Source organism: Benincasa hispida, chromosome 9 (genome assembly GCF_027475165.1).
Source record: "Benincasa hispida cultivar pf3 chromosome 9, pf3_genome.v1.1, whole genome shotgun sequence".
NCBI lineage: Eukaryota > Viridiplantae > Streptophyta > Magnoliopsida > Cucurbitales > Cucurbitaceae > Benincasa > Benincasa hispida.
The window spans coordinates 45,349,337-45,416,872 of record NC_143486.1 but is presented as its reverse complement, the minus strand read 5'-3'; the positions used below and the strand labels follow the sequence as shown (position 1 = coordinate 45,416,872).

General features: G+C 33.5%; 4 protein-coding genes and 1 pseudogene across 6 annotated transcripts in view; 1 reads left to right on the top strand and 4 right to left on the bottom strand.

Moving 5' to 3' along the window:
- Nucleotides 1–7,183: 7,183 nt before the first annotated feature.
- LOC150033850 (uncharacterized) lies at nt 7,184–8,041 on the bottom strand (annotated as a pseudogene).
- A 7,700-nt stretch (nt 8,042–15,741) lies between these two features.
- LOC120084732 (uncharacterized) lies at nt 15,742–29,779 on the bottom strand. 2 transcript variants are annotated; one of them, XM_090318216.1, is made up of 7 exons: nt 27,977–29,779; nt 27,477–27,893; nt 27,206–27,388; nt 26,890–26,989; nt 26,735–26,809; nt 16,208–16,349; nt 15,742–16,112 (listed from the first exon to the last, which is right to left on the bottom strand). In XM_090318216.1, exons 1-3 carry the CDS (start codon nt 28,268–28,270, stop codon nt 27,368–27,370), a joined length of 732 nt encoding a protein of 243 aa, XP_090174342.1. In that variant the 5' UTR covers nt 28,271–29,779; the 3' UTR covers nt 15,742–16,112; nt 16,208–16,349; nt 26,735–26,809; nt 26,890–26,989; nt 27,206–27,367. The 2 variants fall into 2 exon arrangements, with proteins under 2 accessions (XP_090174342.1, XP_038896481.2); XM_039040553.2 differs by lacking the exons at nt 26,735–26,809; nt 26,890–26,989.
- A 6,148-nt stretch (nt 29,780–35,927) lies between these two features.
- On the top strand, nt 35,928–39,719 carry LOC120086182 (leucine-rich repeat transmembrane protein kinase family protein). The gene is made up of 2 exons (XM_039042695.2): nt 35,928–38,869; nt 39,125–39,719. The coding sequence occupies exons 1-2, from the start codon at nt 36,340–36,342 to the stop codon at nt 39,436–39,438; spliced, it is 2,844 nt and encodes a 947-aa protein (XP_038898623.2). The 5' UTR covers nt 35,928–36,339; the 3' UTR covers nt 39,439–39,719.
- A 1,397-nt stretch (nt 39,720–41,116) lies between these two features.
- Nucleotides 41,117–45,924, bottom strand: EMB3003 (2-oxoacid dehydrogenases acyltransferase family protein). The gene is made up of 6 exons (XM_039043272.2): nt 44,825–45,924; nt 44,426–44,617; nt 44,240–44,327; nt 41,797–41,867; nt 41,594–41,677; nt 41,117–41,510 (listed from the first exon to the last, which is right to left on the bottom strand). The coding sequence occupies exons 1-6, from the start codon at nt 45,668–45,670 to the stop codon at nt 41,406–41,408; spliced, it is 1,386 nt and encodes a 461-aa protein (XP_038899200.1). The 5' UTR covers nt 45,671–45,924; the 3' UTR covers nt 41,117–41,405.
- Nucleotides 45,925–62,182: 16,258 nt separating this feature from the next.
- Nucleotides 62,183–67,536, bottom strand: part of LOC120086419 (Tetratricopeptide repeat (TPR)-like superfamily protein) — a 6,729-nt gene continuing 1,375 nt past the window's right edge. Inside the window, exons 2-6 of one of the 2 annotated variants that reach the window (XM_039043056.2) lie at nt 66,528–66,614; nt 64,420–64,471; nt 63,394–63,656; nt 63,043–63,189; nt 62,183–62,638 (exon numbers count right to left, since the gene is read on the bottom strand). In XM_039043056.2, the coding sequence (XP_038898984.2) occupies nt 62,357–62,638; nt 63,043–63,189; nt 63,394–63,656; nt 64,420–64,471; nt 66,528–66,614 (831 nt within the window). In that variant the 3' untranslated portion in view covers nt 62,183–62,356. Of the gene's footprint in view, nt 62,639–63,042; nt 63,190–63,393; nt 63,657–64,419; nt 64,476–66,527; nt 66,615–67,536 lie in introns of both variants that reach the window. The other variant, XM_039043057.2, reaches the window with a different exon arrangement.

The window sequence follows — 67,536 nt, the reverse complement described above, 5'->3', positions numbered from 1 at the left end:
TTGATGTCGAATACCATGACTTCTTTAATACTCATCAAAAGGTCCACAATACTCACCTCTATTATTAGCCCTAATACACAACAACTTTTTACCAATTTCTCTCTCAACAAGGACATATAATTGTTTAAACACTTGATCTTTAGTCTTTAAGGTATAAATCCACGTTTTCCTTGAATGATCGTCAATAAATGTCACAAAATATGATGCACCTCCAAGTTTTTTTTTATTTTTATAGGACCATACACGTCATAATATACTAAGTCTAGTACATTTGGTTTCTTTGAATGCTGAGATGACTTAAAAGTAACTATTGTCTGCTTTCCTACCAAACAATGAGGATACCTTTTTTGGGGGTGCACTCTTTATACCAGGAAGATGATTTTTCTTGGCTAATATCTTCAAACTTTTCTCACTCATGTGACTGAGTCTTTTATGCCAAAGTTCAACACTCGCTTCGTCATCCATTCTATTTATATCAAAATCAATGATCTTAACCTCCATATAATACAATTATGAATATTTCTCTCCCTTAGCTACCATAGAGCTTTTAGGAAGCTTCCATTTACCATTATAGAAGGTATTGCAGAAACTTTCCTCATCAAGCTTACCTGTAGAAATCAAATTCATGCGAATATCAAGAATGTGTTTCACATTCTTCAAAATCAGCTTAGAACTATTTTTGTTCTCCAAGTCTATATTTCCGATACCAACTGCTTTTGTTGATCCGTGATTACCCATCTTAACACTACCAAAATCACCAGGTGTATAGGATGCAAAGAAATCCCTCTTTGATGTAAAACGATCTGAGACACCATTGTCTATCACCCAACTGCTCTGTTGTGTACCAAGATTTGTAACATCACCATTGAATAAGATGTAAAAATCTTTGGTGGTTACTGTAATTGTGTCTTCATCATTGTCATCGTCATTATTCTTTTCCTTACCTTTATCATTTTTATTGTCCCTTTTAAATTTTCAACTATGCTTCTTTATATGCCCTTTCACATGGCAATAATGGCACTCAACATTTGCAAATTGATCACTTTTATTTTTACTTCTATCTTTACCCCTCAAACCTTTGCTCTTTCTCCTCCCCCTTCTTTCAGTAACAAGAACATTTGACTATGATGAAGAGCCCTGTGACTTTCTTCTCATCTTCTTGTTCAACACTATACTATTTACTAGGTCCATACTTAGTACACCATTTGAGGTTGAGTTCGACATGGAAGTTCTAAATATCTCCCACGAGTCTGGCAATGTACCAAGGACCCATAACCCATGTATCTCATTTTCAAACTTGATATTCATCCTAGATAACTAATTAATGATACCTTGGAATGTATTCAAGTGATCTAACATGGGGTGTTCCATCTTGATACTTCAACTCCATCATTTGTTCAGAAACATTTTATTATTACCAGTTTTAGGGGCATATAACGACTCAAACTTGTTCCACATAGTTCGTGCATGAATTTATTCACCAATATGGTTTAAGAAATTATCTTCTACCCAAAGTCTCATAATCCCACACACTTTTCTATGTCATAATTCTCATTCCTTATCCGTTTTATCAGAAGGCTTCTCTTCAAAAAAAACTGGAAAATGTGAATCATTCACATATAAAATATCTTCCTTTTTTCTTTTTCAAACTTGATATTTGACCCATTAAGGGTAACCATCTTAGTTGAACTAGTATCCATATTCAACACAAAGCAATCACAATTAAATTAGCCAATGCTCTGATACTATTTTGATGGGATAAACACTATATCTTTTGGATCAATTATTCCCTCTTTTGTGAATCTAATAGAATACTAATCAACTAGAATCAACAATAATAATCAAGTAAGAACTCAAGCAATTTTAACGTGGAAAAACCCTTTAATGTAAGGAGTAAAAAACCACGGACCAAAGTTAAAATCTCCACTATAATCAATAATGGGTACAAACAAGTTCTTCTTAGTCACAACTAGAGGCATATACAATCTATATCTCAAGATCAACGATCTCGGCAACAAACAACAACAATAAAGTAGAAAAAATAAGAAAGAACTTACTATAAGTGGCCAACAATTATCTACTTGAATCTGATTGTAGATAGGTCCAAACGAAATCTCCACCATCCAGATTGAAAACCATCGTGCTAAGAACACACTGTCAAAATTTCAGCTCGATTGGACCACAAATTGAGCCTCAAACAACTAAAAAATGGTGCTGAATGGAAGGTTTTTTTTTTCCAATATATATATATATATATATATCTTCTCCTACTACCATTACTCTTCTCTCGGTTTTCATGTGTATTTCCATCGGCTGCCGTTACTCAACTTTGGGCCTTTATTGGGCTTTCACTAAAAGTGAAATAAACCCAACACTATTGATGACAAATTTTGGATAAGGAAAAACGCATCTGACCTTCACGTGACAACAACTATAAATTTGTACTGTGAGAAAAAGATGACTTGCAAAACAAAGAAAAATAGCTTTGAAACCAAAGTCAGAAATCATAATCGTAGAATAGAGAAGAAGTTAAAAATTTTTAGTTACCTTATATGGAGTCATAATGATGTATTTATAGGGGATTTGATCTAGGATTTATCTTAAATCTACTAGGAATATGATATGAGATTTTCCTAATTCCAAATAAGATCAAATCTTTTCTTACCTTATTTTATCTTGATTCACTTTATCTTATCTTATCATGATTTTTGGCTTTATTTTGTCAAACCAAAATTCACTCCTCAACAAGTTTTTAAAAAATTAAACTTATAACAACCTTTCCATCGCTAAATTTCTTGCTTTATTATCTACTTTTTTTTACTGTATTTTAAAAAATTAAGTCAAGTTTTGAAGACTAAGAAAAAGTAGTTTTTAATTTTTTTTTATTTTACTTAAAAAAGATGCAAATAATTGTAAGAAATTGAAAATAAATATGCTTAATTTTCAAAAACAAAAAACTAAAAACCAAATGGTTATCAAATGAGGCCTACATGAGTAACTTTACTTTTAAATTTTTTTATGTGTATTTTCTCTAAATTAGTTACATTTATATTTTCTAAAAAATATTTCACTAATTTATTATTGTTTTTAATTGAGGTCAAATCATATTTTAGTTTCTAAACTTTTAAGCTTTTGTAAAAAACAGAAAAAAAGAAAAAGAAAAAAGAAGTTTTGAAACTTAAATTTTTTAATAGGTCTCAAAACTCAAAACTTTCAATTTTATGTAAATTAAGTTCTTAGCATGACCTTTTAGATTCAAAATTGAAGTTAATGTATAATATAGGACCCTAATTTTCTTTTTCGATCTTTTCCAAAATTATTTTAAATCTTCCATCCACAAAACAAATTGAATTAGCTTAATAAAATAATCCAATATCCATTTGCAAGCCAAATTAAATCCCAATTAATTTTAAATAATTAAATTGAATTTAACTTAGCCAAATACTTAAATATCAAATTTCAATTTATCCAAATAGTATGAAATAAATTAATGCTGAATCACGTAATAAGAAAAATTAGGATATTACATTCTTCCTCTCTTAAGAAACTGTCGTCCTCAAAAAGTTCAAATCCCGAAAAAGCTCAGGATACTGTGACCTCATCTCGTCCTCTCGTTCCCATGTTGCTTCCTCGAACTGATGATTCTGCCAAAGAACCTTTAACAATGTTATCTCTTTGTTGCGCAAAACTTTCACTTGGCTAGGGTTTGCATAGGCTTCTCTCTGTAACTCAGGTTCTCATTCAATCGCAAAAGCTCATAATCCACAATGTGAGATGGGTCCACTACGTACAACCTCAACATGGAAACATGAAAAACATCGTGAATTTCCAAAAGAGACGATGGCAAGACCAGTTGATAAGCTATAGGACCGATCTGTTCCAGGATCTCAAATGGCCCAATGAACCGAGGGCTCAACTTACCTTTCCTGTCTAATCTCAACACTCCCTTCATAGGTGCCACTTTCGAAAATACTTTATCACCTATCTTAAACTCCAAATTTTTACATCTAACATCAACGTAACTCTTCTACCTACTTTGAGCTGTCAATATTCGGGCTCTAATCTCCTGTATCGCCTCATTGGTGGTCTGCACCAACTCCGAACCTAACAATTTCCGTTGACCAACCTCATCCTGATAAATTGGAGACCTGCAACTCTTCCCATACAAGGCCTCAAATGGTGCCATGCCAATGGTAGTTTGGTAATTGTTATTATAAGCAAACTCCATCAAGTACAAGTGGGAATCCCAACTCCTTGAAAACTCCAGTGCACATGCACGTACCATATCCTCCGAGGTTTGGTTCAAATGCTCAATTTGACCATTAGTTTGTGGGTGAAAAGGTGTACTGAAGTCCAAACGAGTACCCAATGTTGTCTGAAGACTCTTCCAAAAACTGGATGTAAAACGAGGATCCCTATTAGACACGATGGATACCGACACCCCATGCAATCTCACCACCTCTTTCATATACAACTGCGCCTACCTATTCATGGAATACGTAGACTTACCTGGAATAAAATGTGCTATCTTGGTGAGTCTGTCCACTACAACCCATATAACCGTATAGCCTTTAGCCTTCTTGGCAAACCCACGATAAAATCCATGGACACATTCTCCCACTTTCAATCTGGTACATTCAGGGGCTGCAACAAGCTCGCTGGCTTCTGTCTTAGGGCCTTAACCTGTTGGCATACCAAACACTTGCTAACAAACTCAGAGATTTCCCTTTTCATATCATTCCACAAGTTACATTGTTTCAGATCTTGATACATCTTGATGCTGCCAAAATGTATCGAAAATGGAGAGCTATAGGCTTCTACCAATAATTCATCCTGGATGTTATTGTCTGCCAGTACACATAGACGCCTATGGTACAAAAGACTATGATCTTAGGATACCGAGAACTCACTGCCTTGCCCTAGCTCCACCAGACGAAATCTTTCAATAAGGTATGAATCACCCTGTTAAGCATTAATAATCCTATGTCTCAAAGTCGATTGTACCGTTAACTGTGCCATCTGTGCGGTGACCTCCCCTACAACTATTGCAATTTTAGCCTGCTCAAAGTCACTGCGCAATGGTATCTGTCTAGTAATCAAAGCTGCTGAATGAGTTGTCTTCCTACTGAGAGCATCTGCTACAAAGTTTTCCTTACCTGGATCATACAGTATCTCATAGTCATAGTCTTTCACAAACTCCAACCATCTACACTGTCACATGTTTAGCTTATTCTGAGTGAAGAAGTACTTCAGGTTCTTAAGATTTGTGTAGATTTGTATTTTCTTCCCATACAAATAGTGTTCATCAAAGCAAAAACCACAACTGCCAATTCCAAGTCATGCGTAGGATTGTTCTGTTCATGGTTCTTCAGCTAACGTGAGGTATAAGCAACCACCTTACCATGTTGCATAAGCACACATCCCAACCCTTTCTTCGAGGCATCACTGTAAATAACAAAACTACCTGATCAATCTGGCACTGTAAGAACTGAGGCAGTAACAAGTTTCTGCTTAAGGTCCTGAAACTCTCATCAGGAGCTTTACTCCAAACAAAGGGGGTTCCCTTTTAAGTCAACTAGGTCAAAGGTGTAGCTATGTGAGAGAAATCTTTAACAAATCGTCGATAATAACCAGCTAACCCCATAAAACTGCACACCTCTCTAATTATAGTAGTCCAAGACTAGCTAGTAACCACTTCAATCTTTGCTAGATCCATTGAAACTGCATCTCTAGACACCGCATAGCCTAGAGAAGTCATCCGCTTCAACCAAAACTCACATTTGGAAGACTTATCATACAACTTGTTCGACCTTAGGGTATCCAAGGCTTTATATAGGTGCTCCTCGTGATTTGCCTCTGTCTTGAAATAAACCAAGATATCATCAATAAAGACAATAACAAAAGTGTCTAAGAACTCCTTGAACATATTGTTCATCAAATCCATGAATACTGCAGGGGTATTCGTCAATCCAAATGACATTACTATAAACTTGTAGTGTCCGTACCTAGAACAAAATGCAGTCTTGGGAATATCACCATCTTTAATCCTCAACTAGTTATAACTTGAGCATAAACCAATCTTGGAAAAAAACCGTGGCACCTTGCAACTGATCAAATAAATTGTCGATTCTAGGGAGAGGATACTTGTTCTTAATAGGCACCTTGTTTAATTCTATGTAATCTATACATAATCATAACGAGCCATCTTTCTTCTTTACGAACAACACTGATGCACCCCATGGGAATACACTGGGTCTTATGAACCCTTTATTAAGTAATTCTTGCAACTGGACCTTAAGTTCTTTTAATTCAGCTGGAGCCATTTTGTATGGAGCTTTAAATATAGGAATCATGCCTGGCTCCAACTTGATCGCAAAATCAATCTCCCTGGGTGGTGGAAAACTTGAAAGTTTCTCTGGAAACACATTAAGGTATTCTCTCACAACTGGTTCTGAGGGTAAGGCAACCTTATTTTCTTTAGTGTCAACTACACTAGCCAAGATACTCCAGGTACCTTGGTTAAGCAATCTCTTGCCCTTCACAGCTGAAATTACCTTGGACAAGATCATAGTCCACCAACCATGCTCAATATCACATCAAAGTCACGCAGGTCCAACACTATTAAAGTTACATCTAGAGTACGGTTCGCAATTTCTTACTGACATGCTTTTATCTTTTCGTTTGCTATCATAATTTCTCCAGATGGAGTAGAAACTAATAAGACATAATTCAAAGGCTCTAGAGCTAACATAGCATGCTATACAAACAATGATGATATGAAAGAATGGGATGATCCAGAGTCAAATAATACAAAGGCATAATGCCCCAAGATTGGGAGTGTACCTATCATTACTGCTTCGGATTGTTCGGCCTCACGACGGTTGGTGCCATAATTCTGACCATGCTGTTGTTGTTGTCCGTTTGTATTATGCTAGGCATTCTATGGTTGATTCTGACCACCTCCAACAGGAACACCAGGACATCTATCTACTATATGCTTCTTCTACTTACACTTAAAACATATTATCGTGTCAACTTAATAATGCCCCACGTGGGACTTCCTGTATGATTTACATAGAGGCTTATCCTTCCAAGCTTCTTCTGTTTCAGGATTTCACTGCTGATACTGTTGTAATGGTCCAAACATTTATGAGCTTTTCTGAGAGGGCTCAAGGGCCTTCTGTTATGCTTTTCTCTTTTTCCCTGATGAGGGTCCTGACTCGTGAGGTCTTGGGCGTTCCCTCTCCTTCAAGAAGTCCATCTCTACGGCCAAACAAAATGCCTCCACATGAGTAGTTGGCTTGAAGGCCCGCACAAAGCCACGTATCTCACTTTTTAGGCCCTGGACAAACATTTTAGCCCTCTTAACCTCCGTGGTAACCAATTCGGGAGCAAAACAAGACAACCAGTCAAACTCCTGATCATACTCTTGGTCAAATCTATAAACTCTTGCTCTTTAACATTCCTTAGATTGATGGAGAAATACTTTACATAAAGTCGTTCTTTGAACTACTCCCAAGTTATTACTCCAACTTCAGCACCAATCATCCTTTCAGCAGTCTGCCACCAGATGAAGGATTATCAGTAAGCAAGAAAACAGCACATTGTACCTTCTGGTCGTCCGGGCACTTCATATACCGAAAGATCGTCTCTATGGAAGTCAACGACAACTTTACCTTGGTAGGGTCCTTCAGTGACCCATTAAATGTGTAGGGGTTATACTTTCGAAAATCCCTCAAATGCTTAAACTCAATGAATAGATCCTGCAAAATTAGTTGTGGAGCAGGGTCTTGAGGAGTAAGAACCTCTTAAGGTGGTTCTTGTCGAGCTAACGCCTCCTCCACTATCTTCTTAAATCTTTCCACTAGCTGAACCGACATCACAGCAAAGTCTGCCTGGGTGGCGGGTGCATCAGGAGATGGGTGTATCGATATTTATTCCTCATTATCTGCAATGTTTTCAATGGGTGGGTTACGTCTACCCCTCCTACCATCCATCCTTCTCCTCGACCACCCTTACGTGCACTTCGACGTGGTGACATTTCCTATAATTCATAGTCAACCTCAATTAACTTCTCAGTCAAAGTAAATAGTCTTGTACCAACATTAGAGAAAACAAGCAATATTATGCATATACAAGTTTTAGAACTCCATAAGTAGATCGTTATAAAGTTCAGAAGACTCCATAAGCACTTTAATTTTTTCTCTGTTTAGAATATCAACTGAATAATTTAGCAACTTCAGCTCCCAGATAGGTCTCTAGGTTGAGGTGTTCCCAATGGTCAGCTTAAATACCTCTTCCTTATATAAGACCAACCTAGACAGAGTTTCCTAACATTATACTATTGGTTGATATTAAAAAACTCTTAGTTTCTCTTTTTATTTATTTATTTTTCTATTTTGTTTTTTTTTTTTTTTTGTTTTCTAAATAAAACTGACATTAGAATTTTAGTAGCGATACAGAGGCATTGTTTCTTCATTTTGCACCTAGGTCTTGATGATGGACGTGATTTAAGTCTTAGTTGAGGTGCTTTGATCACGGACGTCTTTGGTGACTAAAAACACGCTTCCATCAACTTAAGCGATTGACATATGCCTATGAACATATCTGTATTTGCATTTTGCATATGTTCATCCTCTATGGTTGTCTTTTCTACTCCTTCCCTAAGTCTTTTTAGTGCTTCTTGCAAGCTGCAACAAGTAAAAGTATCAATTAGCCTAATAGCAAAATATATTTTTCTTTCGTCAGGGCATTTCAGTGCTAATTGCACATTGAATGTTGCTTGTTGGGAAGCTATGGCTGTATGACCCACTGCAACTTCCTTTGCTTGTTCCTTCTTTTTATTTGTTTTTTCAAATGAGTTTTCTGTTATCTCTTCTCTCTTCTATGTTCTCTGGAACCTTAATGCTTTCAAGTGTCGGAGTGCTTCTTGCTTTATCTAAGAGCACTATAGATTACTTTTCTAATCCACTTTCAAATGTCATTACTTCACGTTGTTCTTTAAATTCTTCATTCAAAGTCAATATTGTTGGGTTTTATGTCCTAAACCTCGTGGTTTGTAAACAATAAACTCATTCTGTAAATTGATAAAGTTGTTATTAAATATATGAATTGCTTATTTCGTTTTAGAAATAAATCTAATAAACCAAAAGATCCATGACTATTACATGGGTACTTGAACTTTATGTGGGGACATAAAAGTGGATCAGGTTCGAGTAAATAGTGAAAATGATCTATAGTATACGAATAAGTTTGGGTGCCTTATTCTGGTAACACTATCGGATGCAGCCCACTTTGTAGTTGTTATAAGGAGTTGTAAAGTACTACAAACGAAGTATTCCTAATTCGCTCATGTGGTGACATGAGGAGTAGGGACATCCTGTGCAATGAGTTTACCTAAGATCGGATCAAGAAATAAGTCACTCTTACTTAATAATGTTGTTTACTATTTAAAATTGACTATTTCATAGCGATGACCTAGGTAGCTTGACCTTAATCCTGAGCTAACTATGAACTCCTGTTTATTCTGGATTATCCTTAGATTTTCATGGGTGAGAGTTGGCTTAACAACGCCGGCTTAACAAGCCTCCCATTTCAGGGGTAAAACTGGGTAGATAGTTGGGGACATAGAGTGCAAGATGGAATTCACTCCTACCCACTTTTTGGGATAGTAGAGAGGTTGTTCCCTTAAGTGCTGATTTCAAGTCTTGAATAAGGAGCCCCACCCTCTCATTGGCTCGAGAGGGACTCGGTTTGATGATCAGATCACAAACTAATTGTTCATTAGAGGATCAGTAAGACTTAAGGCACAGGAGGTAATTTCGAGGGTAAAGCAGCCTTTTGACCCAGCCGTTATTACAAACAACCTGTGAAGGATTAACTTACTGATTAAGTTATATCGAGTGGACACAATATATCTATGGTGAGGGAAGTGCAACAACTGGGCTTTAGTTGAGTGACCCGGTAGTTAACGAATGGGGGTTAATTCCGTGTAAAATGTTTAGCCAATTAATCTCGGATCGTTGGAGCTCATGATCTGTAGGTCCATTAGGTCCCCTACTAGCTCACAAATGGATTAGCCTTAGAATAACGTGATAAGTTTATTTGAAACGTTCAAATTCGGATTAAGGGAATTAGTAATTATATGCGATATAATTACACATTTAATTTTGGAACTAAACGTAATTGGAGAACCGATTAATATATAAATATGATTTAAATATTAATTTCATGAATAGGGATTCATGATAATGGAATTATTGACAAATTAATTTAATATTTGACATTAAATTAATAGAATTAATTAATTATTAATTATTAATTTTATTTAAAAAATTAATTATTGAATTAATTTTTGTAAATTAATAAAATTTCAATTTCAATAAAGAATTAAATCGGATAAAGTTTTCATTTTGAAAATCAATTTCAAAATCAAAAGGGGAAATTGAAAATAGAGAAAAATTCCAATGTGGGATTTTTCCACTTTCATGCAAGAAGGTTAGTCATCTTTTCACACATAATTCCACCATTAAATTCAAGAAGTAGCTGGAATCACTTCAAGTGATCAGTTTGCATGAGAGTCATGTAATAAAACCACTCTTGATTGAGTGGAAAAGTACATGCAATTGCTGAATTGTTGAGTTTTTTACTTCAACAAGTTGAAAAACCAGAAAACCTCTCCTCCAATTTCCCTAAGTTCGAGCTTGTTTTGAGTCCCACAACTCAATCTAAGGTTGGAGAAGATTGCAGCTGTATTTCATTGAAGAAGAGGATCGATCTTAAAGGTATGTAACGAAACCCTCTTGATACCCCATGAACATGCTTAATTTGATGTCAAAATTGAGGAATTAGAATGCTTAATGATCTTGTTTTCTTCCGCTGCATGTTTCTGTAAACCAACAAATATGTTGTTGATCAAGGTTTCATGTAGCGTAATCTTTAATTCATTTGCACATTTTCCCATTTGGATCTCCATATTTTGTTGAGATGTTGTTTTACTTTCAATCTTGATACCTATGTTCGCCCTATATTCCTTGCAATGCTCTTCAACACTTGAGACTTATGCCTCTTACTGGACATGTTTCTGATGCAATTTAAGCATTGATTCAAAGCTATTAGCATCTAGTTGGACAACCAATGAGGAGCTAGGGTACTCCCTCCATCCTTGCTTATGATCATTTGAGAAAGGATTTAACAGGCTTTGACTATCTTCTTGCCCTACGTAAAACAAAGAGTCAGGATTATAAGGATAATCGTCAAACACATGTTTTCTTCTACAATAAACATAAGACATAGACAAATATGGACATCTTTTAAAAAAATGATCTTCACAATAAGCAAAAAAAAATGTATCAGAAACTCTATATTCATGAGCAATGGAGGTATTTTTTTCTCTCATATAACTTTTCTAGCGTGTTGAAAAATTATGTAAATTGTGCATTCAATATTGCAATGACATGGGGAGGATATCAGTGGGTCATTTTAAACAATAGATCTAATTCAAAAATGATAATCGCTTTTGCTTATGCATTAAGCTCAACCTATAAAAGAAAAACAATCAAAGATTAGAGTTTAAGAGGAAGAGACAATGTGGTTGCCATCTAATCACAAATTCTAAAAAGAAAAACTAAATTTGAAATAGTCCTCGTAACAATGCCAAAAACTTGATCGACCAAATGTATGAGTAACATAAATGTATGGATAAGTTAGGTGTAAGTGCAAGCGTACATTGTTGAAAAAAGTAATAAAACCTTGGAGTATTCCAAGAGTTGAACCCACAGGAAGACTAGCTTCTAAATTTAATTTGATGGTTGTACTAAATGTGATCAAAGGTAACAAATGGAAAATTGGGTTGCAAATAGTTGATAATTTATATTAAAAACAGTAAAACAATTATAATAGAATAGGGGCTAAAAATGATTCAACCTTTTGAATTCTACACCATAAGTAACGAGGCCACATCACACCAAGATAGTAAAATATGCATGAACAGAATATTACTCCTATTTGGTCTTTTGTTAAGTTCTTTTAGGAGATCTAAATAGCTAATTCCTAATGTTCCCATGATTAGCTGAATCTTAGATTAATTCAAGCTCATAATCTTTATTATACGGTGTTCCTTATTCCTAAGGTGACTGACCCTCATATTCCTAGGCTCCTAGTCCCATGTTGTGACATCTACTTATACCCTAATCTTCTCAGCATTAGAGCTCCACTAAATTGTTAAATTAAGTAACCAATTTAATTTACCAATTTTATCTTTAAATTCAACAAAGAGAATGCATAAATCAAGTTGGTCAGAGGTGCAATATTACTTAAGTCATACAAATCCTAGGGCATCCAAATTGCTGAACCCCTAGAGAAATTTAGCTCATGATAATTGATGAAATAATGAATTTTATTAAAGCAAGAATCATAGCTACAATGTAGTTCGATTGGTAAAAAGAAGAAAATAAAATACTACAAGAATTAAATGAAAAATAAAAGCTGAAAAAATATAACTCAAATGAACTTGAGATAAATCCTCAATCTTCAAGTCTTTCCCTAGGATGATTCCACCTTTTTAAAGGTAAAATCGTGCCTTAACACACACTTCCATATGAAGAGTTATCCTAGAGCCACTACGCCTCAAAGGAACTTCCGTTCTTGAGACTACTGACTTTAAGCACTGAGAAAAATCCAAAGGGGCTATTGTAAAAATGGTAGAAACTGTGAAGGATGGTGATGATTTCAGCTACGACGAGTTGATGTCGTGAAAAGAAAGACTTCCATCCCTTTTATAGACCTCAAAATTGTTGAGAAGGACTGGATTTCATGCTCTGAACGTTTTCCAAGCAAAAACGAAGTTGTTGAACTGATTTAAATCGCAAAAATCATAACAGCCTTTGACTGTTTTGAATTCTGGGAATTTAGGGCTACTGATGTGGGTGCATCAAATAGAAAATCTATAGAGACAACAAAAATTCTGCCAAAGTTCACCAGATCAGTACCAAATAAGCAAATAACATCTTTTAAGCATAATAGTGAGCTCAGTTTAACAGATTATGACTAAAATTAGAGGAAAAGACATGCATGAATTCGTTTTTCATTGTAAAAGTGCATAGATAGAAACTCAAAGTCATGCATTTCATGGCATGAATCAAACTCTCACCTACATTTGATGGAGTTTGCTTATAATAACAATTACCAAGCTACTATTGGCATGTTGCCATTTGAAGCCTTGTTTGGAAAGAGTTGTAGGTCTCCTACTTACTAGGATGAGGTAGGTGAAAGGAAGCTGTTAGGACTTGAGTTAGTGTAAACTACGAATGAGACAATACAGAAGATTAGAACATGAATGCAAACAACACAGAGTAGACAAAAAAGTTACATCGACGTTAGGCGTAAAGACATGGAGTTTGAGGTAGGTGATAAGGTGTTATTGAAAGTAGCACCTATGAAAGGCATTATGAGGTTTGGAAGGAAAGGGAAGTTGAGTCCCCATTTCATTGGGCTGTTTGAGATACTAGAGCAAGTTGGTTTTGCAGCTCACCGGTTGGCTCAACCACCATTACTCTCTATGGTTCATAATATTTTTCATGTTTTCATGTTGAGGAAGTACATGACAATTCTGTCTCACGTAGTAGACTATGAGCCTTTGTAGTTGAATTAGAACTTGAGTCATGAAGAAATCTTGCTAGGGAAGTGAAAACATTGCGTAACAGAGAGATAACACTAGTGAAAGTTCTTTGGCAGAATCATCAATTTGAGGAAGCAACATGGAAACGAGAGGAAGCAACATGGGAACGAGAGGACGAGATGAAGACAAAGTATCCAGAGCTCTTTCAGGATTAAAACTTTAGCAGATGAAAATTCTTAAGGAGGGAAGAATGTGATAACCTAAATTTTCAGATAATTCTAATTTAATTATCTTAATTATTTTGATCTATTTTGAAATTTGGAGAATTAAAATTGAATTAACTTATTAAGGTAATTCAATTTATGATATCGATAAAAGATTTGGGGGATTTGGAGGTTTAGATTTAAATTAGGTTTTAATGTTGTTGGATTTATATTGTTGAGAGAAAATTTAATTAATTTAAATTCATGTGGTGGAGGAAAAGGACTAGATATATATATATATATATATATATATATGAAAAAGCGTGTGTGTGCGTGTGTGGATTATTGTCACATTTTTGCTGGAATTTTGGAGGGGTTTTGACACTGAAAGCAAGTTGTCCAACGGAGTAATGGATCGATTTTGACAACTTTGGTTCAATTTTGATGAGTAATATTATCTTGGAAGCTATTTTGGAAACTTTATTTGTGGCTGGAAATTGGGGTTTTAACCCTTAATATTGAATTTGTCTAGGTTGGATTCATTGTTTGAAGTTTGGAAGAGGATTGAGACTTAGTTGCACTTTGGGTAAGTTGTTTGGAGATAACTAAAACAAGTTTATGTTTGTGTTTAGACATTAAATGTAAATTTTAATTAGATTTATGTTATAGGTTTGATTCAATATTTCTAAAGGTTTAAAAGAGATTAGCTAATTAGATAAATTAATTAAGCTTGATATCGAAGTAAGTGGCTTACTATTGGAGTCAGGCGCCCTAATTAAGTTGCTTATTTTAAATTGATTGTATACCTTGGAAGCATGTTATTGATTTACTGTGGGACTTGAAATGCATAATGACTGGAAACATTGTTATTTGGACGTGTTGGAAGCATGTGAGCTATGATTGATATGTACATGACCCAAGATCTTATATTTGTATTTTTCATGCTGGGTATATTGACTAAGATAATATGACTATGATTATGATTATGGTATGAGGTCTCTTGGTTGTATGATGCATGCTAGGTTAAATAGTGATCTTTAACTCTCTTATTGGACTATGTACATATCATTTTGTGAATCTACGGGTTCAATAATTATACTTATGACTATGTGTTCCTTCGGGATCACTATTTATGCTTTTGATTGTGACCGTATCGGGATCACTACCTAAATTTGCGTGCCTTCAAATTTGCTACTTATGCTTATGACTATGTCTATGCCTATATTATGATACGTACATCTATGCTTGGATAGGAAGAGCTAATGAATTCACCTTATTGACCCTAGTAGCGGGTCACTTATTGAGTATTTTTATACTCACCCTTTCTTTGAAGGCAAGGATAGATCGGTGAATGACAAGAGGAATTCGTGACTGAATCTATGGGATTAGACTGACATTTCTGCATATGTTTTCCCATAACCTTCATGTTCTAGTTTTTACCAAATGAATGTTTTTATTTCTTTAATTATTTTACTTTATTTTATTTTAAAATTCATGTTTAGGGGTACCTGAATCAAGGTTTATTTCATTTAAACTTTTAATTTGTTAAAATTCTTTAGTTTAAATAAAAAGTTTTGTTTCTTTCTACTTAAGTGGCAAAAGGTTTATTTTTAAGCTTATGCATACATGTAGTAATATCTTAATAGTATATGTTAGAAATTCGGGTCGTTACAAAGATGATCAACTCAACCGGGAGCAATACTTTATGGTTGGTGAAATTGAAGGGATACTCCAAAATTATCACAAGATAAAGCTTATATCAACCATATAAACTATGAACAAAGAGTGGATTATTGACTCTGGTCGTTCTCATCTTATCAAGTCAAGAAACATATGTAAAGAAGAGAAGTCAAATTGTTAATGCAGCTATATGACATGCTCAATTATGGCATATGGGATATCAGATGCTACAACAAAGTCTCATGTTAAAAGTTGTTAGATGGCTTGCCAATAGCAAGCTAAATTGGAAAACATTATGCCATGATCTTGGTGGATGACTTTTCCATGTACATTTGGTATGTTTTTTAAAGAGAAAAGAAACATTCTATAAGTTCATTGAATTTACTAATATTGTAAGAAGTAATAATAGTGACAAGTTTATGTTAGATGAGTTTTTTCGATTTTACGGGAGCATTGATATCCATCAAACGACTAATGACGTGCCCGGATAGACTTCAACGAAATGTGGAGATGTCACACCTTACCTCAACAAGTCTTTCATGGTTAAATGATAAATATGTCCCACTAGAACTTTAGGCAGAAGCAATGCAATGTGCATATCACCTTTGAGGCTGGTAAAGAAAACAAATCGAACCAAACACATGAAAATTACTTACATTTGGCTATAGATTATGCATGAAAGGATGAAAGTGTATGGATCAAATACCAAGAAATTTGTCACATCTAGATATGTGGCCTTCAATCAAGTGTCAACTTGACATCCCACACAGAAGCAAGTTGCCAAGATGTCGTTGTTGAAGATTGAGAAAATTTTGAAACCATATCTCAAAGAAATGATGAATCTCGATCTGCAAGTGAAACATCGAACCAAATAACGATCCCAACAGTTGTTTAACATACAACTAGAAGATCATTCAGAGAGAAAAGACAACCAAATTATCTCAAAGATTACAAAATACAACTAAACAGTCGTTGTTTGTAACCTCATGTTTCTTTCACTGGATCATTGACTGAAGAACCAATTGATTATGAAAAGCTAATGTACTCCTCAAAATTTGTCCAAATTTTTATTCTTTAAAGATAATAATAATAATAATAATAAATAAGATAAAATAAAAACTCATATTGCATCCTTTGTATTCTAATACATCATCAAATAAAATATTTCATTTAGACATCTTGATGATGGATTTTTTGTCATTCAAAATTTTGGAAATTTTATTTGATTTACAAAATTTTTGTGTCATATATTTTATTACGTTGCTTTAATTTTGATAAAATTTTTTTTTTAAATTATTAAAAGACTTTTGGATCATTTTTGTTTTTCAGGAAAATTGTCCCAAAATGTATGCATTTGTATTGGACAAATCATTTCTCCCCTTTTTTTCTCTGGTAACTTTTTTTTAACATATATCTTATTATCCATATCATCCTTTTTTAAAAAAAATTGAAAATATGGCAAACATATATTAAAAAAATATAACAAAAATATTTAGATTTTATTTGCTGTAGAATTTTTTTCTTTATTCCAAAATTATCCTCATAAGATACCTCCCACGTTTTTCCTTCTCCTTCAGCATCAAGTTTCTAGACCCGTCGTAAAAATCATAGTCAATTCCTCATTCAATTTCAATTTTGCATTCAACTTTCTCTCGTGTTTTCGAGTTTCTCAGTTTTTGATTTCCACTTTCTCAGTCGATTTGTAGATTTTTTTCGAAATCAAAACTGAGAAATTCGAATTTGTGAATGGTTGTTACAACAACCAGCCCTAAAAATTGCACTGATCAATTGGTTCTGATGACATTTTGATTTCGAATTTGTCAGGTTTTTTCTTTTTTCGAATTTTTCAGGTTTTGATTACGTTCCAATTTCGAATTTGTTAGGTTTTGATTTCTAATTTATCAGTCAATTTGTGGATTTTTTTTTTCGAAAACAAACTTGTGTTTTCAATTTTATGGATGGGTTGTTTTCGAAAACAAATATGATATTATTGGAGTTTGTGGAGCGTTTGTTTTCGAATTTCTCATTATTGATCTCTACTCTCTTATTCTCAATATTGAATCTCTCAGTAAATTTGGAATAGAGAAGAACTTCTCAATTTATGGAGGGTTTGTATTTTAATTTCTCACTTTCTGCCTTCTCTGTTTGTGATTTTTCTCATAAATAGAAAAGAATAATATTGTATCTTACTTTAAGATTGCTATCTGATTTCTATTGGATAATACGTAGTTTGTGTTTTTTTTTTTATAATCTAATTGACATATGATTTCTATTTGATTGTTATTTGATTGTCATGTGATGATATCTTTTGTATTATCTACTAATATATCTATGTAAGTTATATCATTGTGTTTCTTATCTAATTTTGATGTGATTTCCATGTGATTACTTTTTTATGGCAATCAGATTACAATATTGAGTTATATCTTATTTTATTTTTTTATATATTTTTGTAGTTTTTTTAAATTATGGTTAAACTTTCAATAGTCACTTTCCACAGTGGTCAATGGGATGATCGACAATGCTATGTAGATTACAAAACTATTGGTGTTTTGATTGAGGAAGCGATGCTTTTTTAGTCTTTTGTTAACTTCATAGGGAAGGAACTTAAGCTTCATTCATCTATTGAACTTAGGTAGTTCTGGGGTTCAACAAGTTGTTAAGATTCTTGAAGATAAAGATATATGTTGGTTTCTGACTATGGTTAAGGATGAATTTATAAAATATCTTTTAGTTTCTGTTGGTAAAAATTTAACTTTCAAAACAAAGAGGGAACCAACCTTTTTGGTTGGAGAATCCCACATTGGAAAATTTGGTGTTAGAAGTCTCCTTTTAGGTTTGGGTCCCAAAGGTACCCATGTTTTAGAAGGAGTGAGGAGATAGACCAATGTGGGCTCGATGGATATCACACACACGCTCCGCCGTCCGATTTGTCGGACAAGGCGTGTCTGTGTGATGATTAATTTTAATAAAAATATTATTTTATTTTTTTAACCAAAAAAGGGAGGAAATTGTCCGTTCATCCGCCCGATCTGTCCGTGTTCAACGCCCGTTCCGTTTTGTCTGCCATCCTGTTCCGTCCGCACACGTTCTAAGGTGGAGAGCTTCTTTTGCTCCCTACGGTTCATGGCTAAAGGCCTATAAAAGGCCTGACCTTCAGCAGTTTGAAAGACATTTCATTCTTCATTTCCCACTTCATTTTTCCTCTCCTTCTTCATCTTAGCTTTCCGAGCAGTGAGTTTAGAAATGGTGTATGTTCCGGTCGGTAACAGTGCATTTTCGATCGGGTTTTCATTTGACTGTTTTATTTGAGGGACAACGTGGTATTTTTAAGACCTGCTTGAACATTTGGGTAGAGCCGCGAAACGTCTTAAAGAGAGCGAGCTCCGTGACTCAGCCTATAAAAAGTTTCTGTTTTGCAGGTTTTGCTCTTCGCTTGACCGTCGTGCCTTGACGGTTCACTGTTCGTCGTTCTGAGGGTCCTGCCATTGCCAACAATTTTAAGACGTTACACCACATCATCAATGGCCCTCACTATCAACAATGACATTATGATATCTGACCTCAACCGTCCATTCCAGTTCGAAGGAGCGAACTTCAAGCGGTGGAAGCAAAAGATGCTGTTCATTCTCACCGTCAAGAAAGTTGTCGAAACCTGTACCAGAGCTAAGCCAATCGTCCCTTTAGAAGAACCAACAGAACAATAGATAAAAGAAGCTGTTGACTGGGAGGAGAAAGACTTTCTCTGTAAGAATTTAGTTTTAAAAGATTTGACTGATGATCTGTATGACTACTACAGTACAATGAAGACAGCGAAAGAGATCTGGGATGCCATGCAAAAGAAGTATGACACTGAGGAGGCCGGGTCAAAGAAATATGCTATTAGCCGTTATCTCAAGTTCCAGATGACGGATGATAAATCCGTGGAGGCCCAATCCCATGAACTCCAGAAGATAGCCCACGAGATAATTACTGAAGGTATGCCTCTAGACGAACAATTCCAAGTTGCTGTTATTATTAACAAACTGCCCCCTTTGTGGAAGGACTTTAAGAACACCTTGACGCATAAGATCAAAGAGTTCTCATTGGAGAGTCTTATAATCCGGCTAAGGATCGAGGAAGAAGCTAGGAAGCAGGACCAAAGGGAGGAGGCGAACGCAGTACTTGGGAAATCTGCCTCTGCCGTGGTAAAATCTGACAAAAAATCTAAGGGGACAAAGATGAAAGGTTAGAACCGTGGCTCCAGCAACCAGAACCAACAGAAAAAACAGAAGCCCCCTTCAGGAGAAACGGTATAGTTCCTCTACTTTAATTGTAATAAACCTTGACACATGACTAGGAACTAAGAACAGGCATTGTCCTGCTGGTCAGGTGAACCTGACAGAAGAACTGTTAGTCGCTATGATCACAAAAGTAAATATGATCGGTGGATGTGAAGGGTGGTGGATAGACACTAGTGCTATACGCCATGTCTGTCACGACCTTAGTCTATTTAATACTTATACTAAAACTAAGGATAAAAATATTCTGTTGGGAGATCACCACTCCACGAAAATTGTTGGAACCGACAAAGTGGAACTGAAGTTTACCTCTGGGAAGACCCTCACGTTGAAGGACGTTATGCACACTCTGGAGATAAGAAAGAATTTGGTCTGAGCTATCTTCTCAACAAAGCCGGGTTTATTCAAACTATAGGGGTATACCTGTATACCCTTACCAAAAATAATGTATTTGTAGGAAAAGGGTATGCAACTGAGGGAATATTCAAATTAAATTTAGACCTCAATAAAATAAAATCTTCTGTGTATATGTTGTGTTCTATGAATATTTGGCATACTAGACTCTGTCATGTGAATAAGAATTTAATTAGTAATATGATTAAGCTGGAAATGATACCTAAGTTATCCACAAATGATTTTGATAAATGCGAGTATTGTAGTCAGGCTAAAATTACTAAAACTCTGCATAAATCTGTACTTAGGAATTCTGAGCCTCTAGATTTTATTCATTATGATGTTTGTGAATTTGATGACATCTTGACTAGGAACAGTAAAAGATATTTCATTACTTTTATTGACGACTGCTCTAATTTTACTTTTGTATACTTGCTGAAAAACAAAAGTGATGCTTTTGATATGTTCAAACTTTTTGTTTTTGAAATAGAGAATTAGTTTAATAGAAAGGTTAAAAGACTTCGTAGTGATAGGGGAACCGAGTACGACTCAGATAGTTTTAATGAGTTTTTTAACTCACATAGAATAATACACGAAAAGACCGCACCTTATTCTCCTGAAATGAACGGAAAAGCCGAAAGAAAAAATAGAACTTTAGTTGAGCTAGTAGTTGCTATTTTACTTAGTTCAGGAGCCATGTCTTATTAGTGGGGTGAAATCATCCTTACCATGTGTTATGTCCTAAATAGAATCCCAAAATCTAAAAACAAAACTTCGCCTTACGAAATTCTCAAGAATAAGAAACCAAACTTGTCCTACTTTAAAACTTGGGGTTATCTAGCCTTTGTAAGGATTCCTAATCCAAAAAGGAGAAAGTTGTCTAGTAGAGCGTATAAGTGTGTCTTTATAGGTTATGCCTTAAATAGTAAAGCCTACAGGTTTTATGATCTAGGAATCCAAGTGATCATTGAGTCAAATGATGTCGACTTCTTTGAAGATAGATTTTCCTGTAAATCAAGGAATAGTGGGGGCTCTGGATCAAGTAGTATAACCCTAGTTAGAAATCCTAACCCTAAAGAGGAAACTGACCCAGAACCTAGAAGAAGCAAAAGAGCTAGAACCACCAAAGATTTCAGAAATGACTTCCTGACCTACAATGTAGAAGAAGACCCTAAAGATCTGAGAGCTGCCCTGTCCTCAGTAGATGCCAACCTATGGCAAGAAGCCATAAATGATAAGATGGACTCACTTGAGTCAAATAGATCTTGGCACTTAGTATATCTACTCCCAGGATGTAAGGCAATATGGTGCAAATTGATCTTGAGGAGGAAACTTAGACCTGATGGGACTGTCGATAAATTTAAAGGCAGGTTAGTTGCAAAGGACTTTAGACAAAGAGAAAACGTAGATTTCTTTGACACCTTCTCTCCAGTCACTAGAATTATCTCTATCTGTATCCTGTTCTCTCTCGCTGCCCTTTAATACCTCGTAATACATCAGATGGATGTAAAAATCGCTTTCCTAAACGGTGAACTTGAAGAAGAGATTTACATGGAACAACCTGAGGGTTTTGTTGTCCATGGTCAAGAAAATAAGGTGTGTAAATTAGATAAATCTCTCTATGGACTAAAACAAGCTCTTAAGCAATGATAATGAAAAATTTGACAACCTTATCCTATCTAAAGGTTTCAAAGTCAATGAAAGTGACAAATGCATCTACTTTAAGTTTGATAATAATCTTTACACTATCTTGTATCTATATGTAGATGATTTATTGATCTTTGGGTCGAACTTGCACGTCATAAATGATGTAAAATCAATATTAAGTGCGAACTTCGATATGAAAGACTTAGGAGAAGCTAGTGTAATCTTAGACATAAAAGTAAATAGGTCTGAAAAGGGAATTTCTTTGGATCAATCTCACTATATAGAAAAGATTCTAAAGAAATATAATTACTGAGTGTAAACCAGCCTGTACTCCTTATGACCCTAGTGTCAAGTTGTTCAAGAACACTGGTGATAGTGTTAATCAATCTGAGTATGCGAGCATCATAGGCAGCCTTAGATACACTGTCGACTGCACTAAGCCTGACATAGCTTATGCTGTAGGATTACTTTGCAGGTTTACAAGCAGACCTAGTAAAGAGCATTGGAATGCTATAGAAAGGGTAATGAGATACTTGAAGAAAACCCAAAACCTAGGATTACATTATCAAATGTTTCCCGCTGTCCTGGAAGGGTTCAGCGATGCTGATTGGAACTCTCTTTCGGATGATTCAAAGGCTACAAGTGGCTATATCTTTAATATATCTGGTGGAACTGTCGCTTGAAAGTCCAAGAAACAGACTATTTTAGCCCAATCTACGATGGAGTCAGAAATGATAGCACTAGCAATAGCTAGTGAAGAAATAGTCTGGCTTAGAAGTCTGCTATCAAAGATTCCTTTATGGGAAAAGCCAGTACTAGCCATATTGATCCATTGCGATAGTACTGCAACAATCGCAAAATTTCAGAACCGTTACTACAATGGAAAGAGACGTTAAATACGTCGTAAGCACAGTACCATTAGAGAGTTTCTCACTACTGGTGCAGTTAGAGTGGATCACATACGGACTGATGAAAATTTGGCAGATCTTTTGACGAAAGGACTGGCTAGAGAAAAAGTTTTCAGAACCTCAGAAAGGATGGGACTCATGCCTATAGAAAGATGAATCACAGTGAGGAAAACCCAACATGTAGATTGGAGATCCCAAGAATCAGGTTCAATGGGTAATAATTGATCATGAGTGATATATAGTGAATCATGCTAAACCAAACACATAGTTCCATTCCTATGATTAAAATATGAACATGATATCCTGAAGCGTAAGAAAGATTGAACTCAGTTCTTAATGATATCTATACTTGATGACAAGTGGGGTACCTAGCTACAGAAGTACTCTTGATAGACTCACCTATGTGAATGTGGAAGTGAGGGTCACTTCCTATGGAGTTTTTAGGCAAACTCTCTAGAGCATTCACTAAACTGGGATTCACGTGCTAGGCCTTAAAGCACGAGCTTTCGTAGTACATCCTAATAACACTCTGTGTGAGATGCTGTTAGAGATAGAATTCAAAACCAAGGGTTACTCTAGTATATTCTGAATCATCTACATTATGTAAAGGTTCAAGTCGTAAGACACCTTTGCTTATGCACAGTGTTGTATAGACTGAAACTGCTCGATGAAAATCTTCTCTTTTTCTTTTTGTTTAAATTTCCAAGTGGGGGATTGTTGGTGAAAATTTAACTTTCGAAACAAAGAGGGAAGCAACCTTTTTGGTTGGAGAATCCCACATTGGAAAATTTGGTGTTGGAAGTCTCCTTTATGTACTTCAATCTTGAGTTTTGGGTTTGGGCCCCAAGGGGTACCCATGTTTTGGAGGGAGTGAGGAGATAGACCAATGTGGGTTCGATGGATGTCCCACACGCATGTTGCCATCCGCACGATACATCTGCTTTCAACGCCCGTTCCGTTTTGTCCGCGCACGTTCTGAGGCAGAGAGCTTCTTTCGCTCCCGATTCATCGCTGAAGGCCTTCAGCAGTTCGAAAGACACATTTCATTATTCATTCCCACTTCATTTTTTCTCTCCTCCTCCATCTTAGCTTTCCGAGCAGTGAGTTTAGAAAGGGTGTATGTTCCGATCGGTGACGGTGCATTTTCGATCGGATTTTCATTTGGCTGTTTTATCTTGGGGACGATGTGGCATTTTTAAGACCTGCTTGCACACTTGGGCAGAGCCGCGAATCGTCTTAAAGAGAGCGAGCTCCACGACTCAGCCTATAACGAGTTTCTATTTTGCAGGTTTTGCTCTTCGCTTGACCGTCGTGCCTTGACGGTTCACTATTCATCGTTCTGAGGGTCCTACCGTTGCTAACAGTTTCTCATATCGTGAATATGTTTTTAGAGGTTTAGTTACTTTTCCTTTTATAATTGAGGTTGATTTTGAAGGTGAATTAGAAGTTTTTAGAGATTTTCATATCAACAATATGTCTTCTGCATTGTCTTTGAAGAAGGACTTATTTGCTAGTAAGGAAATTTTGTTGAAGTCATTTAAGTTCATGGCTGTAAAGAATAATTTTGAGTTTAAAACTTTGAGATCAAATTCCAAACCTGTTAAGTTGGAATGTACTCAAGATGGTTGCCAATGGTTTGTCAGAGCATCACATTATAAAAGTAGTGAATTGTCGATGATTCGAAAGTATATGAGTGAACATAATTGCTCTTTGATGGTTCGTGCTTCTCATAGGCAAGCATCTTCACAGTTTATTAGTCATTGTATGGTTGAAAATTTTAAATATAGCTATGATCATTCAACATCAAAGAATATAATACATCATATACGAATGAATTATGGGGTTGTTGTTAGTTATTATAAAGCTTGGGGGCAAAAGAATCTATTATGAAGATGTTGAAAGGACATGCTGGTGATTCTTATGGCTTGATTCCCATGTTTTTCTTGAAGTTAAAAAAAATGAATCCAGGTTTGTTTTTTTCATTTACTTGGGTATGACATTGATCAATTTTATTGTAATCAGTCAATAATCAATTGACTAATATACCTATTAATTAGTATATCAACGAACAACTTGTACTTATACTAAGTGCTTTATTTTTTCTCCTTTTTTTGTAGGGTCATTCATTGAATATGAATTAGATTCAAATGGTCATTTTAAATATCGCTTCATGGCTATAGGTCATCCATTGAAGTTTGGACATATTGCAGACCGAATATTTCTATTGATGAGACATTTTTAAAGTGCAAATTTGCTGGAACATTATTGACTGCCTCAATGATGGCTGATAATAGTAATATTTTTCCTCTTGCTTTCGATATAGTAGATTCAGGAAATGATGCCTCTTGAAAGTAGTTTTTTTAGAAGTTAAAAGCTTGTTTCGGAGATTGGGCGGGATTAGTTATTGTATCTGATAGATATATAAGCATTTTAAAAGCTATTTTAAATGTATTTCCATTGGCTCAATATTGTGTTTGTATAAAATATCTCTTGAACAACTTGAGGCTTTCATTCAAAGATTCTACAATAGAAAAAGTTTTTCGCCAGTGTGCAAAATCATATATAATAGATGATTTTGAGTTGCATATGAGATGAATGGAGTCAATATACCCATCTATTGGAGAATATCTTAGGAGTGCTGGGTTTGAGAAATGGGCACGTGTCTACTCTAAGCAAAGAAGACACCAAATGATGACAGCTAATAGTTCCGAGAGTTTGAATTTAGTGTTGAAACATGATAGAAGTTTACCTGTTGCTTCACTACTTGATGCAATTCGAGAGTTGCTTCAATAATGGTTTTATGATATAAGTAAATCAACATCCTCTTTGAAGAGTATTTTAACTAGTTGGGTTGAAGGAGTGATGAGAAATCTAGCTGATGAATCACGAAGTTTCACTATATGTAATTGCAATTTGATTTTTGTTTGATTGCTGCATCGATTGTTGTCAGATTGTTATCTGATTGCCATATTGTATTGACTAGATTAAACTTTATGAATTAGTTTAGGAGTTTTTTTCTTGTATATGTCATACTTATATTACTGCTTTTGATTTTATAATTTTTTTAGGTTAATCTTATTGGTGATTAAGAATATCAAGTATTTGATGGAGGTAAAACCTTTTTGGTAAAGTTGAATTGTAATAGTTGCACTTGTCGTGTTTGGGATTTGGAAGAAATACCATGCAGTCATGCTCTTGTTGTTATTTGTACTCTTGATTTAAATCCTTATTCTTATATCTCAAAGTATTATTTTGCTAGCACATTGGCATCAACTTATAATAGTGTTGTCTGTGTTGTCGATAACCATAATGAATGGAGTATTGTAGCAGCAAATGACACTATATTGCCTCTGATTGTTAAACGTTCAGTAGGAAGACCTTGGAAGCAAAGGATCCCTTTAATTGGTGAATTGAGAAAGTGCAAGAAGTGTACTCGTTGTAAGTGTAGTGGTCATAATAAAAGAACAAATACATTTTTTTCACTATCAACATATTTGCTAATATCAAAGTCACTATCAACAAAATATCTGAACTGTCTAACATTATGTGATAGAATATTGTTGAAGAAATTATCAACAAAAAACTAACACAAAACTAGTCTAGGAAGTCTACAACATCAAATTCTATAAAAGTTACCAAAAGAAATTTGTTTTCATTTTGGTTGTGAAATGTTCAACTCAAAAGAAGGTGGTTTAATAACAGTGCTTATATTTCGTATCTTCTTTAGAGATTTATGTTTTTTCGTCATTTCCAAATCAATAGCCTTGAGTGTGGGTTTTAATTTTCTTATTGGTCGTTCATATTCCACTTTAAGCTTATCTTGTGAAGATTTTTTTGTTTGCATTCTATTCTAAACAACCTAAAATAAATAGAGAATGAATTAGAAACAAGTATAAGATAGTAATAAGAAGGTAATTGAAAAGAAATTACATGGAAATCAAAGAGCAATCAGATAACAATCACATGGTAATCGGAAAATAATTGTAGTGAAAAGAATAATGTTACCGGTTTCTTTTCTTTGTCATGTTTTTTCTTTGTTCTTTTATCTTCATTTTCTTCTTTGGATTTATCTTCTTCAACCTATTATCAAAACATACATTTCCAAGTGTATTAATCAAAGTGTATCAGATGACTACTTGGTATTAAGAGAATGTTGCTACCTGTTTTTTTTCCTTTGTCATTCTTTTTCTTTGCCCTTATCTCTCCCTCTTCTTCTTCTTTTAGTTTTTGTTCTTCTTCTCTTTTTTTATTCTTCAATATCTTTGACAAGCAATTATATACAAAATCAAAAAATTGAGATTGCTTAGTATTAACAATCAGGTGGATTTCCAGAAGGTAATCATATGGAAATCAAATATAAAAAACTGATAACTATCTACAAAAAAACAGAGATGTAATCGAATGGAAATCAAAATGCAATAAGATGGAAATTAGATATCAATTAGATGAAAATTAGAAACTAATTAATGCAATCACCTGGTTGATGTTGATTATTTCATCAATTGATACCAAAATATCTTCCAACTCTTCTCGTTCTTGTTGTTGCTTTTCATCTTTTTCTCGTTTCATTTCTTCTCCTTTATCTCCTTTATCTTCTTGTATCTCTTTACATTTATCTTCTTCCTCTTGTCCTTCATTTTATACATCTTTTTCTTCTTCCTATTTAGTAAACAAAGAAAAGCAAGTGTTATCAGTAAGTTAATGTACATCAAATTGTATTGTTAAGCAAATATAATAAATATATCACCTTGTTGTCTTCCAACTGTTGGATATTCATCTCATCTTTAGTTCTTTGAAGGCTTGCTATTGGAGGTTTATTAGGATGGAAGGAGTCTTGAGATTGCTTCTCCATGTTTTTTGTAGCTAATTTTTCATTCATGGAGTTGAACAATTCAAACAACATAACTATATTTTTCGAAATCTTAACAGTTTCCTCCTTCAAAGATTCCAAATCCTCGTTTATTTTTCCGATGTCCCCTCCATTAGAACCATCTACACCTAAGCTTTGAACCTCTTGTTCATTCCAAAATTCTTCATCATCCAAGCAGATTGATCTTTTATATTTCCATCTTTCTTCAATTACTTCCAGTGGCTCGTTTGCAAAATATTGGAAATAGTTTGAATGTAATTCATCTTCAAATGGATTCAAAGGGACAACTTTAAACTGTATAAAATGAAAAAAAATGAATGAGGCAAAGAGTAAATTAAAGTAACTAACAATGAAATCACAATGGTTGATAAACTTACATCATTTGCTTTGAAGATGCACTCTTGGAGATAGTTCCAATCAAGCTTCTTTGTCAGTCTCCATCTTAGCATTCTTAGGCATTCTTCATTCACTTGTGTTACAATCCGAACCACACTTTGCTCATAAAGTTTTGAGATTATTTCATAGGCCCAACATAATAAGACTTGAGGGAATCCATGTAAAGTGCAATTTGTACTTTTGGTTTGAGCAACCCTTCTAAAGAATTCTATTGTCAAAGTAAAAACTAACCTACCCCAAGGAAAGGTGTTTAAAGTGTCACCATCCTCAATCATCTCGACATTCTTCCATTCCACCTTATTATGTTTTTGCTTGCATTAAAAAAAAACATTTAAAGATATACAAGTTGGCAAGCTTAATCATTGAGTCATCGTCATATTTACGTACTACTAAAGAAACAACTACATTATCCCTATCAATGGCATCTAATTTATTGAAGATATTATCTCTCAACAAATGTGTTCTATCCTCCCGCTTACTTAATTCTATGGACTTTGGAATGACATCTAAGACCAGTTATCAAAGAAAAGTCTTTCAAGGAAAATCAAACTTTATATCCTTCTAGATGAAAGTCTAGTCATTCATCGTTGCTATTTTTTCAGATAGTCTTCCTAATAGATGAACAAGTAATTGGTCTAGTATAAAAAGAACCCAAATGATCCACTTCTAAATTTTTCTTTTTGTTCTTGTGTGAGTGATTTAAACAATTTTTCTATCATCTCAAATTTTGAATAATAATGCACCTAGTACCCATAAGGTGGAATGTCCTATTAAAGTATGTTGACAATTTATTAGTTTTACTAACAAACAGTATTTAATTATTACATGAAGTAAAACAGACATAAATCATTAAGCAATCTAGTCATGTTGTAATATGCTAATTACCTCATTGTTCTTTTTGTTTGTTTTCTTTTGTCTTTTTGTTGATGTTTTACCTTTCTCAAATTTCATTGTTCTTTTTTTTGCTTTTTTCTTCTTCCTTGGTCTTCTATTTTTTTGTAATAACAAAAAGTAAACATATATCAATCACAACATAATCAGTCGACTATTAGAAGTATGAAATAGTTGAGAAAAAATAGAAGGAAATAAGATAATAATTGGTTGTCAATCACATGGCAATATTACAAACTAATATTATGCATCAACACATCATTAAATCCAATTAAATCTAACTCACAAACACCCCTATCTATTACCTTCAAAACCCAAATCTAAGAAATCAGAAGACCAACAACGTTGAACATCTTCCAAAGTGAAAGAATAAAAAAGCCAAGTGAACCCATCAATATACAAATCTACACTATGAACAACAGATTTAGAACAAGAATAAATAAAATCCATAATCTCATGATATAGCTAGTTAGTTACCTGCATAAAGCTAAAAAAACCTATGAACTTAAAATCCATATTGCTCAAACAGAGTCAAACTTGGCAGCTACATGGGAGATGAGGAAAAAAAAAGTAAAGATTTGAAACATAAAAGTACATAATCATAAGTTGAGAAGAATGAAGAATCATTAATAATCTTAACAATATATTGCATGCAGAAATAAAGAAGCATGAAGTTTTTGGTAGAAATTTAAAAATATAAAAATCACACCTCATTCTTCTTTAGAATTTCAAGTAAAAATAACAGCCTTAAGCAGAAAATCATAAGAGGAAGAAATCGAAGGAGAATGGAGAAGGAATCGAAGAACAATCTATCAAAGAAGAAAGAACTAGTGTCCTAAACCCTAAACTTTTGTGAAGACGAAGAAGCTAGGTGCGAATAGGTTTTCAATCGTGGGGGTATTTTGGATTTTTTTTTTTTTTATTAATCCATTAGTGAAATTGGGTTGGGCTTATGTATTTTGTCATTTTTGAGAAATCCATATACCAAAACAATGGGCCTAATTTTAATAATATTTTTAAACATGGTTGCAATTGGCCCCCTGTCTTTCTCCTCACACGTTTCTCGGTAGATTTAGGGACTTCGTTTTATCTTAGTTACTAGGTTTTTCTTTTTGAGGTAATCGGGGTTTTAGTTTCCATTTTTAATTTGAAGACGTTTGACTATTAGATCTTCATCCTAAGCGAACACAATATGTCTGTTTTTTAGTTTTGAGTTTTTAGGGGGTTTTTCTTTTTCTTTTTTTTTTTTCTAATTGAAAATCTTTTAGTAGATGATAAAATCTCATCACTACTTTGCAATTCTTGAGCGAGGGTTGCATGCTAGAACATTCAATTAAGTTTAATCATCTTGCTCGTGGAATGTTCTAACTTGGAGTGAGGAACTAGTTCTCCTTATCTCTTGGTCTTCGATCAAAAGGTAATTCAAATAAAATCATTTCCCTTACATTGAGTCAAGTTGTTTCGGAAGTCTTAGAATTTGATATTAGAGGTTCAACAAATGGGATTCTAATGTTAGGGTTTTCATATCAACATGTTTATTTCCATAATTATTAAATAAAAATTATCATTTTATTTAGTGTAATTGATGTAGGATGATTTTTTTCTTTTAGTTTCTAATATTCAAAATACTATGAGCATGTAATGAGGTTTTTTTGCTTTAATTATTATTCATGTGTATTCTATGTATATTTGTATTTTGTTATTTTCATATTTTTCTCTTATTTGGTATAAATCGCTTCCTTAAAATATATTTGTGAATGATAAATCTCAAAGTTTCGGGATGCCGTTATAAAGATTCTTTTGAAGTTAAAAACTAATATCTTTGGATGCCAAGATTTTGATTCATATATCTGTTTTATTTAGATTTTTATTTATTTATTTTATTTTATTTTTTTGGAAAAACATGATAAAATTTACCAAGATACTTGCTCTATTGCAACTTCCATAAAGGTTTTCTATTGGCAATATTAGGAAATTTCTTTTTCTATTTAAAAAAAATGCAATGTTATGGTTTTTCCAAAAAATACTTTAAATCAAAAATTGACTTTCTTCAATTGCTTTCCTTAAATAGGTAACAAAAATTACTTTTCCATGCCCATCTACTAAAATCTTAATAGCCCAATTTAAAGAGGACTTTCATACCACTGCTTGCTTTGAAATAAAAGAATGCAATAAAGTTTGGAAAGTTTTTTTTTTTTTTTTTTTTTTTTTTAAGTATTTCTAGACGATTTTTTTTTTCTTTCATTTGTATTCTAAAATTAAATAATAAAATCAAAATTCCTAAATTTGTTTATTTGAATGATAATGAAAAAAATTATTGAAGCCCTGATAAATTCATTTTATAAGATTGTCTTTCCTTACTATTTTAAAATAAATAAACAAAACCAATAAACATGAGACATTTAGAAAGTCAACATTTTTTTCATTTTACAAAAGGATTTACTTTAATAACATGAAAAAAATAGGGAAATTCTGATGAATAGAAAAATCTCAAAAATATTTACACTTTATAGCAAATGTTCTAAAAATACTTTGCATTTTTTAAACTTTTTACTATAAAGTGTAAATATTTTTAATTTTTAAAAAGAACCGAAAAAAAAATAAGAAAAAAAATATATTTTTGGTCCAGAGTTTTTACTCATATCTCACTTTAAGATACTGTGTGTACCACTATTTACAAACTACAATTAAGTATAGTAAGTACTATTTCAAAACTCTCTTTCTTTCCTTCGGTATTTACTATATACTACAATATTTGTTATTTATCACTCATTCTTCATTTTCTTTTTTACTACCATGTTTACTATTTTCTACCACAAAAATAGCTTATACCCAAAAATAGAAACTATTATAACTCAAACTAAAATAGTCAACCATAAACACTAACTATTATAAGCAACCGACTATTATTACCAATTATAATAGCCACTAACTATAATAACCAACTTAGAGCTACAAATGCCCCCAATGGGTTGTTTGGTTCGAGGGTATTGTGTATGGAAGTTGACACAAATATCCAAATCTCAAGTTTGTTTTTACAGTTTTCAATCTTTTGTGTGGGTCTAAGCTATTCTCAGACATCCTCATTTTTTACCGACAAGGTTTTATATTCCCGGCCAAAATTGTGGGTTTTCTCTTTTTCCTCTCTCCATCCCCTTTTTCATTTTATATATAATTTCATTTTGAATATAATTAATTAACTAATACTAATTTAACAAAAATAAGTTGAATATTTATTTCAATAAATCAACAACAATCTATTAAATATTTCCTTAACTTACTTTTACAATAAATTATTAAAGGAATGCAATTACTTTTTTTTTTTTACATAAATTATTAAGTAATTAGCTAACAATATCTTAAATCTAATTAATTGATAAATTAAGATTAATTAAATTTAGTTAGTACAAAAAATTATTTTTCAGTAATAATAATTTATTATTTTATTTTTAATAATCAATAAATTATTTATTGAGATCAATTTTAATTTGATCATTCTTTATGAATATATAATTATTAGGAACCTTTTTAAATATAAAAATATTTAAAACTATTTATACTTTGTAGCTAAAAGTTCCAAAAGTAAAGCACTCTTGGAACTTTTTGCTACAAAATGTAAATATTTTTGGGAATTCTCTATTTATAAGAATTATCCTAGTTATTATTGATTACTTATAATCAGTTAACTATTTATTGTGATTAATTTATATTATTTAATTCATTATTAACATATCATATTTTATATAAAAAAATTAGTATTCTCTATTAATATATCATATTTTGTTTATACAAATTTACCAATGTTGAACATAATAAATTATAAAAAGAATAAAGTATTAGATTATAATTAATGTGATGTTCCTTAAATATATTAATTGGTAATTTTAATTATAAATTACTCAATTTTTAAATATTTATAATTAAAATTATTATTGATACTTAATTAATTAACTTTTATCAATATATTGAATGATATTTATTGCTTAATTAATTAATCTATTAAAATTATATAAGATTTTCGTACTTAATTTCATAAATTAAATACAAACATAATTTTTATTCATAATATTCCGATAGTATTTCTCATGCACAACTAAACATAGTCATCTTTAATTCATAGACATCCTATTCCCACGTATGTTATTCACATCTATAAAATGAAACAGAAAAATAACTCGACAAGTAACTTAAAATGACATGGAAAAAATATATTTTTTAATCTTTTTCTCTCCTATTTCTCCCCCCTTCCCTCATCTCTCCCTCACCAACTCTTTTCTTTCAACCATTTCGACAAAGAAGATGTTCGGTTGCATTCATTGATAAATGGTTAGACAAATAAGAAATAATGATTTCTAGAATGATTGGATTTGTAGGTTTTTTTTTCTCTCTTGGCAAAGATTGATTAGGGATTTCAAGGTTGAAATCATTATCAAGGATTTTGAGATTTTACATTACTAGAGAGAAAAGGAAAAGATGTGATCATCTTCCCCATATTTATTGTGTTAATTTGGATGTTCATTTGATTAAACACATTGAAGTTCTTTTGGTTTGTGTTTTGATCCGTCATTGAAGGGTTTATTCAAATTTTCTTCCTTTTTCTCTATGTAAGGGTCTATGATCTTTAAGTTTTCTCTTATAACATTTCTTTCTTTTTTGTTGTCCCTCTACCATTATAATTATCTTACTTAGCAACCTTTTTAAATCCATTGGAGTGAGAATAAATAATGGCCTTTTTTTTTTCTCTTTTTTTCTTTATTTCTCTCTTATCTTCGAAAGATTAGAGATTCACAATCTCATTTCTCTCTCCCATCTCTTCTTCCCTCTCAATCTATTCGCAGAGGGTTGAAAAATGAGAGACAAAGAAAAACGAGAGAAAAAAAATAGAGAAATGGTTGAAAGAAAGAGTTTAGTGATAGATGGGAGAGGGCTAGTACGAGCGATGAAATCATCCAAAGGGGAGAAACGGGAAAAAGGGACGAAAGAGAAATGTTTAAAAAATATATTTTTTTTTCATGTCATTTTGTCATGTCAATTGTCCAATTTGTTTGATTTTAACAGCATTGTCAAAAGAGGAACCATTTAAACCTATTTCACAAAAGGACTAAAAAAATATGTCTCAAAAAAACTTAAGGACCAAAGTAACCTACGAGTAAGAACTCAATGACAAAAAATGTATTCTTCTAAAAAAAAATAAATATTTGTTCAAAATGTTATAGATGTTAATACGTTACACAACAGACCCTTGACCCTTTATCTTTTATTTGCATACTATGTTTGTATATTTTGGGTGCCCAATCACACCATCCAAAATCAAGTTGGTGGCCACTCCATTTTCCTCCTATTGGAAATAAAGCAAAACACAAGACATGAGAATTATTGGTGCCTAAACCAAAAAATTTGTAAGCCTATTTCAAGTTAAATAAGAGTTTAAGATAGGAGCATTGACAGATTCAAAGCTAGCCCCAAAGAAGGGTTGGATTATGAAGAAACATGCATTCAATCCATTTGCAAAATTGGTAACGATAAGAACTATTTTTTCTATGGTTGCTTTCAAAGGTGGACAATTGTGGTAGGTGGATGTGAAGAACACATTTCCCTATAGTGAATTAGATCAATAAGAATTTATGGAGAAACCAAGAGGATATATTTCTAAAGAATATTCCCACCATGTTTGTCTTTTGAAGAAGTCATCATATAGTCTTAAACAAGTGTCACGTGTTTGGTATGGTAAAATTGCTCAATACTTTATTTTTTGTCACGTGTTTGGTATTGGTCTTACTATACATAGAGGACATGATAATCCGGGAGATAATGAAGTTGAAATTTTCATGTTCAAAAATGATTTATTTATTTGTTTTCATATGAAGAACTCGGGAGAGGTTGGGTTGATTTTTTTGGTTTAGAAGTTGAAAAATTAGACCATGAATACTTTATTTCTCATTAAGGTTATGTGCAAAGGAGCTACTATAATGTTTTGGTATGGGGATTAAAGAAAAATATATTCTTATTAAAGGATCCTAGAGCAATCGGGTAACTGGTTCGTAGTTTAACATACCTTATAATTATTACATGGCTTGAGATTGCTTATTCTTTTGGCATAATTTCTTAGTTTATGTAAGATCCTAGAAACTCCCACCTAGATATGGTTAAAAAAATTCTAAGATATTTAAGGGATTTTTTTTACCATAGTCTTATATATGTATAAGAAAGTTGAAGATTTCTTGTTAATCGACTTTACTGATGCAGATTGGAAAGGGGACACACATGATAGACATTCAACTTCAAATTATTGCTTCAATATCGATTCAACTGCGATTACCTGGCATATCAAGAAGTCGTTTATAGTTTCTTTATCAAGCACTGAAGCTGAATATATAGCAACAACTATGGTTGCAAAAGAATGCATGCGGCTAAAAAGGTTTATGGAGGACATACTATGCAAAATTGATTATGTTGTGCTAATCTAATGTGACAATGAAAGTGTTGTTGAGCTTCCATCAAATCCAACATTTCATGGGTACATAAAATACATTGAAGTCGGTCATCACTATATCCGAGAGAAAACAAGAAGTTGAGTTGAAGGGAATTTCAACATATGAACAATTTGTTGAAAGTTTAAGCGAATTGTTAGGATTTTAAAAATAAGTTTATATTTTCATTGTATTATTGAAAAAAAAAAATCTATAAAATATAATAAATTAAGCAACAAAATGTTGTTGATATAAATATAATATAAACAATAGACATATTAATTTATTTAAAAATTTTAAAAAATCTATTTACTAATTTAAATTTATTTAAAAAAATTTTTGTTTTTATAATTTTTCAGAAACATCTATCTATTGTATTGATATTTTTATCTAAATTTTTTCATAAACTTTTTTTGAAAGAAAAAGCTAATAAAATTTTCGTAAAAGTGAAGTTTCATCAAAATTGACGTTTTAAACTTTACGGAGCCAAAGGTCAAGAGAAGGAAAGAAAAAAAAAAAAAAAAATTATATATATATATATATATATATATATAGTTTTGTACATTTTTCCAAAAGAACCCAAAACATACACAATCCTTACGCAGAGAGCAGCGGTATTTGTTAGGAAAGTTGTTCCACTGATAAACGCCTTTGGTGACATTTTGTAGCAAAGATCACTCCAATTTCCACGCGGATTTGAACAACAAAACCCCCAAAATTCAAAAGTTGAAGCGGAGACTTGGAATTCAAAGGAGCCTCGACTCTCTGACGCATTCAAATCCTCAAAGATGTTCAACCAAATCCTTGTTTTCACTCGAGTCTTCGTCTTCGTCTTCGCCTTCGCCTTCCTTTTCAATCCATCACTGTTTTCTTCACTTCACACCATTTTCTTTCCTCCTTAAACCCCAAACCCATTTCCCAAATTTCCCCTTCTTCATTTTCTTCTCTATCATCTTCCACCATTTGCCTGATTATCACTAGAAATGAGGCGTTTAGTGCCAACTCTGTATACCCTTTTCTGTTTCTTCTTCATTTCTTACTTCCCCATTGTGAAATCTGAGCTCTCCGCCACTCAATATGCTACCATGGTGGAGCTCTCTCGGCTTCTCCGTTTTTGGGATGTTAACAAGGAGCCGAATCCCTGTTCGTGGAAGGGGGTTGGATGCAATTTTGATAATTCCTCTGTTACTCACATTTTCCTTTCTGGGTCTTCTATTTCTTCCGACAACTTTTTGCCTGTTGTTTGCCAGATTGATACTCTACAGGCACTTGATTTCTCACAGAGCGGATTGAATCGTATTCCAGAGCAGTTCATCAAAGATTGTGGAGGGATTTCTGGGCTGAGATTGCTGAATTTTAGCAGCAACAAGTTAGTTGGTTCTTTGCCTAGTTTTGTTGGTTTTAAAAGGTTGGAGATCTTGGATTTATCTTTCAATCTCCTGAATGGAAGTGTTGGTTTGCAGTTGGATGAACTGGTTAGTCTTAAATGTTTAAACCTTAGTTCCAATAGTTTCAGTGGCATTCTTCCCACTAAAATTGGAAGGAACGATGCTTTGGAACAGCTCCAGCTTTCTAAGAACAAATTTCAGGGGACAATCTCAGAAGTTATTGCTAGTTTTATGAACTTGACTTTTATTGATCTTAGTGTAAATGATCTTTCTGGGTCTCTTCCATTGCAAATTGGGAGTCTCTCCAAGTTGGAGTTTCTGATTTTATCTGCAAATAATTTTGGTGGAGAAATTCCTGAAAGTCTTTCAAGAATCAGTTCTCTTGTGAGATTAGCAGCTCACCAAAATAGGTTTATTGGTAAGATTCCTAATGGGATTACAAATTATGTCAAGAATTTAGATCTTAGTTACAATAATATTAGTGGTTCCGTTCCAGTAGGCCTCTTATCCAAACCACAATTAGAGACTGTAGATTTGTCTCAGAATAAGTTAGTGGGGCCAGTTCCTGGAGATGTATCTTCTAGTTCTAACTTGGTTAGGTTGAGACTTGGAAGCAATATGTTGAATGGGACAATCCCTGAAACATTTGGAAATCTTCAGAAATTGATGTACTTGGAATTGGACAATAATAAGCTGACTGGTGTAATACCTAATGAGTTGGGTGCCTGCAAGAGTCTGTTGTTGTTGAATTTGGCCCACAATAACTTGTGGGGCAGACTGCCAACACAGTTTGGGAATCTTCAAGGTCTTCAAGCCTTGATACTTGAATCCAACAACCTGTCTGGAGAAATTCCATTAGAATTTATGCAACTAAAAAATTTGACGGTTCTAAATATTGGTTGGAACTCTCTCAATGGTTCGATACCTCCTTCAATATCTGAATTACTGAATCTTGTTAAAATGAATTTACAGGGTAATTATTTCTCTGGTGTGATACCTGATTCGATTGGCAGCATGAGTTCATTGTTGGATCTTCAACTGGGTAGAAACAAACTAACTAATCCAATTCCGGTAATGCCAGCGAATTTGCAGATTGCTTTGAACCTAAGCAACAACCATTTTGATGAGCCAATTCCAAAATCTTTTTCTGGACTTGTTAATTTGGAAGTGTTGGATCTCTCAAACAACCAGTTTTCAGGTGAGATTCCTGCGTTTCTGGTTCAATTGCCATCCTTGACAGAACTGAATCTTACTAACAATCAGCTCTCTGGTGTCATTCCATCATTTAAGAACTGGGTTTGGCTTGGCATAGAAGGAAACCCAAATCTTATTAATGAATCAACATTTGACACGCCTCCCTCATTTGAAAAGAAGAAAAAACCAATCATTGTGGCAATCGTCATTGTGGTTGTAGCTTTGTTTATTTCTGCTGCATCGGCAATTTTCATTATCTTCATGTGGAGACGTAATTGGAAGGGGAATACCAATGAATCTCAAGTGGAAGATGCTCCTATGACAACGGTTATTCAGGGGAAACTATTATCTCTTAGTGTCATCCACCGGTCCAATATCGACTTTGCTGAAGCCATGAAGGCAGTTTCTGAGCCATCTAACATTAATGTGAAAACTCGGTTTTCTACTTACTATAAAGTTGTCATGCCATGTGGATCAAGCTATTATGTCAAGAAACTCAAGTGGAGTGACAAAATATGTCAGCCAGGAAGCCATGATAAGTTTGGAAAACAGCTGGGGGTCCTTGGGAGACTTAGTAATTCAAATATCATGACACCTCTGGCTTACGATTTGACTACTGAAAGTGCTTACCTTTTCTTTGAATATGCTCCCAAGGGCACTCTTTTCGATGTTCTCCATGGTAGCTCAGGAAACGTCCTTGATTGGTCAAGTCGATACAGCATAGCCATAGGAGCAGCTCAGGGTCTCACGTTTCTGCACGGATGCACATCTGGTCCGGTACTTCTCCTTGATTTATCTAGTAAAAGCATTTTTCTCAAGTCCCTCAAGGAGCCTCAAATTGGTGACATTGAGCTTTGCAAGGTGATCGATCCCTCAAAGAGCACTGGAAGCCTTTCAATGGTAGCTGGTTCTGTTGGCTATATTCCTCCTGGTAAGAGAACTGTCACCTTATTTTCAGAAACAAAAACTTCACTTAGCAAATCTAATCTATCTCATCATGTACTACTTCAAGACTGTAGGTATAGGTAGAGCTATGCACCCTTCCTGTATGCCCGTCAGCTCTGGTTTTGGGTTTCCATGATATTTCCATGTTTCCAATTATGTTGATCATGAAAAGTTGATTCTGAGGGAACTAACCATAGTGCTTGAGTTTATAACATGTTCTCCTTTTTGGATGTGATTGCAGAGTATGCTTACACAATGAGAGTATCACCGGCTGGCAACGTCTACAGTTTCGGAGTGATTTTACTCGAATTACTGTCAGGAAAGACAGCAGTGAGTGAGGGAGCTGAGTTGGCAAAGACTGTGCTAGGTTACCACTCCAAGCAGCATCAGAAATGGGAGCTGCAAATTCTGGATGATAATATCAGCAAAACATCATCGTACGTTCAAAGCCAGATAAGAGCAGTCCTTAAAGTAGCCATTTCGTGTGTATCACCTTCACCCGAAGCAAGGCCAAAAATGAAGACGGTCCTAAGAATGCTCGTTAATGCAAGATAAACCAATATTGCTTCTCCCTACTATCAACTATGGACTGGAAAGCAGCTATGGACTCTTCATGTATGAGGTGATAAATCTTACCTCTACTTATTTAGTTTGTGATATTAAGAATTGATATTGTGCTGGTAGGTTTGAGCATCTACTCCATGTAAGATGTAAACCAATAGAATAGAAATATGATGAATCTTATGTTGTAATGTGATAGATTTTGTTTACTTATAGATCAATAAATAAGTATGTAAATAAGTGTTTGAAGGCATATCCTTCTTTTCTATCCTTAACCTGGTGTCTCCTGCTAATTCATGGATGGTTTGTTCATTCCTTTTGTGATTATGTCTCTCTACCTTTCACTCTCCATCCTTCTAAGATCTAGGGATAATGTTTGGATGCAGGTGAAAATTGTGTTCTTAGTTTGTCTTGTCTTGTTTTGTTGTTTTGTTTTTTGTTTTTTTTTGTTTTTTTTTTTTTTTTTGTAGAATGACTTTTTATGAGTTGTGATATGGTGATTTGTAAAGGTAGTAATCACAATTGAAACAATTTATCAAGATGATGAACGAAAATCACATTCAAGAATTTGAAGTAAACAATCTTAGGGTTTTATTAATTCAAACTCTGTGAAGTTTCCTATTGTATCCATTTACACCTTCATTTAGACTTGTTTGAAAACCGTCGTGTGAGATTTGTAATTGTATCAATTGAACTCTTAAATTGTTATAAGTAAATCAAATAAAATCATTTTTTTAAAGATGATTAGCAAAAATTGTTCATCCATAAATTCTTTCACAAGTGTAACTTTTTTAAATGTCAGATTAACAAAATGGACGATTATAATCATAATCGAGAGTCTAAATTGATTTGCTAAGTTTAGAGTTTAATTCATAATATTGTAACTCCCAAATGATATTTATCTATGTTTATAAAAGTTTAGAATTTAAATTGATACAATCATTAATTATAGGTTTTAATTGATACAACTTCCAAAGTTCATGAATATAAATTAATTTTTTTCCAAAATAATACTATATTTTATAATATCATTTTTTTAAACATGTTTTCCCTTAATTTGAAAACCATTTTTAAAATTTTACTTATTCTAGCAATTTAACTTTAGTTTATGAATACTTTCCAAAAAAACACTTGAGTTTGTGAATAATTCTGTAGTATTTCTTACCGTGCGTTAAAGATTACACTTTATACCAAGAATTTTCATACCTACAAAATTTGCCCATATATTGTGATAATTCTTTTATGCATTATGATGGCACAATCTCATAAATAAATTGCAAGCATAAAGGTAAAAAGTAGGATATAAAAAATAGGTCAAATATTATTTTAATGAAAGAAAATACAAGATTGCCTAAAAAAATGACCATAGAAAATAAGAAGGTTAGGTATGGTAAAGTGTTCGTTTCAAGAACTAAATATGAGCAGTCTTATTTCATATTTAGAACACATTTGATAGATACTCCTTTCATTTTGGTGGGATAATGGAAATATTCACTCATTTAAATTGTCATTCTAAAGTTTAACTAATATCTAGAGTATTGAGAGATGTGATGATAATGGTAATTAACTTACATAATTCTCTTCAGAGACTTCATAATGGTGGAACATAAGAATTACTTTGTAGTTCTTCAATCCAATGATTTAATGAAGAATTTTGTCCACATTTCCAACATGAAAAAACTAAGTATATGAATTCCATTTGAATATAAGTTCTAAATACAACTCAATTAAAAAGGGGGAAAAAACAAATAATAGTTCATCTTCCTTCAAAATTCTGCTTTTGTTCTTCACTCAGCATGGGCAACAGCAGATTATGAATAATTTTCTTACTTTATAGTTAACTACCACATTTCATGGAGATCACATCTGACTCAAATATGTGTGGAAAAAGAACATCAAATCATAAGAAGAAAACTAGAGAAAAAAGAAAAGAAATTTGGGGGGTTAAAATGCAAGTAAAACTATAGTGTTAGGTCTTTAGGGTCCTCAATGATTTTTGCCAAGGTTTGCAAGAAAGTAGCAAGATCTGCACCGTAGATTACTCGATGATCCGCTGTTACATTTACCTGCAAATTTTCAAGATCCAAAAAATAAGGATACAGAGGCCTACTCTAAAATATGTACAGTAAGAATAATCCGAGCTCATTACCTGCATTTGGTTTTTCTTGCCAATTCGACCATCTTTAGTACCTACAACTGTGGGGATAGATGCGCCTACTGCCATGATTGCTCCCTGCAGAAATTAGGTTCCTAATATTAATAACTAGGCTGAGAGAAGAGAGGTATATGCAGAAAGGTACTCCGGCCGAGAACAAAATGAGGAAAGAAAAGTAGAAGAGTAACGATACTAACAGTTCCGGGTGGCAGAATTGCGTCGAATCGATCCACACCAAACATGCCAAGGTTAGAGAGAGTGAATGTCCCTGCACAACGAAGAAGCAGATGGGAGAAATAAGAGAAGATTAAAAGTGCGTATGTAGCTCCGATGATGAACTTGGAAAGCAACAGAGAAATTATTCAGGTAAAAATAAAATTTAACCAAACTAAGGCAAAGTATGGTACTCTGAACTGTGTAACTAAACTACACGTATGACATATTAAACCAAATTAGTCAGAGCTCGTCCTATAATATGTTGTTGCTTTCAGTTTTCTATTTCTAAATATTATAATGCATTTTTATTTCAGAGCTCGGAGTTGGAAGGACATTGAATGAGTTCTTGTCCACTTGAAGGTTATTGCGTTTCAATTTATGCATAAGACTTGAAATAATCTCCACTTGAGAAGGGGTTTGCAAGACGGAGAGTTTGAAGAATAGTGTAGCTTAGTTAGATGTGGTCCAAGATATTTCCCTAAGAAATATCAAAGATAGAATTAACGATGTACCTAACTCTACCAGGACATTTTCTGTGGAGTCAGCGACCATTCTCTCTCTCAAGGCCCTAACTTTCAAGACCAGAATCCTAGAAAGATTAATTGGAAAGGGACTAGTCCTAAGAAAACCAAATATGGTCCTTTGCTTGCTGTGGAGAAATTAGAAATTTGAATAAAATTTTTAAAAAAAAGTTAATCCGCACAACCCCAAATCTCCTCAGGTTTTCCATGTGTGGTGATGAATCGCAAGATCATCCTTTTCTCCACTGTTCTTTGGCTAAGCAAGCGTTGGATCTATCTGCAATCTTTTCAACTAGATGATTACGGTTGGTGGCTTCACGTTAAAGCCAAGGTGCAATGGTCTAGTGTTCCTAGAAAGGAATTTCAGAATCTTCACAGCCGTTGTTAATTTAAAAAACCATGTACAGTATATAACCTCTAATGGTGTTGCAGACTTCATAGTTTATTCTTCAGAAAGGGTTGAAACAACCTTAAAGAAGGCATTCTTAGGATGTTTCAATGGTTTTCTTAAAATAAGGTGGTCAATACTAGTACTACGAATATTTTTTGGTAGAAGAAACATTTCATTGATAGAATGAAATCCGAGGAGAACCCCAAACATCAAGAGATTGTCAATTATTGACTGAAAGAGATAGGCTATAATGAATAAAAGGGTGCTTAGTTCTACATCAAGAAAAAACAATGGCCAAAACAACGCCATAGAACTATTAAAGGAGCTTTAGTCACGAAAAAAGCCTTCTATTTTCTTCACCCCACCAACTCCAAAAAAGTGCACGCAGCAGAGTCAACAAAATCATCTGCTTAGTACCATCAAAAGGATGACCCACCAAATGTCCACTTAATAGACATATAAGGCAATCGACGTTGCAGACGATCAGCAATATTGATGGCATCCAAGCTAAGCTCCCAAAGAAAGATTTTAATCTTTTTAGGATAACGATCTTTCCAGATCACAAAATAAAGGTCAGACAATATAGGATCCACTATGCCCACCAAATCAACCATAAGGGATTTAACAGTAAAACCTAAAGAGGGATCAAACGGCCAAAACCAAGAATCAAAAAAGGGTCAGTCTGACAGAGGCTGGGTGATGAATGTGCTAGGGCTCTTTCATCAAACTATTTTAAATATGGAAAGGAGGGGGCATTAAAAAAATCCTCAGACTTCATGAGGTTAAAATCTCGGAGTCTCCACAAAGACCTCCCTAGCTAAGCTACTCCCTCTTCTCCCTTTCCTGCCCTTATAAAGGAGAGAGAACTTACTCACTAACCATGAATTCACACATTTACACTCTCATTCTACATCACTTTCTCACTTGCCCTCTTTCTGAATAATCAACAATGTCACTCCATTGCTCCTACTTGGACTCACGCTCATTCTTCTAAGCACATATAAAATAAGCTGACAGATTTCTACTCCCATCATTAAATTAGTCAACTCATGAACAATCCAAAAGAACATATAAAATGAATCTACCACATACTTGAGTACCTCAGAGTGACCTTAGGAGAAGGTTTGCACTTTAAGAAAATTAACAAATGAAATGTTCAAGTCTTTTGTGATGTGCACTCCACGAGTCACATCAGACTTATCACCATATAAAAGAAATGGTAATCCATTATCCTTCTTTATCATTTCATCTATTCATTTCCTCAGTTTTTCTTGACTATACCGAGTTGAGTTCCTCTTCCTTTGACAAGCTTTATTTTACAAAACCCTTCTTCAGCTATCTTGGAATTTCCTTCTTATACTTTTTGGAGCATTGGGAATCATACCTTCTTTTATTATATTTCTTCCTTCTCAAATTGAATAAAACAAACTAACTTTCTCCGTAGATATGCAAGCAAACTGCTATTTCCTCCTTGTTGAAACGAGGTTGAAATATAAACTAATGAAAAAGTACCAGTGTTGTATTCCTGAGGTTGCAGCTGCTTGGCTCGAGCCTTGTCAACTAACTCCTTCCACTTTCTAGACAGAGAATAAATGTCCACCTAAAGCACAAATCAAGTGTAAACAATCCAAGATTAAATAATTAACAGAGCATTTGAAATAGTAGAAAAACTTAAGGAAACAAATAGAAAATTAGAACCTTATCCGCATCTTGAAGCACTGGTGTGATCAAGCCACCATCAATGGCAACAGCAACTGCAATATTGATGCTGCTATTATAAGTAAAGCTCTTACCATCCCTACAACTTGAATTTACTACAGGATGTTTAGTCAATGCTAGAGCTGTAGCCTTGGCAAGCAACGCTGTCATGGTCACTCCCTTTGATTTAATCTAAGAAACATAAATCACTACCAATTATTATTAGCAGGGCAGAAGACAACATCTGATTCCATCCACTCAAAAAGAAAGTCGATTCAATTTCTATCAAACCATGAAAAAATTCTCACGAATAACATGTCCAACATAAGTTTGAAAGCCAGTTTCAAAGAACGGAAAAAGGCAATGAATCAATGATCGTCTCAAAATGGATTAATTTACCTTTTTGTAAAGAGCATCAAGCGCATCTGTTGTAATGGTATACCCCACTCTGAAAGTGGGCACCGCGAGACTCTCCACCATGTTCCTACTCACCGCCCCTTGCATTGTGGTAAACGGCACAGTGGTTCCCAACTCCAGTGATGGGGCGGGCTTCACACCGCCTCCCGGAGCCGGAACTGAGCTAGCAGCAGCAGAAGCCGCAGCTTCAACATCCTTAGCCACAATTCTCCCCAGTGGCCCAGTCCCCACCACGGTCGCCAGCTCCACATTCAACTCCTTAGCCAACTTCTTTGCATACGGAGACGCCACAATTCTCTTCCCCTCTTCAGATGCAGGGTGAGTGGAAGCCACAACAACCGGAGCCGCCTTCGCCGCCGCAACGGGTGCCGCTGGTGCAGCAACTGCAATGGCAGGACTCTTCTCCGGCGGAGGTGCCGAAGCCGGAGAAGCCGGAGAGATTGCAGCTTTAGACTTAGCCTCAGAAATCTCATCCTCAGTCTCAGCCAAAAGCGCGATTGCAGATCCAACAGGCGCAACGCCTCCTTCATCAACCATAATGGCAGCGAGATAGCCATCATAGAAAGTCTCGACGTCCATATCGGCCTTATCGGACTCAACGACAACAACACTCTCGCCCTTGGCGAGCTTGTCGCCTTCAGTCTTGATCCAGGACACAATCTTGCCCTCGGTCATGGTAGAGCTGAGAGCAGGCATGAAGATCTCGCGGATCTTGGCCTGGACTTGGAGAGACCGCCGTGAAGGGTGAAATGGGGGTCGGAGAAATGGCCTCCGCCGGAGAGATGGGGAGGAGGCGGCGACGAAGGAGGTGTTGAGAAGATGAGCCATTGAATTGAATGGAATCAACAGAGCAAAGAGAGAGAGATGGAAATGGAGAGTGAGTGAGTTTTTGTTCTATGTAAGGATTTGTATGAAGAGAGAAGTTCTCGAACTCATCGAAATTGGACGGAGGTCTCAACCACCTTACCTGTTCAAAATCAATTACCTTTCTCCCTTTCCCTCTTTCTTCTCTACCGATTGGTTTTTTTTTTTTCTTTTTTTTCTTTTTTCCACCATAATTTCAACCTATGACCTCCACAATTAACATATCAATTATACTTTTTTAAATTTTAATATATTATTCCAATTTTCTATAATTTGATAATTTGATTCTATCAATATTTATAGTTTAGAGATGGTTTATGCATATTGTCATATTTAATAGCTTACTTATAATATTTCCTAAGTTTAGGAGGTGATTGATTACATTGAAAGTTCCAAGTGTTGTGAGAGGTTTTGGGTATAGAGTACATCCTATGATACTTGTTTCATTGGTTTTAATACAAATGGGTGATTGTTAGGATTTATGCCCTAATATGAGTAATAACTTAAAGAGTCTGTTGTATTGATAGCATACATAGTAAGCTATCCTTGGGGTTAAATTATTGCGAGTTTTGAAATATTATTTTGCGTTTTCACGTTTTTATTTGGTTATTTTGTAGGATTTGAGCAATTGAAGTGAAATTAGAGAATATGATGAGAATATTGAAAAAATTAAGGCTCTTGAAGATAATTTGATGACTCTAGGAAAAAGGGAGAATAATTAAACAAGAAAAATTGAAGAATGAATTGAAATGCCTATTGTAACCGGCCAAGCCAATTAGACCGAGATAGTAGTGTCAAGAAGTTGCCCATAGTGTCTCAATGCTACAAACTTTGACCCAAAAAAAAAAAAAAAAAAGTATGCAACGTGCATGCTAAGGCCATTTTCGTAATTTTATGGTTAGCATTGAAACGCTCCCCTAGCATCTCGACACTACAATAGAGATTTCTATACATCCCTCTTTTTCAGCCAAATTTTGAAAAATCTCTAAATATAAAAATGTTTATTTTCAATTTCTACCAAAGTAAGACATGTCATGAAATGCATATATTTTAGTAATATTTTGATACTTTTACATAGTGAAAATAGCATTTACATGTGTTTTGCCCAACATGTGGACTTAAAAGGGACAACTTAATCATGTGAAGGTCCTTTTATTATTCAAAGTAGGTTTTTTCCCCTTGTTTTAGATGATTTTATGAGCATTTACAAGGAATTTTGACTGTTTTACAGAATTTGCTGTCAATGCACTTGCATTGTTGAAGTTGATGCGCCCACATCAAAATCCTAATTTCCAAAATTATGTCCAGTCGTCCACAGTTACTATTCTCTCAATCCAAAATCATTTTTCCATGCCCGAATTGCTTGGTAAACCCCCAGAGCACCATTTTTGACCTCCTATTAACCGATATAGGCCTATAAAAGGATGGGAAGCTTCCTTCTTCGAGGATATCCAAAATTCGGCCACCCTTGGACATGATCTCACCCTCCCTCTCAATTTGAAAATCTTAAAGAACAAAAGTTTCTCTAAAGAATATTAGCTTTACGTCATCCCTATCCCATGAGAATGCCTATGCTTCATATATATTTAACTTGAGCATTTTCTTTGTTGAATTTATGGATAAAAATTGTTAAGTTAAATTAATCACTTAATTTAGCAATCTAGTAGAGTCTTAATGCTGAGAAGGTTCAAATGTAAACTGATATCATAAAAGAATATGGAACTAAAAGTCTAGAAGTAGGATTGTCACGCAGCTTTTGAAATAAGGTACACTATAGGATAAAAAAATCGCATGAAAGTAATCTAAGATTCAGCTAACCATAGAAATATAGAAATTAATTGCTTAGAGCTCCTAAAGAAACTTGACATAATACCAAAAAGGAAAAACTTTTTGTCCATGTCTAAGTCATTGTCCAGGTATGATGTAGCCACATTGCTCAAGGTATATAGCCTTTGTGGTTGAAACATAACTGCACCTTTGTTCATCCATTCTTGTTTACTGATTTATCAACATTTAGCAAAATCACTATTAATTCACACTCGGTTACCTTTGGTTATATTGATTGCATTTCCTTAAAAGAATTAAAATTTGAACCAATCTCATAGGATTCAACTTTTGGAATACTCCAACATTTATTACTTTCATTATAGTGAATGCTTGCACTTAAACCATATTTACTCTTATTTTTATCACTCATATACATTTGATCGATCACCAGATTTTAGGACTTAGAGAACACTCTGATTACGTTCTCCTTTATCTTGTAGCTTTTGATTTTAAATTTTAAGAGGCGTTTAAGTTTTTATTGTTGTATATGAGTAATTGAACTCTGTTTTTGGGGATTGATATGATATAATTTTTAGTTTATTTAATAACCTTTTATATTGCAACAATTATCCATGTGTTGTTGTGCTTAATGTTTTTAATCTTCCGGCCAAAGGTTAATTGATCACTTGATTTGATTTTAATCAAAAGAGTAAAAGTTAGAATAGAACATGGATGCATGACTACTTATAAATTCTTGCATGGCAGTGAAGAATTCTCTTATAAGTTGTTCAAAGAAGTTTTGTTAATGTCTTGCATGTTATTTAAAACTAAACAAGGATGTTGCTTTTATAGTTATAGACAAGAGAATTTAATTGAACTTGAGTGTCAATTGTTGAAATTCATCAACCTATGATTGATATGCATGATTAAATTGGTTTGTAAGGCTAATTAAGCATGAATTTAATTAATGAAATCAATTTTATAAGATGTACCATATGTTGAGGATTTCACGTTGGAAAAATCAAGAGACTTCACAATCTTTATAAGATAAATGAGCTCATGCTCTCATTATCAATTGGTTTTGAGATGACACCCATGTTATCTAATATGGTACTAGAGCCTATGAAACCCAAATGAGTATTTGGTCCAAAAACAAAAAATTAAAATCCAATCCAAGAATTATCGGCTTGAAAGAGACACCATGTTGAAGATCCCACACTGAAAAATAAAGGGATGTGCAATTGAGATTCTTTCTGCTCCTAAATTAGAAAAGCTTACCTTAGCTAATCATGGTGGAAATCTCCCTCAACGTTCATTACAGATCACTTGTTATAGTATAATATATAACTATAGGAACTCATCACTCTTTCATCCTTTATTATTGTAATTTACTAGTCTTAGATTAGGGCTTCCATGTATGCCTATATATATATTGGACTCTAATGTTTAGAATGAATGTCAAGTTCTCTCATAGGTATTTCCTAGGTGAATTAGGGTTTTGTGAGTGATTAGGGACTGTAAACCGGTTTTAGGTTTGGAAGACCTTGTTGGAGGGTTTGTTCTTTTACTTCTGGTTTGATGTATCACCTTTATCATCAAGAACCCATCGTCGATGTTGAAATCCATCTTGTCGCCACCACCATTTAGGTCGTAAAATGTGTGTTTTTTGTCACTGCCTAGCTTATAAGAAAGCCTACTTGTCGATCTATAGGAACCCAAATTTTGCCCAAAAAAATCTTTAGTGTGTGAGTCACACGAGCCACCAAAAACCATGCCCACTATCTTAAGTGATGGCATGTGGGATGTGTCGATTGTTAGATTTTTTCTCCGTTGCTTAGGTTTGTCTCGATTTTTGTTTTTCGACATGTTTGTGTGTTTATATCCAACAAACCACTCGGTTGTTAGGATATTTGGACTAGTAGTTGATTTTTCTTCCTCAATTTTTTATCTTTTTTTTATGGTTCAGTTTTGTTTTTGAAGCCTTAGGTAATTTCTTGGTTCTTGCTTCTTTCAATTGTTCATGTGGGTATTGTGGTCATAATTCGCTCGAGTTTGAAGTTGTTTTGTAAAAGAGGTTGCAATGATATCTAATGTGGTTCAATCAATGGACTCCATTCATCCATAGTTCATCTAAGAAACTATTGGTTTATTTTGCAGTCGAGATTGATGAATTTCAACAACACCAGAAATCATCTAAAACATTTTCTTTATCATTTAAACTCACTTCTATAACAACCATGGTTGGTTTAAGTAACATTAAACTCACTTCTATAACAACCGTGGTTGGTTTAAGTAACATGAATTGTTGTCTTTTGTCCTCATAGTGCTACTAATCATATGACAGGTAATCACAATTTTTTTCCACCATTTTGTCATCTATGTCCCTTCCAAATGTTACTTTAGCGGATGGATCAAATCTTCCGTTCTTGGATTTGGCACCATTAATCTCACTTCATCTCTTCTTTGTAATGTGTTCTTCATTTACCTTAATTCACTTTTAATTTGAGCTATGTTAGTAAACTCACTCGTGATCTTAATTGTTATGTCGCATTCTATCCTTGCTATTGTTTGTTTCAGGATCTTGTGACGAAGAAGGTTATTGGGAAATAACATGAATTTGGAGGACTTTATACCTTTAATCATCATAAATTGATAGGTGTTGCTTTTTTCAGAATTATTTCTCCATTTTGTTGGGGTTGATGCCCTAAATCTCGTGCGTCCTGTAGTTTTAATTGTAATATACAAACAATTTTATTTATTTAATAAAATATGAGATATTTTATTCGATATTTAGTAACATTAATCTATAAAATCAATAAACTAATATCCAAGGTTATCTTTTGTAGCTTAAACATGTATGTAGAGACATACAGGTGGATCATGTTTAAGTGATAACCTAAATGGTCTGTAATAGATGGATAAGATTGGATACCTTATCCTGGTGACACTGTGAATACGACCTACTTTATAGATGTTATAATTGTTATAAAGTGCTACAAATAATCTAATCCTGATCATTCATGTATAGACATATGAGCGGGGGTATTCTATACAAAGGAGTTTATATAAGATCAGATCACGAAATGATTAGTCTCATTATATAACGCCGTTAATAGTAGAGACTTACATTTAATTGAGATTACTATAGGTGACATGACCTAAATCCTGAGTGAGTTGTGAACTCCTGCCTATAAAGGCGGTCCTTTGATTTCTATGGGTGAAAGTGGCCAAATCGTTGACTCAACAAGCCCACCATTTTGGAGATACGTCTGATTGGGGAGCTGGGAACACAGTTACACAAGACGGAATTTACTCATTCCCTAATGTCGGGGTAAGTAGATAAATTTCTCCCTTAAGGGTTGATTCCAGGGCTTTAACATTGTGGCGCCAACCCTCTTTTGACCCGAGAAGGGTTTGGTCATAGTTGGACAATGACTTATTGTTCATTAAAGGGATAAATGATACTTAAAGAGTTGGATGTAACTATAGAGGCAAAATAGTAATTTTGGCCCAGTTGTACTTATGAGAAATTTGTGAAGGGTCATTGTGTTGTTGGCTGGTTATATCTAGTAGACACAAAAATATATCTATAGTACGAAAAGTGCAACTACCAATCTTTAATGGAGTGATCGACAGTTAATGAATGTTGAATAATTTAATTAAAAAAAGTTTAATTAATTATTCAAGTACCATGGAGCTTCAATCTACAGGTTCATAAGGTCCCATTCGTAGCTCAACAGGGTGTTGGGTTATATGTTCTAAAACTCGTAATTTGTAAGATTAAACATATTCTATTTGCAATAAAGAAGTTATTAAAGTTTGTTTAATAAAACTGTTATTGAATATGTAAATTGCACTAAATCCAATAAACTAAGATCCATGGCTATTACATGAGTACCTGGACTTTATGCGAAGACATAAAGTGGATCAAGTTCAAGTAGATAGCCAATACGGTTTACAGTATATGGATAAGGTTAGGTACCTTATTTTGGAAACACTATCGGATGCGGCCCACTTTGTATTTAATACAAACGATGTGATCCTAATTCGTTCATGTGGAGATATACGAGTGGGGGCGTCTTATGCAAAGAGTTTATATAAGACCAAGATCAAGAAATAAGTCACTCTTATTTTATAATGATGTTTATTGTTTAAGACTGACAATTTTAAAGCGATGACCTTGGTAACTTGACCTTAATCCTGAGCAAACTATGAACTTCTGTTTATTCGAGATTATCCTTAGATTTGCATGGGTGAGGGTTGACTCAACAGCGCCAGCTCAATAAGCCCTTCACTTTAGGGGTAAGACCGGGTAGATTAGTTGGGGATATAGGGTGCAAGATGAATTTCACTTTTATCTGCTTTTAGGGATAGTAAAGAGGTTGTTCCTTTAAGTGTTGACTTCGAGTCTTGAATAAGGGGCTCCACCCTCTCATTGGTTTGAGAGGGACTTAGTTTGGTGATTGGATCAAAAACCAATTGTTCATTAGAGAATCAGTGAGATTTAAGGAACAAGATGTAATCTTGGGGGTAAAACAGCTTTTAACCCGGTCGTTATTACAAACAACCCGTGAATGATTGACTTACTAATTATGGTTATATCGAATGGATATAAATATATCTACAGTGAAGGGAGTGTAATTACTGGGTTTTAATGGAGTCACCTGGTAGTTAATGAATGTTGATTAATTCGGTTCAAAGAATTTAGCCAATTAATCTGGAATCGTTGGAGCTCATAATCTATAGGTCCCCCTACTAGTTCACAAAGGATTAAACCTTAGAATAGCGTGATGAGTAATTTGAAGCGTTTAAATTCGAATTAAGGGAATCAGTAATTATATACGATATAAATACACATTTAATTATCGAATTAAATGGAATTAGAGAATTGGATAATATTTAATTTTGATTTAAATATTAATTACATGAACAGAGATTCATGTATTAGGAATTGGTGTTTAACTAATTTAATATTTGATATTAAATTAATTAAATTAATTAAATAGTTTAATTAATTATTTATAATTAATTTTATTAAAAGTTAATTATTGGAATTAATTTTGGTTGAAATTAGTTTTACAATTTTTTCCCAAATTTTGAAATTTGATTTCAAATTAATTTTTTGGTGAAATCAATTTAATTGAAATTTGAATTTCAATTTTAAAAATTGATTTTAAGTTCAAATAAAATGGAAAATTATTTTAATGGGTTTGTCCCACTTTCAACACTTAAATTTCACTTTAATATTGACCTACTTGCTGTGAAATTTGGATGCAATTAGATTGCATGGTAGACCTCAACAAAATCGACTCAATTTTTGCTAAGAGGTACGACATGCAATGAAAAATTTTGGCTGAAAATGAATTGAAGAAGAGTTCTTCAACTTCTACAAAAAACCAACTTTTCTCCATTATAATTCCCTTCAATTCCAACTCATTTTGGGCTCCACTGCCCAATCTAAAGTCCTAGAGAATAGTAGGCAAGATCAAGTGGTGGTTTATAAGTATTTGGAGAGGAATTTCGTGTTGGATTTCAAGGATTGAAGAGTTCAACAAAGGTAATTTCAGAAACCCTATTTCTTATTCTTGAACATGCTTGCTTAGATGCTAAAATTGGTTGAATTAGAGTGCTTAATGATCCTAATTGCTTCCGCTAATTGCATGCTAACTCCAACAATTGTTATCAGAGCATGATTGAAGCACTCAATTTGTGTTGATTTTAGCTTGGTAGGTGATTTTCATAGGATTGTATGAAAATAGGAGCTAATATGGATAATTTTAGTTTTGGCATTAAATTTCTCTTCAATTAAGTATTAATTATTGTAATTGACTCTTTGTTTATGGGTCTTAATGTGTGTTTAAGTGTCTGTAAATTTGTTAGAGTCAATAGAGGTGCAATTAACTTGTAATTGAAGAAAGAAGCAAGAAAGGTTAGCTGTATAATTTTAGTTTTGAAGCTACTGCAATGCAGCATTGCAATGCTGCTCTTTGTTCAGCCTAGTTTTTGAAGAACACCTTGAAGTGTTACAACACCGCGCTTCATTCATTCCAGAAACGTTCACATGCGACTCAGACGCTTTGAGGGTGGACCGATTCGGTTGCTCCGGTTCGTGGAGGGCCGATTCAACCTTGTTTCAATCGATTTAGCCCATTTTGGAGCTTTGAAGGTTTGGTTTGAGTCGGTTCGTGAAGTTCAGAAACTGTTTGAAGCTAGTTTTAATTATTATTGTACTAATTTAGGCTATTTGCTTTCTTAGGATGCCAAAACTGATCTATATCAGTGTGTGTTTAATTATTTATTCATTATGAATGTATGTTATAATTAAATAAATCTTGTATGTGCATATGGTATGCCACGTAGATTTAAAATCCACCATAGGAAGCATATAGCATGCATTGAAAATATGTTACAAATAGTTATAATGTATATAGTATGCATGTATTAGGGTTTCAAATATTTAATATAAATAGTTATATTAAATGTTGAAATGCTTGACGTATGTTATGGATGAAAAACATATATAAAGTTGTATGAGTTGTTATAAAAATGAATTAGACATTTAAAATCCATAACAAAGATAAGACATATGCTCACCTAGAGTTTACAAATAACAACTTGTTTTAATAGTTAAAATAGGTCGTTTTCTTGTAAAACTTTGGTTATTAACTCAACTGGTCGATAATCTTATCTAAGGCTGGAGGTATTTAAGTTGATGGTTTATGGAACACCTCCTACCTGGGGATTATAGCTGAATAATTAAGCGTTGTTAACCTAATTTTATGAGCATATGTGAGCTATGTGAGGTATTAAAATTAGTTTATCACCTAGACATTGTTGGTTAAATCCAAATATAAACATTATACTTGGATAATCATTTAGACCTAGGTTGTTTTATTTTCTGGAATATACCTAAGTAAATATTTACCTAAAACAAATAGAACATTTCAATAGGAGATTAATAACATATACGATATGTTGTTCTTAGCTCTCACGTCCCTAAGAGTTCATATCGTGAAATCCATGCTCGACTTCGTGTCGATTTTACCTCGACTGATCCATTTAGAAAGTGTTTGCATGGGTCAATAGCAAGGTGAATAGAGAAAGTAGTTTCATAGTATGTTGTGACGGATGTGTGTCAATATGTCCTGTGGTCTCTTCCATTAGTTTGGACCGTGAGATTTCTATGTTGCGCCTACTTGTCGTTTTTAGGAGACATAAGCTAGTCGTTATACGACGGCTATCCTCTCGGAGGGTTGTAACATAGGATTCAGAACAACTCAAATTAAAAAATGGATAGGATTTCTTAGGTCTATTCCCAACCTTGACTTTCAATTCGGTAGCATTGTTAGGGTCGACCTTTGAGATCTGAAATGGAGGGTTACACTTATAAGAGTTACTAAGTGTTAGTAAGTTCTTAACTAAAAGTGGTAACTAAATGACTAGAGGAATAAGTGTTATTCTAAAATTAGTATTTAGTAAAAAATGTCTTACTTCAGTAAAGGAGTATTTTACTACCTCTTGGTAGCATCTATTCTGACTCACTAAAGTACCATTGCAAATAAAATAATGAAATTTGGGTATATTATACTTTGCTAAAATTTGATTGGATTTAAAAGCAGTTCACTAATTAGAATTTGTTTATATTTTCAGCATATCAAATTCTTCTAAATTACTCACTTTCGATAAGCATAATAGTCTTAATCTTTCAACATCAAATATAAATACAATACTAGCAGATGATGATTTAAAATTTGTTTTAACAGAGGAATGTCCTCCATCTTCCAGCTTATCTGCAAACCAAAGTGTTTGGAATGCATATGAAAGATGGATTAAGGCAAATGAAAAGGCCTGAATCCATATCTTAGCAAATATATCTGATATACTAGCTGAGAAATTTGAGAACATGATTTCTGCTAAAGAAATCATGGAATCATTATAGACATTGTTTGGAAAATTGGTCAGGTACGATATTCTTGAAGATGTTTATAACCTTGACATAAAGGATAGAACCTTTGTTAATGAACATGTTCCAGATATGTTAAAAGTAATAAACACGAATGTCATGGATGAAGAAACTAAGAAAACACAATAAAATAAATATGATTTACTTGTAATTGACACGTGTTTAGTAGAAATGATAAATTAACCAGTATATTAGATTCAAGTACTGCTAATCATATCTATGCTTTCGCTTAAGAAACTAGTTTCTGGAGACAACTTACAGAAAGCGAAACAACCTTTAAGGTAGGGAACGAGGAGGTTGTCTTAGCTAAAGCAGTGGGAGATGAAGTTATTTTTTGAAAATAGATTCATTTTACTTGAAAATGTTTATTAAATTCCTACTGTGAGGAGGAATTTAATATCTGTCTCATGTTTGCTAGAACAAAAATATAAAGACTTTTTTTGAAGATAATGAAGTGTTCATTTTCTCAAAATGTATTAAAGTATGTTCTATAAAACTAGAAAATAATTTATATATGTTAAAACCAACTGAGGTTAAAATTGTTCTGAATATAGAGATGTTTAAAATAGCTGAAACTCAAAATAAGAAACAAATAATTTCTCCTAATGCCTATCTTTGGCAGTTAAGACTTGGTCATATTAATCTCAATCGGATTGGGAGATTGGCTAAGAATGGAATCCTAAATCAGTTAGAAGACAACTCTTTACCACCATGTGAATCCTGAAGATCTTTTATAGGAAAAGGTCTTAGAGCCAAGAACCCTTAGAGCTAGTATATTCAGACCCCTATGGTCCGATGAATGTTAAAGCAAAAAGAGGGTATGAACATTTCATCAGCTTTATAGATGATCATTATAAATACGGCTACATTTACCTAATGCATCATAAGTCCAACACCTTTGAAAAGTTCAAGGAATATAAGATAGAGGTTGAGAACCAATTAGGTAAAATGATTAAAACACTTCGATCAGATCAATGTGATTAGTATATGGACTTAAAATTCTAGGACTATTTGATAGAACATGGAATTCAGTCTCAACTTACAATACCTGGTACACCCCAACAGAATGGTGTAGCAAAAAGGAGAAATAGAATCCTGTAAATTTGAAGTATTCAAATTCGATTAAGGGAATCAGTAGTTATATACGATATAATTACATGTTTAGTTATCGAATTAAATAGAATTAAAGAATTGGATAATATTTAAAATTTATTTAAATATTAATTACATGAATAGAGATTTATGTATTAGGAATTGGTGTTTAATTAATTTAATATTTGATATTAAATTAATTTAATTAATTATTTAGTTTAATTAATTATTTAGAATTAATTTTATTAAAAACTAATTATTGGAATTAATTTTGGTTAAAATTAATTTTACAAAATTTTTCCAAATTTTAAAATTTGATTCCAAATTGATTTTTGGTTAAAAAATCAATTTAATTGAAATTTGGATTTCAATTTTAAAAATTGATTTTAAATTCAAATAAAATGAAAAATTGGTTTAGTGGGTTTATCCCATTTTCAATACTTAAATTCCACTTTAATATTGACCTACTTACTGTCAAAATTTGATGCAATTAAATCGCATGAGAGACCTCAACAAAATTGAGTTAATTTGTGTCAAGAGGTAGGATATGCAATGAAAAATTTTGGCCGAAAATGAATTGAATAAGTGTTCTTCAACTTCTACAGAAATCAGTTTTTCTTCATTTGAATTCCCTTCAATTCCAACCCATTTTGGGCTCCACCACCCAATCTAAAATTCTAGAGAATGGTAGAGAAGGTCAAGTAGTGGTCTACAAGCATTTGGAGAGGAATTTCGTATTGATCTCAAGGATTGAAGAATTCAACAAAGGTAATTTCAGAAACACTATTTCTTATTCTTGAACATGCTTGCTTAGATGCTAAAATTGATTGAATTAGAGTGCTTAATGATCCTCATTGTTTCCGCTAATTGCATGTAAACTTCAACACATAGATTAATGAGAATCGATTCTAGATTAATTTGAATTGTTCGGATTAATTAAGAGAATTAATAATATGTGATATAATTACTATAATGTATTTGATACATTATAATATAAAGTTTATTTTGAGAGGAATTAAATATTTGAATATGAGTCAAATACTAATTATATGGATGAGATTCATATAATTAAATTTAGTATAAATGTGATTTATATTAAATGTCATACATTATTGAGAGAGAAACAAACTATAGGTTATATTGTATTTAATATAATATAAAAACTATACGTTATGTGTTATATTTGATATAACATATAGTTTAATATATATTTATAATTATATGATAAGGTAGTTATCATATAAATATATATATTAAAATAATTTTATTAAATTATTTATATATAGGAGGGAGTTGTAACTCCCTCCCCCTCTTTTCTTTCAGTAAGACGTGTAGTGTGGAGTGAGGGGAAGTTACGCTTGTTCTTCTTTCTTGCCTTTTTCGCAAAGTAGCTCTCTGGCTTTTCCTTGGGGGAACACACAAAAAGAATTCTCTTCTTCTCCTCCCAAATTTTTTCTTCCTTCTCCCCAAAAGAAATCAGAGCTCACATATTCTTGAGGATTCTCTTTCCCTATAGAGAATACAGAGAAAACGGTTGTGGTGTGACAACCTCTTAGTTCGTGGTAGATCAATTTGGAAATGAGGATTTCGTGAAGAAGGTTTTGATTTCTTTAAGGGTAAGCATGACTCAAACTTTTCCTCGGTTAATTAACATGCTGTAAATTTTACTGTTAAAGCATAAGTTTTTTGTACTTTAAATTTCTGATTCTGAGAAAAATCTAAAATTGAGATGATCCCACTTCCGCTACGGACCTCGGGGTTCTTTCACATTTGATGTACATTATCATCTTGGTCATCAATTTATCTCAATGTTAGTTCTATCCCTATTTCATAATGTGGTGATTCATGTCAATTTGCCAAATTTCATCTTTTTAGCTCTAGTCCTAGAGTTGATAAATAGGCAACTTCTCCTTTCGAGTTAGATCATTATGAGATTTGGGGTCCTTGTCCAGTTGCGTTCGAGATTAAATTTTGATATTTTGTTACCTTTGTTAATTATCACTCTTGCATGACTTGGTTATCTTTTATAAAAAGTTGTTTTTGAATTACTTTCTCATCTCTACAATTTTCATGTTGAAACTTAAACTCAGTTTAGTATTCCCTTACGACTTTGAGAAGTGACAATGCTGGTGAGTACTTTTAAAAGCACTTAGGTTGTACCTTTGTAAACATGAAATTGTTCATCAATCATCTTGTATTGATACTCCATTCCAAGATGGGGTTGTTAAATGAAAGAATATGCATCTTCTTGAAACTGCAAAAGCATTATCTTTTCAAATGCATGTTTCAAAGCATCTTTTTGTTGATGTAATTTTCATGGCTTGTTTTCTTATTGGTTGTATGTCTTCTATGTTTTTTAAGGTCAAATTCCTTATCATATTCTCTTTCCAATAAAGCCTTTGTTTCCTATTAAGGCAAAAATGTCTAGTTTCACATGTTTTGTTCGAAATGTTCGTTCTAGATCCCAAGTCTTTGAAGTGCATTTTCTTAGGCTATTTTCATGTTAAAAAATGATACAAATGCTATTGTCCAATTTTGAAAAGGTACCTTGTATCTTGGGATATTATCTTGTTTGATTCTTTCACTAGATTTTTGCTTAGTACGAGTCAAGGGGAGGATGATGATGATATATTTTTTTATACATTTGTCTCCAACACCCTCCTTCGATCAGTCTCTTTCGAAATCATCTGCCTATAACTTAAGTCTATTTTAGACGACTACAGAGGTGAATAATCTGTTGCAGAAGACTCCTTGTCATCAGTCCAAGACCAAGTGATGAGCTTTTTATTACCCTTCGTAAAGATAAATGTTCTTGCATTTATCTTATTGTCACTTGTGTCTTTTATGATCGCTTATCATTTGTAACATTTTCAGTTGTTGCATCTTTCGATTCTGTCTTGATACCTAAGATTGTTCATGAAGCTTTGTCTCATTCTAGTTGGCGCATTGCGATGATTGAAGAGATGAATGCCTAGGATGATAATGTTACCTAGGATTAGCGTCTCCCCCTATAGAAAAGAAGACTACCTGGTGCAAATGGATGTTTGCAATTAAAGCTAATCATAATGGATCAATAGCTTGTTTAAAAGTGCACTTGAAAAGGCTATGTTTAAACATATAGGATTGACTATTGTGACACATCTTTTCTTGTTGCTAGCTCACATCTGTCAAGTTATTCATTTCTTTGGTAGTATCTCAAGGTTAGCCTTTGCATCAGCTTGACATTAAAAATACATTTCTCCATGGGAATCTTTAAGAGGAAGTATATATAGAGCAACAACTTGGATATGTTGCTCAAGAAAAGAATGATAAAGCGTGTCGCCTTCGCAAATCTTTGTATGAGTTGAAACAGAGTCCACAAGCATAGTTTAGAAAATTTAGTCAAGCACTTGAGTAGTTTGGAATAAAAAAAAAGATAGGACAATCACTGTCTTCTATCAATGATCTACAAATGGTATTATTCTACTTGTTATATATGTTGATGATATTGTCATAACTGGAAGTGATACATTATGTATATTATCTCTCAAGTCTTTCCTCCAAAGTCAATTTCATACTAAAGACTTGGGAGTGCTTAAGTACTTATTGGGTATTGAAGTAATAAGAAGCAAGAAGAGTATTTTTATGTCATAGAGAAAATATTTGCTTGATTTGCTATCTGAGTCAGGAAACTTGGGAGCCAAGCCATGCAATACTTTGAAGTCTGTTACTTTTAAAAGATGGAGAATCATTTAAAGATCCTGGGAGATATAGAAGATTGGTTGGAAAGTTGAATTACTTAACAGTAACATGACCATACATAGCTTATTTTGTAAGCAATATAAGTCAGTTTATGATTCCACCTAGAGTGTCATTGGATTATAGTACAATAAATTCTATGTTATTTGAAGGATGCACCTAGATGTGGGATCTTATATAAAGATCATGGTCATATAAAGATTGAATGTTCTTCAGATGTCAATTGGGCCAGATCAAAAGAAGACTACCTGGTGCAAATAACTTCTGGTTATTGTGTTTTTGTTGAAGGCAAATTAGCTTCAAAGAAGAGTAGGAAACAAAACATAGTCTAACAATCAAGTGTCGAATCAGAAGTCAGAGTTGTGACATAATCAGTTGTGATTGGGTAGTCACATCAACTATTGATTAAGTTGGGCTTCATTATTACAGTTCCGACCAAGTTGTGGTGTAACAATAAGATGTCCTTCATATTGCATCCAACCTAGTATTTCATGAGTGTACTAAACAAATTGAAATTAATTGATATTTTTTCTGAAAGAAAAAACAACATGGTTCGGTTTCCACTAGATATGAGAAAACTAAAGAATAATTAGGAGATATTTTCACAAAAGCTTTAAATGGAGTTTGAATAGAATATCTATATAACAAGCTGGACATGATTAACATATATATGCTCCAACTTGAGAGGAGTTATTATAGTATATATCTTATAGGATCTTATTAATCTTTTGTCCTTTATTATGATTTGCAGTTCTTAGTTTAGGGCTTCCACGTATGCTTATATGTATTGAACTCTAATGAATAGAATGAATGAACAATTTTCTCGTATTTTGGTCTAGCATTATAAAAAAAAAATTACAATGAAAACTAACTAAAAAGAGCCGAAAATGTAAATGGGAAGGGGAATCGAAAACGGTGGCTAGAAAGTTTGCTTGTGGTGGAAATCGTCCTCGATGTACTCTAATGATAGCGTTTGCAACTTAATGAAAATCTGCAATGTTGAGACACTTGGGATGGTGTTTCAAAGCTTTCCTTCTTTCATTCCATGTTGTGAGAAGTGCCTCGACACTCTTAACACTCCTTGATTTAGGTCACATTTATGGGCTTTAAATCCTCCATTTAATTAGCTCCTATCTTAGTGGAAAGGCTTTTTCATCTACCTCTAAACACTTGGTTCTGCAAATCACCAAATTAAACTATAAAATTCACTTGAACTAGACTCAATTTTTAACACATTTACCGTGCTATCAATAGGGACTTGCGAATCACATACGGTATGGGATTACAAACCTTGAACTATGCAATCACAAACCCTAGGGTCTATGAACAAACAACTCTACGCAAATAATAAAAATTTCACGATTTCTTTCGATTCCAATGCTAATAGGAACTTAAGAATGCTATAGTAAATCGCACAAGTGTAAACATATTTAATATTGAGGGTACAAATGAAATTTTACTCTTCAAAAAGGTTAAAAAGATGTTTCTTTTTTAGAAAAATAAAGACAAATTGTATAGAATAATTTGAGATAAAATTGAGTTTCAAAACTCAAATGTTATCTAAGGATTGATCAAAAGTATAATTTTTCCAATTCAAATTTTGTATCTAATGGACTAATTAATTTTCAAAAATTATATAATTGTCAGAGATTTATTAGACACAAAATTGAAAATTCAAGAACTTATCTATTAGACAGTTTAAAAGTTTAGAGACCAAATAAACACAACAATCAAACCCTGATTAAGATATTTGCAAATTATTATGTTAAAAACATAGTAATTATCATCATTTTTTTATTATTACTTTTTTTTTTTTAAAGTTCAACCAGGGTGTAAAGTTAAAATTCAACTATCAATCTTAATTGATGTTCAGGTGTATTTATGAATGCTTTTCTAAATACATATATCTACAAACATTTTAGAAAACAAAGCTACTCTTTTTTTTTTTTTTTTTTTTTGTAAGTTACCATACACAACAACATCAAGATACTCTTTATCCATAGCTCTAATATACTCATCTAATACATTAATAAATGTAAATTCTCATTTTCAACAAAATCAGTACAGAAAAGCTACCAGGGCCATGATCCTCATCTGTTTTTAGATTTCACTGGAACTCCTTTGTACATCTCCACGCGCTCCTTCAATGCATCTCGTCTTGGACGAGCAAGTTTGTTGTTCGGATCGAAAAGAAGAACTTCTTCGAAAGCTTTCAGAGCTGCTTTGTATTCTTTCTTTTTCTCATATGCATCTCCAAGATTGTTCCAAGCTGTAACATATCCAGGTTGAAGCTTCACAGCAGTTTCAAACTGGGCAATTCCCTTGTCAAGCTTATCGTCGCGCACATAACTAACCCCGAGGGCATTGTAAACCTGCAAACATAGACGATAGAAACAATAAAGATGAGATCGTTAAATATCGGCCCAGATCATTAAATATTTACCCTTGATCTACTCAACAAGACAACTAATGCTTGGCTCCCATTTCTTTTCATGAAATTTTGCTCAATGAATTGCAACAGAGAACACATATTTATCTGAAAAAGATAAACTCATTTCCAAGTAGAACAAACCTGAAAATATGAAACTCGATGAATGGAACAACAGATTTTGGAAAGATACACGAGGAAGTGTGTTCTTGATTCATTTACATGTTAAATCACCCATCCAGTTTCGATTAAAATCAACGAAAACAAAGTGGAGAATCGAAGTTTCTACATGATAGGAGACTCTTGATATTCTAAGATTCAGAAGTCAGTGAGCTAGCAGTATCAAACCTGCGCAAGATCTTGATCGTCCCCATCCCACTTATCGATTGCCTGAAGCAAATACTTCGTGGCCGCAGGATAAAACTTCCTCCTCAGCATAACTGCACCAAGTTCAAAATATTCCATAGCACTGGCATCACCACTTCTCACTTGTTCCTGTCCAACAAATAATAGGGACGAAAAGTGCATTAGCAGAGCTAGACTATCGACGTCTTCCCCTAATCGCCTGCTTCAAGGGGTGATTTCAAATGCATATTTAAAAGCTCAGTATACGTTCATGGGGCTTTCAGAGACTTAGTACACAGGTATGCCGAAAGTGAACAGTTGACCATTACAAGATCTGTAAATGTGGACTCTTACTTGCAGTTCTTTAGCAGAAAGATCGAGTTCTCTACGAACAAGAACTTGGCGTATGACAAAGAAGGTACCAACCCCAAGAAGACCTAATAATAATAATAGATAAGATAGCTGTATTCCTAATTCAAATAACTCCCCAATCTCGTAAACTGCATTCGTTTTCATGTCTTCCCTAGCAAATGCTGCTTCAGCAGAAATCAGCCATAAGGATTGCCCTGATGAGAAAGCAGATACAAATAATGCTAGGCCTTTTTCTGGTTGACTATCTGAAAAAATGAAAAATGTTCTTCAAACATTCACCACTAAAAATATTAAAGTAATAAATTTAAAAGCTAATTATTTTTTATGTATTTTATAATTCTTTCAAGTGAATAACAAACATTAGGCTAACAGATGTTCACAAGGGGAAGGAAACTCAAATTCATAAATTCTGAATAGTTTCAGGGAAAATAAAGTGCAATGTGCAGGTTAAAGACTGGATATGAACATCTTAAATTGGGTTGTTTTTGTTGGTAACGTGAATATCTTAGAGGTCAATGTTTCAAACCATTGTGGTTAACGGTTAGCAGTACCATTATGATAGAGGTAAGATATTATCAGGGAATTAAGAGTATATTAGTCATTATTCCGAGTAGGGGGAGATGAAGGTAGACACTGGCTTAGATGGTTTAGGTTCGAAAATACTCTGAGAGTTGCAGTATTTCTTTACTTTTTATCTTTCAATACAATTTTAGTCCCTTGTTCTAATTACTGAATAACCTAGTTTAGTGAGGTGACCTTAGTCGGGATGCATAGGGAAGTCAACCTACGAGCACGGAATCTAGTTTGATATAGCTTGCACTGTATATATGAATGTAGTTTAATAATTTATGTATCAAATCTAGTTTAAAGAAGTATTGATAAAATTGTGAATCAACATGTGTATATTTTGAATTAAGTCGTAACCTACAGACCACTTGAAAGGCATCGGCCACCAAATTAATGAAAATGATTTAATTACAAAGAATGTTGAATCAGAGAACAAATTACTCTCAAACATTGTTGACGATTGAGATTCCATTGCCAATTTCCCTTGAAACATCTGCCTTCATCCAGTGTAGGAAAAAAAAAGAAGTTAATAATGAGACAATTTGAAGAATTCTCAATTCAATGGAGGAAAATATATCACCTTATGGAACATATTAATTAGAGTTGATTTCAAAAATGGAAAATTTTATGCACAACTTAAATATAGCCCATTTTGTGTAGTAACAAAATTAGAAAAAATCAGTTACAATTGTCTAATATTTATTGAGGATTTCGAAGGCAAGGAATGTGGCAGTGTGTTACCAAGGTGGAGGGCGGATAAAAGTGAGATTTTCATCCATAAATATGCGAAAGAAGGTTCTAAGATTCATTGAAGATGAATATGGGAGACTCTTACAGTGGGCATAGAAGACCAAAGATTTGGAAGATTGTTCGGAAGCTTGTATTGAAGTAGGAAAGAACTTCTGTAGATTCATTCCTCGTGAAATTGTAATTCTAGCAGCAGGAGAAATGAAAGAATGCAAGGTGGTGACGTGTGTTCGAGAATATTTACTGGCTAGAAAGGGGTGGAAGGTCCATGGCATGTAAAAGGAGGAAACTTCAATATTATATGATAAAATCAAGGGACCCCATCTATTGGACATCAAGAGAACGGTGGATTAAGGAGTATTTCAGTTGGATGAATGTTACAAATAATTAGGATAAGGATAATAAAAGGATTAAGAATACTGATATGGTAGACAAAAGGCAAAGAGGTGTCTAATAAAGTTACATACGCAGGCTCAAGGAAGGAAAAATTGCCAAATTTCTAGGGAGTGGATGGCTGTTTGGAGGAGAAGGCCCGGTAGAAAAAGCTTTAACGTCAAAGGTGTAGGCCTGGTAGGGTTAGAGGACTTCAATGAAAGAAAAAAGGAGTAACTAGTAAGAAAGAAAGGGTTGGACCACATTTTGCATTGGAATAGATGGGTCCAAACAAGAAAAGGAATTGTCTAATTAGGGGGTATATTTTTTCAAATAATGAAGGCAAATGGTTCGAAGGTAAGTTTAAGTAGCCTTGAGAAAACTATTTGAGGACCCAAGTTAGCTTTAACGGTGAAGAAGGCAGGTTTTAGAGAAGTGCTTAGTGAAGGGGGCGTGGAATGTTTTCAAAAGCATCTTGAAAGAAAGAAAGGGACGTCAGGACAGTGAGGTGAAGTTTGTCCATATGTTGAGATTTGACGTTAATGACACTGAAAGAATACAAGAAGAGGAGATCTAATCTGTTATGGAGAGGAGCAGAAAGTTTTGAATGAGAAGAAATTTCTACAGCTATGATGCTAGTGGAGAAAGAAAAATGTTTGCTAATGGACAAGTTAAGCTGGATTAAAGAAGGATAAAAATACAAGATTTTAAAAAATATTTGGCTATTGTTGGTGAGAGGGGAAAGTAAATGTTTGCTAATGGGCAAGCTAATGGGCAAGTAACAATAAGTAAATGATACTGTTAAGGTCTAATTACTAGTTTAGTCTCTAAACTTCAAACTTTCAAGGTTGTGTCAAATAGGTCCCTGTATTTTAAGAAGTATCTAATAGATCCTTAAACTTTCAGTTTTGTGCTTAATAAGTTTAACCACTTTAAAAGTATTTAATAGGTCTCTCACCTATTAGACATTGTTTAAATTCACTGACTTGCTAAATAAAAGGGTCTTATTTAACACAAAATTCAATTCCATGAGTTTTCAAAAATGTTAAATTGGTTTTGGATATATTAGTCATAAAAATGAAAATTTAGAGATCTACTAGATACTTTTCAAATTTATGGATTTATTAGACATAAAGTTAAAAGTTTAAGGACCTAGTAGACACTCGTTAAAGTTTAGGGACCTATACACAATTCTAAAAGTATAAGGGCCAAATTGAGTAATTTAACTTATTGTTTAATGACCCAACTATCATCTAGACAATTATGAAAACCCAATGACCCAGGAGCCACCTGAAGAACTACAGAACCCTTAAAAAATTCAGTAATTCAAAATATGTTAGCTGATTGTTCTTTAATAATGGAAAATTCTAGTTTTATTAGTTACAAAAATATGAACTCAATAAGTCAATGCTTTTTGAACAAATGCATACCTGAAGTTTAGAAAGCCTCCCAACATTAAGTCTACAGCTCTTTCTAACGTTCCGCAAAATTGGTACGTCAACATGATGCATAATTTCCTACATAGGATTCAGGAACAAAATCATTAGAAGTAATTGAAACGGTCAGAGTCTCCACTAGAGAACAGGCTTGGAGAAACAGAAAAAGGATATTACCTTAAAGGTGCATTAAAGTGTCAATTAGAAAACAAGTGCCACAAAGAAACAAAGAATTAAATAAATTTCAGGCTTTTGTTGAATCTAAACAGATTAAGAGTATATTTGGGAGTGATTTTGAGATGGTCAAAATCACTTTTTCTCTTGTCAAAATCAATTTTCCTTAAAATGATGGCGTTTGGCATGAGCTAAAAATTGATTTTAGAAAAATCTAAAATCATTTCAAATTGATTTTGGAGGAATTAGTTGATAGGTGATTTTTGTTAAGTGATTGATCGGGAATCAGTCCCAAAATAGTTATCTAATTCATTTTTTGTTAAAATATTGTCAATGAGCTATTTGTGAAATCATTTTTTTAATTTAAAATATTGGAGCAAAAGATGGCAGACATTGTCTGTCATTAAATTGTTAAACAAATAATTATATATGTTTTGAATTTTCTTTCAATATCTATTATAAACATTCATCTTACTCAAAATATCAACCATGCATATAAAAATTTAAGTACAATAAAATAAATAGAAATAGATATTTACCATAATTATTTAGTTAAATAATAATTTCTCAAATAGAAAATACAATTTTGAGTAATTAGGTAACTTTAAATTCACTTTTAGAACCAAACATAATAATTCAAAAATTACTTTTAAAGATTTGAAAATCACTTAAAAAAGTGTAGAACCAAACATAAATTTATTTGTTTAAAAATCAATTGTATCTAAGTCTCTTTTTCTAAAATCACTATTCCAACTATCACTCTTGAACACACTCTAAGTGTTGAACATATAATTAAAATAGCAAACTTGTTCGGACAAAATGATTCTAG

Bases quoted from the DNA above. Each gene is read 5' to 3' on its own strand.
- LOC120084732 (XM_090318216.1), bottom strand. From the start codon at position 28,270: ATGATTGAGGATGGTGACACTTTAAACACCTTTCCTTGGGGTAGGTTA. The intron at 27,894-27,976 runs GTAAGTTTATCA...CATTTTATACAG, and splicing joins GCATCTTCAAAGCAAATGAT to TTTAAAGTTGTCCCTTTGAA. The intron at 27,389-27,476 runs GTGATATATTTA...TTTACTAAATAG, and splicing joins AACAGTTGGAAGACAACAAG to GAAGAAGAAAAAGATGTATA.
- LOC120086182 (XM_039042695.2), top strand. From the start codon at position 36,340: ATGAGGCGTTTAGTGCCAACTCTGTATACCCTTTTCTGTTTCTTCTTC. The intron at 38,870-39,124 runs GTAAGAGAACTG...ATGTGATTGCAG, and splicing joins TGTTGGCTATATTCCTCCTG to AGTATGCTTACACAATGAGA.
- EMB3003 (XM_039043272.2), bottom strand. From the start codon at position 45,670: ATGGCTCATCTTCTCAACACCTCCTTCGTCGCCGCCTCCTCCCCATCT. The intron at 44,618-44,824 runs GTAAATTAATCC...TATGTTTCTTAG, and splicing joins TTGATGCTCTTTACAAAAAG to ATTAAATCAAAGGGAGTGAC. The intron at 41,868-44,239 runs GTACTTTTTCAT...TTCGTTGTGCAG, and splicing joins ACCTCAGGAATACAACACTG to GGACATTCACTCTCTCTAAC.